The 62,739-nt window shown below is 34.5% G+C and overlaps 5 protein-coding genes, 1 long non-coding RNA gene and 1 other non-coding gene across 21 annotated transcripts; 3 read left to right on the top strand and 4 right to left on the bottom strand.

Annotated features, from left to right (window-relative positions):
• Positions 1-2,435: 2,435 nt before the first annotated feature.
• LOC113764209 lies at positions 2,436-2,542 on the bottom strand. The gene has a single exon (XR_003467496.1). It is a non-coding gene; the product is annotated as a small nucleolar RNA R71 (small nucleolar RNA).
• Positions 2,543-18,419: 15,877 nt separating this feature from the next.
• Positions 18,420-19,290, top strand: LOC113759389 (uncharacterized acetyltransferase At3g50280-like). The gene is made up of 2 exons (XM_027301961.1): positions 18,420-19,217; positions 19,264-19,290. The coding sequence occupies exons 1-2, from the start codon at positions 18,420-18,422 to the stop codon at positions 19,288-19,290; spliced, it is 825 nt and encodes a 274-aa protein (XP_027157762.1).
• A 36-nt stretch (positions 19,291-19,326) lies between these two features.
• LOC113759860 (protein ENHANCED PSEUDOMONAS SUSCEPTIBILTY 1-like) lies at positions 19,327-19,856 on the top strand. Its single transcript, XM_027302438.1, has one exon. It carries the CDS (start codon positions 19,335-19,337, stop codon positions 19,809-19,811), a length of 477 nt encoding a protein of 158 aa, XP_027158239.1. The 5' UTR covers positions 19,327-19,334; the 3' UTR covers positions 19,812-19,856.
• Positions 19,857-20,326: 470 nt separating this feature from the next.
• Positions 20,327-24,203, bottom strand: LOC113763560 (non-specific phospholipase C4-like). Its single transcript, XM_027307395.1, has 4 exons — positions 23,535-24,203; positions 21,366-21,775; positions 20,960-21,130; positions 20,327-20,809 (listed from the first exon to the last, which is right to left on the bottom strand). Exons 1-4 carry the CDS (start codon positions 24,158-24,160, stop codon positions 20,466-20,468), a joined length of 1,551 nt encoding a protein of 516 aa, XP_027163196.1. The 5' UTR covers positions 24,161-24,203; the 3' UTR covers positions 20,327-20,465.
• An 8,590-nt stretch (positions 24,204-32,793) lies between these two features.
• On the bottom strand, positions 32,794-40,453 carry LOC113762669. Of its 15 annotated transcripts, none has more exons than XR_003467234.1 (14): positions 40,326-40,453; positions 39,874-39,967; positions 39,696-39,794; positions 38,661-38,689; positions 38,444-38,576; positions 38,186-38,243; positions 37,964-38,064; positions 37,615-37,710; positions 37,120-37,526; positions 35,611-35,719; positions 34,426-34,556; positions 33,943-34,174; positions 33,592-33,760; positions 32,794-33,022 (listed from the first exon to the last, which is right to left on the bottom strand). It is a non-coding gene; the product is annotated as an uncharacterized LOC113762669 (long non-coding RNA). The 15 variants fall into 15 exon arrangements; XR_003467235.1 differs by having other exon boundaries at positions 38,444-38,571; XR_003467232.1 differs by having other exon boundaries at positions 37,120-37,340; positions 37,433-37,526; positions 38,444-38,679.
• Positions 40,454-42,732: 2,279 nt separating this feature from the next.
• LOC113763721 (uncharacterized acetyltransferase At3g50280-like) lies at positions 42,733-44,754 on the top strand. The gene is made up of 2 exons (XM_027307627.1): positions 42,733-44,142; positions 44,360-44,754. Exon 1 carries the CDS (start codon positions 42,814-42,816, stop codon positions 44,092-44,094), a length of 1,281 nt encoding a protein of 426 aa, XP_027163428.1. The 5' UTR covers positions 42,733-42,813; the 3' UTR covers positions 44,095-44,142; positions 44,360-44,754.
• A 1,461-nt stretch (positions 44,755-46,215) lies between these two features.
• On the bottom strand, positions 46,216-49,909 carry LOC113759388 (non-specific phospholipase C4-like). Its single transcript, XM_027301959.1, has 4 exons — positions 49,284-49,909; positions 47,115-47,524; positions 46,710-46,880; positions 46,216-46,559 (listed from the first exon to the last, which is right to left on the bottom strand). The coding sequence occupies exons 1-4, from the start codon at positions 49,907-49,909 to the stop codon at positions 46,216-46,218; spliced, it is 1,551 nt and encodes a 516-aa protein (XP_027157760.1).
• Positions 49,910-62,739: the final 12,830 nt, after the last annotated feature.

Below are 62,739 nucleotides of genomic sequence, written 5' to 3'. Positions count from 1 at the left end.
TATATATATATATAATTCTTGAGTTATAAACAAAAAAAAAAGATATTTTTAGAAAACAATAGACAACAAATATAAAGTTGATAGAAAGAGGATATACAAGCCACACAATTCATAGAGCGGTTATTTTACACATTTTGCACTATTATTTTGTCCTAATTATGGCTACTCATGGTGCTAAGAATTGGAATTCTGATCTTATTTCACATTTGTGTAAATTACAGGTGTTTGGCGTTAAAAGTAATCTCTTTGAGGCAAAATTCCAGAAGACCCTTTGTTTCAGGGCGTGTTCATGCCAGAAACTAAGGAGATTCACCTAAAAGTTGGACCCGCGGGCTTGGTAGCAGCAGGGCCAGTTAGGAGACTAGGTCTACGTGGACCAGGAGCATGGGATTAAAACCCTTAGGAAAAGAAGGGCTACGACAGACGTTTCTTTCTCTGTAGGCGGCGGCAACAAAGCAAAAAGGGGGGGCCAGATTCACGTGGGATCAATGAGAAGAGCTTTGGCTTTTGTTGAGTCAGACGTCTTTTGTCTTTTGGCCTTCAGCAGCAATTAACAAAGCCAGATTCACGTCTAATTGATAGCTTAGTTTTAGTTTCTTTTTCCCATAGCGGTCAAACGCCATAGAATTTTGCTTGCTTTTTGGCTTTGACGCTTTTGACTCTTCTGCTTTGCTTTGGCCTTGTACAACTTTCGTTGGCTTTTGCATTGTACTTTTCGACTTCAGTACGAACACCAAAGCAGAGAAAATGAAGACTTTTTCCTTTTTCTTTCTTCGGTACTTCACCGTTCCTAATTCTTTGATGTTTGTGCGAATGAAATCAACCAAATCACGCGAAATTGATACGATGAGGAGCGACTAGTTTTCTCCTCTACCCAAAGGTCGATGCAAAGGCGCGGTCTATAATATCTGTGATATCTAATCGAATCTTCATTATTTCTTCCAACTTGTTGCTATTCGTGCGTTTTCTGGATTAATTGTTCATGGGCATTTTATTAATTGAGTATCAACGGCCGGATATTTAATCTAATTCAATAGCCTACTGTCATGTTAACTAAATTGAATCCTTAATTATTCGTTTAGTTGACAACTAGTAATGATCACCATAATTGGTTTTATGTTGGAAAAATGCAAGATCTATTTTAAATAAACCCTCTTAGCGTGTTTATTGATTAGGATTGGATTTTTCTAGATTTAATGCGACTGGATAATTAAATTCCTACGGTCGTACTTAGGGTTGTTTTCTGGTTAGAGAAACAATCAATGGTCGTACCTTGACTGTCGAACAAGTAAGGAAGACCTGGTTGTCAGAGCTTGTTAATAGCTATAACCAACCTAGTGACGGATAAATGAAATGTCTCTGCATCGATGATCATTTTATTGGACCGTGCTTGAAAAGTTGACCCTTTGGATAGAATTTTATTAATTGCTATTTTTAGTAAATTGTACTTGTGGAGTTATCTTTTAAATTTTATTTATTTTATTTTCATTTCCATCCCATTAATCATCCCCTAATTTATTCTATTGACTTGAAAAAAAATAATTTCCTACCCGTTCCCTGTGGAATCGGTCCTACTTGCCATTGTACGCAAAATTAATATTTTTATAGACAAATCTGGTATATCGGATCAAGTAAACTCTTCGGAAACAGGGTGAATCAAGTAACCCACTGCACACTTAGGGTCCCTACTCCAGTACTTGGATTTGTTCTATAATTAATTGTGGTGGTAATTAAGATTTTTTAGTAATTATTATTACACAGGTTCGACACCTGTCAATTTTTGGCGCCGTTGCCAGGGCGCGGTATTTTAGTTAATTTTGTTTCTTTCTAAGTTGATCTCTTTGAATTTGTCTGGTATTTTTCTAGTTTATGTCTCGTTTTTCTCGTACAGGTGAATTAATTTTTGACCCAAAAGTAGAGAAGACTACACGCCAAACAAGGAAAAAGACCAAACAGCTCAGGGAGCAGTAATCCAGCACTGCATCTCAGAGACTGGATTTAGAGGTTGAGTTAACAAATTTGAGCTGCAAAAATTTAAGTGACTCAGGCCAAGAGAACATTCTATGGAGAATGCAAGAACACTAAGGAAGTTGGCTGCTCCAGAATTGCCCCAGCAGCCTTTGTGCATCACATTCCCAACTTTGGCTGAAAACACCTCATTCGAATTGAAGTCAGGATTAATTCATCTCCTACCCACGTTCCATGGCCTTTCAGGTGAGGAGCCCCATAAACACATCCGGGAGTTCGATGTGGTATGCTCCAGTATGAATTCTCCAGAAATTATTGAGGAGCAGATTAAACTCAAGGTCTTTCCTTTCTCTCTCAAAGATACAGCGAAAGATTGGTTATACTACCTACCTGCAGGTAATATCACAACGTGGGCCCAACTTAAGAAGAAATTTTTGAAAAAATTCTTCCCTGCATCCCGGGCTACAAGTCTAAGAAAAGAGATATGCAGCATTAAGCAGTATCCTGGGGAATCCTTATATGATTATTGGGAGAGATTCAATAAGTTATGCACTAGATGCCCACAGCATCAAATTAGTGAACAACTATTGGTCTAATATTTCTATGAGAGACTCTAGGCGTCCGATAGGAGTATCATTGATGCTGCGAGTGGGGGAGCGTTAGCGAACAAGACACCGAGGAAAGTATGGCTACTCATTGAATCGATGGCAGATAATTCTCAACAGTTTGGCTTCCGTGAGAGTAACCCTACCCGTAGGGTCAACGAAGTAGAGATGTCGTCCATTCAGCAGCAGTTATCGGAGATAACATCTTTTGTTCGATAATTAGCTGTGGGGAACGTGCACCAAGCAAAGGTCTATGAAATCTGAACAAACGTGCGCCACCCCACTGACTCATGCCCCATGTTGCAAGAAAATAGGACTGAACAAGTAAACATGGCCGGAGGCGTGCCCGCGTCTTGTAGGCAGTACGATCCATACTCCAACACGTACAATCCAGGTTGGAGGGATGACCCCAATTTTAACTATGGAAACAGGCCACAGAATTCATTTTTAAATCGTCCACCAGGGTTTCAACAACCATGGCAACAAAAGCCTCAACCTTCGTCCTCCAATTCAGGAGGCTCTTTGGAGGATATTGTCAAGATCCTGGCCACGAGCATTACTCAGCTCCAGCAGGAAATTTGGTCATTGGCCACGAACACTGCTCAGTTTCAGTAGGAAAGTAGATCGGGCATGAAAAATCTGGAGACTCAAATAAGTCACATGGCAACTGCAATTAATCGCTTAGAGTCCCAAATTTTTGAAAAATTACCACGCAACCCTAGGCAAACCCCAAGAATGTAAGTGCCATGACACTGAGGAGTGACAAAGAAGTGGAGGAGTCTAAGGCCATGAACCTAAAGAGTAAAAGTGAAGAAGAGATCGAAAAGGAGATTGAAGAAGAAGGGCGCATTCGTGACCTTAAGATAAAATTTACTCCTTCAACTCCTATTAAATCTAACTTACCTCCTTTTTCTTGCAGGTTGGAAAAGACAAAGAAGTAAAATAAGAAAAAGGAGATTCTAGAGGTGTTTCGAAAGGTGGCAATCAATATCTCTTTGTTGGACGCTATCAAGCAAGTGCCAAAATACGCTCAATTCTTGAAAAACTTGTGCGTCAACAAAAAGAAATTGAGGGGGTATAAACAAATTATAGTGGGTGAGAACGTTTCAGCGATTTTACAAAGGAAACCACCACCTAAATGCAGAGATAGAGGTATGTTTACTATCCCCTGTAAGATTGGACGTTCTAATAGTGAAAATGCCATGCTAGATTTAGGGGTTTCTATTAATGTGATGCCTAAATCATTTTATGATTCCCTAAATTTAGAACCTTTAAAAAAAAATAGGAATAATAATTCAATTGGCTGATCGTACATTTGCTTATGCAGATGGGATAATTAAGGATATTTTAGTGCAAGTAGATGGATTAATTTTTTCTGCTGATTTTTATGTGCTTTACATAGATGATAGAAGTGCCCCAAATCCATCACCCATTATATTAGGAAGGCCATTCTTGAGTATTGCCCAAACTAAGATTGATGTTAGTAAGGGTACTCTCACGATGGAATTTGATGGAGAAATAATCCACTTTAATAATTTTGATACAATTAAACATCCTGTTAACTCTCATTCTGTATTTGCTATTCATGTTACTAATCTCTCTATGCAAACTCAGAAAATAATTTACCACTACAAGCAAACTCAGAACTTTCCATGATACTTATCTTTCATTTAATTTTGACCTCTAAACTTTAAAAAATATAATTTTTGTCCCCAAAAGTTTTTCAATTTTTGCAATTCAGTCCCTAGTGAATTTTGACTCTCTTTATTATGATTGTTTCTTTTCTTTAATAGCTAATTATGTTACTTTTGAGTATGTTCAACTTGTAATTTTTACATATTCTTAAATTTATTTACGTTTGACATATTGAGGTGAATTTTCATTATTATTATTAGTTTTTTAAATTAAATTGGTGCCATGATTCTTTTGTTCATTTTGAGTATAAATAGAGCAATTTGACTCCGTTTAGTCACCACTTCAAAAGGGAGGTACCCCATTATTATTATGTCAATGTCAATTACGTGCTCTTATGTGCTCCTACGTGTTCCTAAATGTTTATATATTTTTATATGCTTTGTTTATTTGATTTGAATGTTCATTTAAATTTTCTTATGTTTGTTTAGTTAATTTTATAATTATTTGAAAGGCACTTAAATACCTCAAAAATGTAATAGATAGGATAATTAGATTTGTTTTATTTTATTTCCCCTTTTAGATTGTAGTTAGGCGCTCCCCGATGTAATAAATAGGTTGTGTGCTTATGTGGCTTATGTGTTACGTGCCTTACCCGCTTTCCTTAGGATTTTTGCATCTAAATATTATGCTTATGAGTTACGTGCTACGTGCTCTTATGTGTTTATTTATTTTAATTTATGTCTACTTGTCTTATTATGTATTAAAAATGCATGACGTCACCACACTAGTCCAACGCTAGTTGTGGCTTCTCCCTCCGTTTACTTGCTAGTCCAACGCTAGTAAGGACTTTTAGAAACGGACTAGTCCAATGCTAGACCCTTGGATCATTCTTGCGTTAGACTCATTTTTGTGTGATATTCATTACATTTTCACGCATATTTTCATTTTTAGGATCTTTTCCTATTTTCTTGATATTTCCTATTATATTATCCCCTATCCTCTATATGTGTTAATCATGTCATTTAGAATTGCATTTCATTTAGGACATTATATAATAAGTTAGCTCATTTGCTTGTGCATGTTAGGAGAATTATTTTTTTTCAAACACGGGAAATGAGAGATTATAACTTTTTAGTTTAAGTATTCCATTAATCCCTGTATAAGAAAATTATGTCACGAGTTTTTGCCTCCCGTACCCTTTATGTTGCATTCCCTTTTTCTTTGATCACTTATATCTATGTATATAATTTAATTTCTTTTCTTTTCTTTTCTTTTAATTTCATCATTTGCATATTCGTGACACTTTCAAGGAATTATTTTGACCTTCGCAATTAATGCGATTGGTTCAATTAAACCCTTGAATAAACATTTTGTTCCTTGCGATATTTTTATAAATTTAGATTTGCATCCATATAGGAAATACCCAAATGTGATAAATTAAGGGTTAGATTAGAAAAATTTTGACTAAACCTCGCAACTAACTTAGACTAGGTTGAAAGGGTGCCTTAGGTTTGATTTGATCGAACTTTTGCCTTCCCTTTCTTCAACCGTGACTCCCGAATCCATTTTCTCTTGTTTTTCAAAGACCTGAAGTTGTCGAAAAAGGTTTTATTTTATTTAAACACACTTTTTGGGTGACTTGGTACATCCAAACTCGATACCAAGTGGCGACTCCTAATTTTTCTTCAAAACCCTTTTAGACTAAATTCTGGATCCAAATTGTCGCATTTTTTTAAGTCCCATTCTAGGTTCTTTTTCATTTATTATTTATAAATCACATCTTTTTATAAACACCCTCCTATTTTTATTTTTTCATTGCGAAAAATGGGACGCGACAACTTGGCGACTCCACTGGGGACGTTAGAGAGTCCAAGCACTTGGTTTAGTTGTATTTTCTCTTTGTAGCCCTTTTATTTATTATATTTGGATGCTTTAGGTTGCATTTTTCTTTTTTAGGATGTTTTGCATTTCACACTCGTAATCGTTCCTCGTCTTACGTGTATGTGATGAATGGTTTATTTATTTACTTATTCGTATCGTGATTTGCATTTGGGCTAGGGAATTTTACTCTAGAGTCTCGCATTGGTTCTCGATCCCTCCCCTCCAAACCGAGCACTGGCATACGTGCATACATTTTATTTTTTATTCCTCATTTATTTTTCTTTTAGTGGCTTGTCACGCCACTCTTCCCTATTAGGATTAGCCGATCCACTTGGACGTGTGATCGCGACACGACGTGTGCGTAGTATGATCCGAGGGGTAACTCAATCTTTCATTTTAAGCTTTGGGTTGATAGCCTTCAGCTTTTAGTCGAAGATTGAGAATTTTTGATAGATTCATTCAGACATGTGGCCGTGACACGACGTGTGCGTAGCAGTGTTTGGGGAATCGCTCGAGCCACCGACAAAGAACCTTGGGATTGATGACCTTTCGTTTCCAAGTCTGAAGGATCGAGGACCTAAAACCTATCAAGTCTAGATGCATTAGTGAGCCAATACCTCATGCATCCATGATAGTTTACCTAGAGTAGAGTCTGTCTTACCATATTAGGGACACTATTCACGAGGGGATGGATCCAACATCTCTTTTCCTTTTATTGTTTTTATCTCTGTGTATTGCTTTGCTGCAATGTGTTATATGTATTTATCTGATTGAACTAATTTTTCTTGGTTTTTGTCTCCATTGCATTCATAAGCCCTAGAAAATAAGAGTCCTGACATGGTACTCTCTAGGAGCCTACCCTATTTGATGTGACACGTTTAAATTCAATGTTTCGCATTTGCAGCATGAATACATTTCATTTTAGGCTTACCCCGGTATTTAAATGGGGCACTTTTAGATCATATGTCAATTATTTCATTGCATATTTAACCGCTTTAATAAACTGGCATCATACATCAACTTTAAAGGGAATGCTGCATAGGGGATCCCGCGTTAGGAATAATCCGCCTTGTGTCTCAGATATGTAATCTAATGAGACTTGCACGTTTATATTTTTTGTACCATCCAAAGGGGTAGTGCACAAGGTAAGGTAGGATTCGATCATTTCCGTGTGACTATATTGAGAATGATGGAACAGTTTTTACACATTAGAATATGAGCCTTTAATAATCACTTTTTGGCCATTTTAATAGAATTGGTAAAAATCCCTTGCGTAAAGGACATTAAGTTGAAGAAATTCACAAATTCCTCATTGTTGAGATGATAAGTATGTTAAGACCAAATCTTAATTTTCGAAGGCTCATAGACTAATAAATCATAATGAATTTTTTGAAACTACTAATGGGCAGACAATTCCATCGATTTTGATAAATCATCAATTTCATTCATTCCATTTTTACATCTAAGATGATTGAATCGATTTTTTCATAGAACATTCGATCCTTACAATTTTGCTCATTTTTTAATTTCATTTTCATTCAATTTCATTTTGGATAAATCATCAATTTTATTCTGTTCATTTGGCTAGTGATCCAGTCGATTTTTGAATAAACTGTCAATTCTATTCAATCCATTTGACCAATTTATTCATTTTTAGGACAATACAATCAATTTTGAATAAATCATCAATTCCATCCAATTCATTATTCATTTAGTCAATTTTATTTTTTTTGAATAAATTTTCAATTTCATCCAATCCATTGGATCAGTTTTATTCACTTTCAGGATAATCCAGTCAATTTTTGAACTAACCATCAATTTCATTCGATTCATTTAACCTATTTATTCTCTTTTAGAGTTTCGATCTATGGTTCACCGAAGAAACTAGTCGAGACATTTCAATCCTTTCAAAAGTAAGTTTACACACTAAATTGATTTTGATATCATTTTATGTGTCAATCAAAGCAATCAATCCATTCGGACTTTGTCCTCATTTTATTAGGACAAATTGTCTCTTGTCACTTCAATTATCCAGTTTTTTCAAAATTGTCTTTTCATTGAATCTCAATAAGTCGATCGGATCCATCAGGTATTGTATGGTGCCTACCCCAGAGGATTGCATTTTTCATACTAGGCCAACCCTTGGCATAAAAGAGTTCCCCCATAGAACATGCATACCGATTTTGCAGTTTTGCTTACTAACTCTGGGTATTTTGCTTTTATTTTTTCCCCCTCCCCTGCATTTATAAAAGTTGTTTCAATAAGGTAAAAATATTTTTCCTATATCTGATAATATTTTTGATCTGATAAATTTTGAAAATTACAAGTGTTACTTGATTCTTGGGCAGATCCTACAATGTAAAAAAAAAAATGAATGATGATGAAAAAAATGAATGAAAAATCCATTTGAAAACGCTAGTGTAAAGTATTTCAAAAATCTTTTGATTCATTGTTTCTAATATATTTTGTCTCAAAAGATAGAAAGAGAAAGTGTGTATATATTTGAAAATGTATTCTTTAGAGATTTTTATTTACTCACATGTATTATATTTGACCCAAAAAAAAATTCAAACATTTGAATAATAAAGTTTTTATTTAGACAATTATTGTTTTGTATATATTCATTCTTTATTTGCTCATTGAGAGATTTCATGATAGATTTTAAGGAATAAGGCTAAATAGAAATTTTTCGACCTCTTGTTCGAAATTCATGAGTGCATGTCAAATTCCCAAAATTCTTTACATACACTAGATTTGTGGTCTAAACTATTCAATGAGGATAGTCGGAAATAAAAGGGGTCATTCAAATTTGATAGCTTGTCATAAAAGATCAACCCCAACACTTTTCATTTTCATTTTTTGTCCACTTTTATTGAACCTCCAAGATTAGTCGCATTGGCTGACTAGTTTCAAAGTGAGATAATTTTTTTCGTGAAAACGTCCGGTGTGTCTAACCAGATTCAATCCACATCTAAGTGAAAACAAAAATGCACATTACTTCTTATTTTGTTTTGAAAATTTGGAATGATACTTTAAGTTTTCGTCTCTCTATCTATACAGATTCTATCATTTATTTTCCCATTTGAGATTTCAAAAAATAGAGTTTCGTTTCAAATAAAAGGCTCAATGATCATGACCCTCCACGGAAAAATTTTCGAATGTCAAATGGAAATGGGTTTTTCCAACGGGTTATTCTTTACTTTGGTTGTCATGAGAAATAATAATGATGCTTTGGCCATCGTTTCTACCATCTAAACACTCTTATCCTTTGCATCCTCATTTGAGCCTAAATTGGTGGTTCGTTTCAAAAGCACTTATGATTGCACCCCCACACTGGGGAAGGAGATTTCAAAAAGAAAAAAAAGAAGAAGAAGGGAGAAAATATTACAAGTTGGGGGAATTTGACTCTAACATTGATATTTGGTTTTCAATATCAAAAAGAAAGAGGGGCCATCTACACTCCAAATTAGGGAGTTTTCAATTTTATCATTGTCATTGGGATATCAGTATTGGTAAAAAAAAAATAATTAAAAAAGAAAAGAAAAAGAGAGAAAAGAAAAATGTGAAAAAATGAAAAATGATGAAAGTGAAAAAAAAGAAAAATGCGAAGACATCCAATGTTGAATTCCCTCTAGTGATTGATAAAAAAAAAAAAAAAGAGTCAAAATGGGGTCCCGAATTTTAAATCCAAAACTGGGGCAAATTTTGGGAAGAAGTGCAATCTTAAGTGTATTGTCCTTGAAAATTTTATTTTTTTAGCTATCGTTGTCAAGCCACATTACAAGCTCATAAAGTCCATTGTTGACTTATTTTTCATGACAATTTGAAGTGAAAATATTGTCTCTAAGGAATCTACCAATCACTCATGATCATAAGGCCATAACCTGTTTTCATATGTTTAGCTATCGTTTCTACCCATATATTACAAGCCTATACAGCTTATATGTTGACTGAGTTTTCTCAAAAAATAAAAGTGATAAGCTATTTGCTTTTACCAAGATGTGATATTGAATGTGTTGGATACAATTTGGGAAAAAAAAAAAAAAAAAAGACAGATCCTGACATACCATTCCCCTGAGCCATCTCAAAATCCTGAATAATATCATTTGATTGGTCCTAAAAGATGAGCCAATAAGAAAAGTGACCCTTTTCCCTCAACACCAATCCCAAAACAAGGAAGAGATCTTTTTCAATTTGGTCTTATTTTGAGGGATTTATCATGGAATCTTCTACATGAATTTGGATATGATATTTAAATTCTTCATTTGAAAAATGTAGTTTCTATTCACATTGTATGTGATTATTTTGCAACTAAAATAAGCCCAAATTGGAGCAAATTTTTTTTGTAATATATTTGTGAGACTTCACCAAATAAGTTCAAATTGAGGCAAAAGTTTTATAATACATTTGTAGGGTATGTCCAAGATCAAGTATATATTTTTTAAAATCTTGATAAGTCAATACTTTGCATGAATCTTAATTGTTACATCATTGCTCAAAAAAAAAAAAAAAAAAAAATTGAAAAATTCAAGTGCTTTGAAAAATTTTCCTTATGCAGGTGTTTATGATTGAGATCGAGGAAAAAGTGCAATTCAAAACTTGCAAATTTGGAGATTAATCACGAATAAAAATGGAGCAATTATGCTACATTGCAAAGTGGAGGATCGGCTATTTGCTCAAAAGGAGTACATACTTCAATAGTCAACTTGAAAAAAAAAAGAGAAAAAAATAAAAAAAAAGAGAAAAGAAAAAGGGGGAATGAAAAAAGAAAAAATAATAATAATAATAAAAAAAGAGAAAACGAGGGGGAATAAAATAAAAGAGAAAAGAAAGAAAGGGAAAATGGAAAAAAAAGAGAGAAAAGAAAAAGGGGGGAATAAAGGAAAAAAAAAAGAAATGAGAAAAGAAATGAAAGGGGGAATGAAAGAAAAAAAGAAGAAGAGAATAATAAAAAAGGAGGAAAAAATGGAAAAACGAAAAAAAAGAGAGAATAATAAAAATTAAAAAAAAGGGGGATTGAAAAAAAAAAGAGTTTTTCCTTCAATTTTGCAAATTTTGCAATTGAACTCTGGGAGCATTTCATTAGAGATTACATTTCTAAGTTGGGGCAACACCTTGCCCTCTTATGCTGAAATGGAAGTGGTAATACATGCCAAAACCGAGATCCCGTCCTTGCACATTTTGACAAAGGCTCAGGCAGAAGAAATCAAATAGATTAAGGAGCACAATGAGTTGCTGTCTCTGATTGATGAAAAAGAGGTTGAATGTTTGTCATGGACAATGCAATCATCAAAGGATGGTTCGTTAGTTATGACAAGAAAGATAAATCTCGCTTATTTGAAGTGAGGGATAAGGTTTTGAAGTAAATTCTTCCGATTCAAAAGGAGGTTAAAGAAAAGTTTGCTCCAACTTGGCAAGGGCCATTTATTGTTCAAAGAGTGCTATCCGGAGGAACGTCCATTCTTACAGAACTGGATGGACAGGTCTTTCCTCTGCCAATCAATTCAGACATGTGTAATAAATTCTTTATCTGATTATGTGATTTTTTTTTTGGAAATACCATCTATGGCGGATCAAAGACGAGCCTTCTTTTTTTCTCTTTGAACATCTTATCCCTAGTTTTCCCCACTGAACCTCCAGAATAATTTAACCTTTCATTTGATAGCTCTCCTAAAGATTGCAAACCCCATATTGGGGTAAATTTTTATCTCCTATTTGTCATGAAAAAAAGAAATCAAAAGCCAAACTTGGACAATTTTTTCGGTTTTAATACCCTCATACTGGGGCAAATATTGATAGAATGCGGTCTTAGGATTTTTGAAACCTCTTTGAAGATTTTGCTTTGAAGCCTTAACACTTTTTCTACACCCCACATGACCCCATCATAAAAATCATAAAGTCTCGACCTCCACTTTAGTGGTATTTCTAATAAAAATTACTTAATCAAATGGCAATTGATGTCAATACACCTTCACCATTTTTACATGGGAAGGGTTGTCGCACTGATGCCATCCTTTCTTTAAATACATTTCTGAGTTGATAAAGGTCGTTAACAAGATTTGTTCATTAGGTAAAAACCTGAAAGGGTGTCTTCAAAAGAATGAAAAAAAAAGAAAAAAGGGATTGAAAAAAAAAAGAAGAAAAAAGAAAAGAAAAAAAAAAGAGAAGGATAAAAAAGAAAAAAGAGAAGAAAATGAAAACAAAATAAAATAAAAAGGTGTGACCTTTGTGAAAATCCAAAAGGTTAAGGTCATCAAGGTGAGATTTTGGAGCACAAGAGAATCATAAACGAAAAGCGGGTTGCTGACACTTGAGTTACTGGCCATTCATTCAGATCTAGTCATTAGAAAAGTTGATTTGTGGTACAAAGAAAGGTATGGCTGACTAATGCTGGAAAATTGAGAAGATTCAAAACAAGTTGCAGCACAACTCTTGAGGAGCAATTTTGACATCGAAAGATCATGCTTGCATGGTTCTCAGGGCCAAAAGGAGCACAAGGAATCACATGGTATTGGTATCATATGATCACTCTTTTTGCTTTTTCAAAAGCATGAAAAATGTGGCATTCGTTAAACATGATTTACACTGGGGCAAATATCAAAAGGAGTGAGCTCCAATTTTGGTAATACATTCTAAATCGGCTTTGTGAAAAAAAAAAGAGAGTTTTTTAAAGTCGAGAAGATAGTGACATATGTATGTACCTCTCAAATCTCTTGAAGGGAGAGTTGTTATTGGTATTCTTCAAGTTTTAAAATTCGTCACTTTTGATTATTTTCAAAAAAAAAAAAAAAAGTGTGTTTCTTTCATTCCTTCTAAAGTTTGAAAAAGAAAAAAAAAGATTGCAAATCCACCAACTTGAGCAACATGCATTTTAATCTTTCAGTTTGATAGTATTGGACTTGCGTTTTCATTTCTTTCAGTATTTCATTGGACCCGGGTCTATCCCACCAATCTGTTATTTAAAAAAAAAATCAAAAAAAAAATAAAAAATAAAAAAAAAATTCAATTAAAAAAAAATCAAAAAAGTCAGAAGATCAAATTTAATTTCTTGTTGGTGAGTCTCAGCGTCCACCGCGCACTCTTCTATCTCCCCTTCTTGACAAATTTAATTTTCTGTTGGAGCGTAATCGCGTCCCTCCGCGCATCAAATTTAATTTCCTGTTGGTGAGTCTCAGCGTCCACCGCGCACCCTTCTACCTCCAATTCTTGACAAATTTAATTTTCTATTGGGAGCGTAATCGCGTCCCTCCGCGCATCAATTTAATTTTCTGTTGGTGAGTCTCAACGTCCACCGCGCACCCTTCTACCCCCATTCTTGACAAATTTCTGTTGGAGCGTAATCGAGTCCCTCCGCGCATCAAATTTAATTTCCTGTTGGTGAGTCTCCGCGTACCCTTCTACCTCCCATTCTTGACAAATTTAATTTTCTGGTGGAGCGTAATCGCGTCCCTCCGCGCATCAATTTAATTTCCTGTTGGTGAGTCTCACCGTCCACCGTGCACCCTTCTATCCCCCTTCTTGACAAATTTAATTTTCTGTTGGAGCGTAATCGCGTCCCTCCGTGCATCAATTTAATTTTCTATTGGTGAGTCTCAGCGTCCACCGCGCACCCTTCTACCTCCCATTCTTGACAAATTTAATTTTCTGTTGGAGCGTAATCGCGTCCCTCCGCGCATCAATTTAATTTCCTGTTGGTGAGTCTCAGCGTCCACCGCGCACTCTTCTATCCTCCTTTTTGACAAATTTAAATTCCTGTTGGTGAGTCTCAGCGTCCACCGCGCACCCTTCTATCCCCCTTCTTGACAAATTTAATTTCCTGTTGGTGAGTTTCAGCGTCCACCGCGCACCCTTCTATCTCCCCTTCTTGACAATTTAATTTTCTGTTGGAGCGTAATCGCGCACCCTTATATTTTTGTCTCATTTTTATAGATTTATCTAAAAAGAAAAAGAGAGAGAGAAGCCATGATTTGAAAAAGAAAAAAAAAACCAAAAAAACCCATTTGACAAAAATCTCTTGATTCCCTCCTTATTCTCGGGGACTGACAAAAAGGAACGGCACTTTTGGGGGCTCAAAAAAAAAAAACTCTCAATTCACTCTTCACTCGGCTCTCCCTCACACAAAAGACAAGATCCAAAAAGAAACAAAAAAAAAAAGACTCCCTCTCTCGGCTCTCTCCCACAGGACAGAAGACAAGATCCAAAAAGAAACAAAAAAAAAAAGACTCCCTCTCTCGGCTCTCTCCCACTGGACACAGAAGAGAAGCCACAAAAGAAAAAAAGAAAATCTCCATCCCTCTCGGCTCTCTCCCTCAGAAGACCAAAAAAAAAAAGAAACAAGAAGCACTCTCCACTCCCTCACTTTGCTCACGGCTCCCTCCACCCCTTTTTCTTCCACAAACTCAAACACAAAAAGAAAGGCAGTGATGGGTTAAGCTATTGGGGTTTGCCGATTTCATCAAATTCTTAGGCAAAGGACTGCAATTTTTAATCGAGGTACATTTTGTTTTCTTTTTTCCAGTTTTTCTTTTCCTTAATTAATTAGATTAAAAGATGTTTAGGTGCTGCTTTGTTCCTTTCTCTTGTTGGTTTTGTTGTTGTGATGTTTTTGGGCATGTCCAAGATTAGACTGAGGAGAAGAAAGATTATTTTTGTATATGCAAGTTAACCGATTGAAAAAATGTCAAAATAAGAAAAAAGAAATTTAGGGGGCTGTTTTGCTTTATTTTAGCCTTTTTATGTTGTCTTCTTGTCAAATTAAAATCATAGTTGTATTGTAGAGGTTGTAAGGAGTGTTGTAGTATAAATTTTGTGATTTTTAGTGGTGATTATGGTGTTTTGAAAAAATAAAAACTGGGCTGTTTTTTAGCATTTTTGGCCACTTTCGAGTCTTTTTTTGTTAAAACTAAGCCCAAAAATGGAATCTACGCGAAAAATCGAGTGAGAGAGAGTATTTTGAGAAATTTTGGCGACCGGAGAGGTCGCCGGTGACCGGCAGTGGCGCCGCCGGTGGCCGCCATAGCCGCCAGCCGAAGGGAGCTTCAGCTCCTCGGTGGAGAAGAAGGAGAAAGCAGAAGCATAAAGAAGGAAACGGCGGGAAGAAAGAAGAAGAAAGAAGAAAGGAAGGAAAAAGAAAAGAAGAATTGGGCTAATGTTTATTCCTTTAATGGGTCGAGAGTTATTTGTCGATTGGGTTTTGGGAATGGATCTGTGTTTATTTCTTTTGGGTTTCGGTTGGGCTTGAGGGATAGAAAGACAGGCTGGCCTGCTGGTTTCTTTTGGGCTTAGTCTGGGCTTAGGTAGCATCCGGCCCAAATAAATAAAAATGATGGTCCGATGGCCTTTTTCTCCCATATCAGAAATCAAAATTTTCACTTTAGTCCCTGATCTTTGGAGTAATTTCACTTCGGCCCATAATATTTTAAATTTTTTTCACTTAGGTCTTTAAATTAATTGCACTTTGGTTCTTGAATTTTATCTTTTATTTAATTTTGACCTCTAAACTTTGAAAAATATAATTTTTGTCCCCAAAAGTTTTTCAATTTTTACAATTCAGTCCCTAGTGAATTTTGACTCTCTTTATTATGATTGTTTCTTTTTTTTAATAGCTAATTATGTTACTTTTGAGTATGTTCAACTTGTAATTTTTAGATATTTTTAAATTTATTTACGTTTGACATATTGAGGTGAATTTTCATTATTATTATTAGTTTTTTCAATTAAATTGGTGCCATGATTCTTTTGTTCATTTTGAGTATAAATAGGGCAATTTGACTCCGTTTAGTCACCACTTCAAAAGGGAGGTACCCCATTATTATTATGTCAATGTCAATTACGTGCTCTTATGTGCTCCTACGTGTTCCTATATGTTTATATATTTTTATATGCTTTGTTTATTTGATTTGAATGTTCATTTAAATTTTCTTATGTTTGTTTAGTTAATTTTATAATTATTTGAAAGGCACTTAAATACCTCAAAAATGTAATAGATAGGATAATTAGATTTGTTTTATTTTATTTCCCCTTTTAGATTGTAGTTAGGCGCTCCCCGATGTAATAAATAGGTTGTGTGCTTATGTGGCTTATGTGTTACGTGCCTTACCCGCTTTCCTTAGGATTTTTGCATCTAAATATTATGCTTATGAGTTACGTGCTACGTGCTCTTATGTGTTTATTTATTTTAATTTATGTCTACTTGTCTTATTATGTATTAAAAATGCATGACGTCACCACACTAGTCCAACGCTAGTTGTGGCTTCTCCCTCCGTTTACTTGCTAGTCCAACGCTAGTAAGGACTTTTAGAAACGGACTAGTCCAATGCTAGACCCTTGGATCATTCTTGCGTTAGACTCATTTTTGTGTGATATTCATTACATTTTCACGCATATTTTCATTTTTAGGATCTTTTCCTATTTTCTTGATATTTCCTATTATATTATCCCCTATCCTCTATATGTGTTAATCATGTCATTTAGAATTGCATTTCATTTAGGACATTATATAATAAGTTAGCTCATTTGCTTGTGCATGTTAGGAGAATTATTTTTTTTCAAACACGGGAAATGAGAGATTATAACTTTTTAGTTTAAGTATTCCATTAATCCCTGTATAAGAAAATTATGTCACGAGTTTTTGCCTCCCGTACCCTTTATGTTGCATTCCCTTTTTCTTTGATCACTTATATCTATGTATATAATTTAATTTAATTTCTTTTCTTTTCTTTTAATTTCATCATTTGCATATTCGTGACACTTTCAAGGAATTATTTTGACCTTCGCAATTAATGCGATTGGTTCAATTAAACCCTTGAATAAACATTTTGTTCCTTGCGATATTTTTAAAAATTTAGATTTGCATCCATATAGGAAATATCCAAATGTGATAAATTAAGGGTTAGATTAGGAAAATTTTGACTAAACCTTGCAACTAGCTTAGACTAGGTTGAAAGGGTGCCTTAGGTTTGAGTTGATCGAACTTTTGCCTTTCCTTTCTTCAACCGTGACTCCCGAATCCATTTTATCTTGTTTTTCAAAGACCTGGAGTTGTCGAAAAGGGTTTTATTTTATTTAAACACACTTTTTGGATGACTTGGTACACCCAAACTCGATACCAAGTGGCGACTCCTAATTTTTCTTCAAAACCCTTTTAAACTAAATTCTGGACCCAAATTGTCGCATTTTTTTTAAGTCCCATTCTAGGTCCTTTTTCATTTATTATTAATAAATCACATCTTTTTATAAACACCCTCCTATTTTTATTTTTCCATCGCGAAAAATGGGGCGCGACAACTTTCAATTGGCCATCTAAATCGAATTTTAACAAATTTAGACCCGACTCACTTAATCATAAAGACATTTGGGATTAGGGTCATGAATTTCAAACTAAAATATGTGAAGTTCATATTTGCATCACAAAACATTCAAACATTGAACCTAAGTTAGATTTAGTCCAAACTCACTTATTACTCTTTAATTTTTTGAATATAATTACTATAACCATTAAATAGTAAAGTTAATTTATAATCTACAATATTAAAACTATACATAAAATGGTAAAAACTTCATTACAAGTACATCAACCAAAAGTTTTTCAACAATAATCATGTCTAATGCTTTTAAAATACATGAAAAATAATAATAAAATATGATCAACAATTAATGCATCATCAAAGGTTGAAACTTCTCCATAACCTTCTCAATTTGCTCCTGGTAGGATTTGAAAATACCAAATCTTCATTAGTCAATAGACTCTTAATAGGTTTTTTTCTTTAAATATATTTATTTAATGAATCTAAGTTTCTTCAAAATCAACACTAATTACTAATAATCTAATTATACATCACATATTAAAAAAATAACGCATCTATGTTTATATACATTAGGGAGTGTATATATATATACACACAATTACATATCAAAATATAAATAAAATATATATAATTATGGGTTGGACTTTAATCAGCCTGAGCCTATAGAGGCCCAATCTCGGCTAACAACATTTTAATTGGACGTTAAATCAAGATTTAAATTTTGCCCGCTACATAATTATACTAGGCTCGGCGCCTTTTCTTTCAGGTCACGCTACATAATTATACTAGGCTCGGCGCCTTTTCTTTCGGGTCAAATAGGCTGAGGCTGGACCCGTTCAATCCTATTGACAGCTCTACCCACATGTACGGATTGAAAAAGTATCCACGTGACTCAAAATCAAATATAAATGACACTGCCCCACACGTAATACAAAAAATTTGCTAGAACCTTAAATACGAGGAAGTGCGAAGTAGAAATTGTGGCAACTCCTCCGGAACAAAGAGTGATACAGGCTTAAGAGGTATGGAGTCTCCGACAGTCCAATATGTGTCTCAATGTTTTATCAAACCAAAACATACTCCGGAAGAGTCAAAACAACCATTTTACTTGTCACCATGGGACGTAATGTTGGTCATTGAACACTATATGCAGAGGGGCTTCGTTTTTGCAAAGCCTCCAGGATTTGACACCGATGATGAGAACCAACTTCAAGAACTTGTGCAGAAACTCAAGGAATCACTTTCTCTCACCCTTGTTCATTTCTATCCATTAGCAGGTCGTCTGGTAACGCAGAAAAAAGCTGAGAATCCTTCTGAATTGGCAATTTATGTCGATTGCAATAAAAGTCCTGGGGCTCGATTTATTCTCGCATCATTGGACTTGACCATGGATGATATACTTTCAACGACGTACGTTCCCCCAATTTTGAGATCATTGTTTGATCATGAGAGGTCAATCAACTATGATGGTCACACCGAGTCTTTGCTGACCATTCAAGTCACTGAGTTGATAGATGGAATCTTCATTGGATGCTCCATGAACCATATGGTAGCGGATGGGATTTCTCTCTGGCATTTCTTGACCTCATGGTCAGAGATATTCAAAGCGGAGGGAAAAACTAGTGTAATCTCAAGGCTCCCAGTACATGATCGACTGTTTCCCCGGGGACGACATAATCCGTTTCTCAGACTTCCATTGATTTATGACCATGATGATCAAGTCATCATCAATAGAGATGAAGCAGATATATTGCCAGCTGATATGATTAGGGGAAAAATTTTTCATTTCTCATCTGAGACAGTGAGAAAGCTGAAAGCAAAAGTAAATGCTGAGCGGAATGCTACTGAGATTTCTTCCTTGCAGGCAGTGTCCGCTCATCTTTGGAGATGCATAACAAGGGCTCGGAACTTCCCATCAGATCGAAAAACAAGCTTCCTTATGGTTGCAAATGCAAGATCAAAGTCACTTCCACCAGTTCCACCAGTGCCTGAGGACTACTTCGGTAACTATCTGCTAGCAGCGATAGCAACAGCTGGCTGTGGTGAATTACTGGAACACGGCCTAGGATGGGCAGCATGGCTATTGCACCAGGAAGTGATCAATCAGATAGGTTACATGGTGTCACAAGAGCAGATGGAATCATGGCTGCAATCGGCAATCCTATCTGGTAGTGATGCTCCCGATCCCAGTAGATTATTCTTGGGAGGCTCTCCACGATTTAACGTGTACGGAATTGATTTTGGACTTGGGATTCCAGTAGCAGTTCGAACCGGTAGTGCAGACAAATACGATGGGAAAATGGTTGTGAGTCCAGGAGTTGAAGGAGGTGGAAGCATGGACTTTGAGATTTGCCTTCTACCACATATAATGACTTCTCTTGAATCAGACAAGGAGTTCATGGAGACAGTCTCTTAGCTTGTGAAGGCCAAGTTCGGAGTTACAGCTCCATATAACAGGATCAAGGTGGCTGCTTTAGCCTCTAGTGCCCATGAAATTGATTCCCCATGGCTTTTATGATATTTGTTCTTCTTTTTTTCTTTCGGTTAGCCTTGATTGCTTTTACTTTGGTTGATTGAATAAATCACATGCTTTTTATGACAATCCATAGCAGCTGGTTTGATGATACTCTAAATCACTTGTCATAGGCCAATTTCCCCCCACCGGGTGGAAATCCTAATGCTGATTTGCAGAGGGATTAAGTACTGTCCCTGCCCCCTTTTTGTCATTTTACCTGGTATTTCACTTCTCCCTTTGGACAAGATATATACAAGCATGATTTTACAAAGAGCTATCCCTCCAGGGAATAAGGTAATTATAGTGCGAATTCATGTGAACAAGAACAATGTTAAGATTCAATTTGAAGACTTCCAACCAAATCAATTTTCTTTATACATAAAAGTTGAATAGATCATAAAAGTTAAGCAGCGCATAACAACTTCAGGAGTGCGTTATCCCTTTACACTTAAAAACAAAGACCAAATACAACAAACTAGTGAGTTTTTCATGTGTAACGAAGATTGAGAAACATTCATCATATGACTGCAGATCGAATGCTAGCAGCTTCAGGGTTTAAGAGTTATTGCAAGCTATACAAGAAAAGAATTTGGAAACAAAAGAAGGAGATTTTGCTTGTTTCTCTGGTAGATCTGCTGGTAAAGAACAAATAGTAGATTCATCTGCTCCATTTTGCCTCAATCTCTCACATTCATCTAAGAATCTCTTGAAGGAATTATGAACATAATCCGCGGCTGTAGCGACAGTCATGTCTTCCACTAGTTTGTGCGGATAAGTGTCCTTTATGTGGTCTCCCCCTAAAACTGCTGACATCTGAACCAATTCTTTCTGGAAGTCCGTTAATTTAGCATCTTCTTTTGCTTCAGTCTCCCTTAATCTGACTGGTTCCGGCAAAGTTACTGCAGTATGCCATACGTATAACAACCGAAACTGAATCAGAACAAAGCTATATCTGGTTGACGCATGGTGCATGAGGAAAGAGTAGAACATGTAATCTTGTAAAATTAACTAGTTTACATGCAATGCAAAGGAATAGAAAGAACTGATACCTGGACAATCAGTTCTTGGAGTCTCTCTGCTGATCACAGACTCAAAAGTACCAGCCCATGCGTCGCGCTTGGTAAGAAACTCTTTCAAGTTGAAGATTTTCTTAACAGTTGCAGGTATTGAGGAATGTTCGAACTCGGATGTAGGATATGGTCCTGAAGGCCCATGTAACACTGCAAAATTGAAATCAATCAACAGATGGGTGAGTTCAAGTACTCATGAACAAGAAATAGGTACTATCATTAGTCCCTCATTATTTTGCCTGGTTGACTGATCATATCTCTGTTTACTACTACTACTCGAGATCAAGATTCAAACTCTTTAACTTTCTTTCCTCCCCTAAGGTACCAAAAACGCATAGTTATAATCTTAAGGTACATTCAAGAACAGTCAATCCAGGTGTATTACCAGTTCCTTTCTCAATCCAAGGGGATACCATAATGGAAGGAACCCGAACACCTAAGCGATCAAACTGAAATTTGTAAGGCTCAGGACCAACGATGTCATCTGGGCTTGGAACACCAGTGACCGGTGTTGGCACATGATCAAAGAAACCACCATGCTCATCATATATGATTATGAACAACATTTCATTCCACTGGGGACTTGATCTCAATGCCTCATAGACTTCTTTGACAAAATTTTGGCCCTCAAAGACATCATGAGAAGGGTGATCATCATTCCCTGGCAATATCTTCAAGTCAAAATACCTTTGTTCAACTACTACATAGTTTGGCAGCTTTCCCTCTTTGCAATGCCTTTTAAAAGTGAGATCAAAGGGATGAAAGTTCTTTATGTACTTCAATTTTCGAAGATTCCTGCATTCAATAACACTGCTCTTTCAAGGCACATTGCAATGAAATAAACATTATCTTGCACGTATGAACCCAAAGCTACCTAGTCTTACATAGTCAACAGTCAAGAAAATTCAATATATCGGAGATCTAAACATAGGATGACGAAAAAGCGAACAATAAAACAGCATTAGCAGTGCCAGCAGCTGAAATCATAAGAAGAGTAACTTGTTTAAGGAGATAAATCCAGAAAAATTAACTTATCAAAACTCGAAAAGGGCGAAGACCATTTTTATCTCAAACCTTGTTTCTTTTTCTAATTTTACAACATCCAGATTGTCCTGATAATTGCAACTGATGTATTTGGCTAGCATTAATTGGCAATCTCACAACAAAATTATCGCTCCAGTCAACTTGTCATCTCCAGAGTTGATCTAGGGCCGCTTTTAGATCAATTTTAAAAACGAATGAATTACCTCCTTCTTCTTCTTCTTTTTTTTTTTTTTTGAGGAAAATGATTAATATACTTAGATTAAGAATGTCCCAGATGAAGATGGGTTCTTGCAAGAAACTGTTTCATATTTAATTTTGTCTAATTATTGATTAAGAAAAACACAATCATACTGTACCATAGATGGTACTTAATGTTGGTTATTACGAAAGAAAAAGACTGGTGGATTGATGTCATTGAACCAACAATTACTATACTCTGCACTCCTTGCCTTGTAATGCAACTTCTCAAACGAAATGTCTTATTTAACCTATTGAATGTATAATAGGTGGTATAGTTCTGACTATTGGCCATTGACTTGCTTGTTAAACAAGATCTCATGACAACTTCACTCTATCACGAGAAAAGATCACAAATTGGGTTCATTTTTCATACTAAGCAGGATGGATAGTGAATTCACATGTCAAAATTGAGAAGAAAAAAATTAGTTTACATGAAAATGGCACAGTGAACCGTTAGTAAGAGAAGACCTGAGGAAATCATTTGACTTCTAATTCTTTTCCTTAAATTACATTCCAATGGATGACTTTGGACAACAATCACTACTAGAACCTCATTAGTGTATTCCTTGACGCTATGAAATGCAATTTCACGATTTGTATAATCAGCAAAACGTAGAACCGAGACCTTTGTGACCAAAAAAAGAGGATGATGAAGTCATTGTAATTGCCAATTCAGTCGTAAACTAAAAATATACTGTAACACTTGAAGTAATCGACTGTACAAAACAAAAGAACAGAAAGTGAGGGCATAAAAGTTCTCACTCGTCCTTCGTAACTATTTAATCCAAATAGAAGCTGTCTTTGTACCGTTAAATTAAAGATCATGCATTTTTAAATTCGTGTAATTAATAGGAGGACAGTGTATCCATCAAGAACAAAGAATCATTATAGTAATCAACCATGTGGTACTCAATTTTAAGTAGCTGGGCATCCAGCTGTAATTTGTACCTTACATAGTAATTACCACCTCTATTTCTTTAATTAAGAGATTTTTTCGAGGATGATTATTTGATTCCAAAACTAATTGAGAATCTCCAAAGTGGAGATCTCACACGTAAAAATTCGTGCATTTTGAAAATTAGCAATTGTAATGTTTACTCTAAAATTACATGAGTATTCTCCACACCCTTAGTTGTAGAACTACTATCCTCGCCAACCATTCAAACAAATTTCCAAAAATATATATTTTCATACAGAAATCAGACTTGCTATGTCAATAACATGGTAGAAGGACATAGGGAAAAAAAGGAAAAAAGAAGAAAAAGAACACCTGTAGAAGAGTGTTGATGGAGGGTACTGATAGTATATTCCAAAGCTATGTCCGGCCTCATCCAATGATTCAAATATGGTTTTCTGAGGAAGCCCTTCAACCAATATCTTTGTATCATTACTGGTAAGACCATGAGACGTGGCTGAGTGCACAAACAACCGATTAGGCTGCGTGGAAGCCGGAACAGCTGCAAACCACCGATCACAAACAGCAAACTCCGACACCAACTCTTTATAAACCGGAACAGCTTCCGGTCTGAATCCATTCATCACTGTTTCAGACATGCCTTTTTTATTTCTCTCTGCATTTTGAGCAAATCCTTGCATGCTTGGCTCTAGTTTCTTGGACGCAACGTCTTGGCTCCATGGCACCCCAAAAATTTGCTCAAAAATGTCTTGGATTGAATGGCCGGGGTCTGGATCAACATATACTGATTTGTCACCGAAGAGAAGGAGGTTATTGGATGTTTGCGCGGTGGAGAGAGGGTTGGACTCAGTTCCGGTGGCACCATTGATTTCTGGATTAAGGGTTCTCATCCAACCTAGCATGTGATCAAATGATCGATTTTCTTGGACTAGTACTACAACTGTTTTGATGGGGTATGGATTTGGAGGTTCTGAACCCATTCTTGATGGTGTTCTTTCTCTGTTCCTATATTATGCTTTGATATTAGTTTTGGAAAGGGAGGGTAGGAAGGGAGTTCGAGTGTACAAGAAAGGAGGGATTCTTTGAAGTTCCAAAATGAAACTACCGAGTACCAACTAGCTAGTTCTTAGGCCAATTGGTTTTAAGTTGAATTTTAAATCTTTATACAGCTGTTTCTCAGGATTTTGTTGGAGACTGAGTTTGTTTGGATAGAGAGAATTTGGTTTGCTTAATTTATTCTCACAAATCCCAATCACCTTTTTATTTTCCCAATCACCTTTTTATCTCACATACATCACATCACAAAAAGTGCTACAGTAAATATCTCAAATAAATCATCCAAATAAACTCTTATCCAAACAAACTCAGTGAGGCGTATCGAAACTTAAAGGATAAGCAAACCAGGAGCTGAAGATATGAACTAGATTTTAAACTTTAAAAAATCTTTCTTACCTTGTGTGCTTTGGTTTTTTGTTTTTTTCCCTACTATAAAAGCAGATGGAAAAATCAAATCATGAGGCAGGAATAGATCAATTCATGTATTATTTGTTTTGTAGGGTAACTTGTATAGATCGTCATAGCGTAAAAAAAGTCCCCATACCAGAAATTCTCAGTTCATTTACCTGCATTTCCTTTTAATAAAAAAGGAATTTGTAACATATATGTAGCATAAAATTAGAGAATATTTTTTGTGTAGAAGAAAGTACTTAAGTAAACATAATCATGTATACTAGTTTCTTCAAGTAATTGTGTAGCATTTGCATAATTATTTGTACCTTCTAAAACGTATAAACATATTATATATAAAGGATGTTAGTCAACACAGATATATACTAGGTTGGATTCAAATCCTTTGCATATTATATCATGATTCAAAATTGAATGGTTAGAATTGAATTTGTCGGTGCAAATTTCAATGAGTGACAAAAATTTAGAAGTGGATAAATGAGCTAAAACCAGTACACGTAGCACTTGGATGGTTTCTTGCAAGCTTGATCATACTACGGCATCCTGATGTCAAAAGGAAATGAAGAGAAACGATGACTTTCAAAGTTGTCCAATTTGCATTTTTTGCTTTTGGTACTTGAGTGAAATAGGGCTATGGTTCATTCATCGTCATCTATCGTTTCAGACGTCAATCTCATCCCGATAGTAGTAAAAGCGTAAGCCATAAAAGCAATGCTCAAGAATAAAAGCTTATGCAAGCATATGCAATACGTGTGAATATCCTCGCCCCTCAAGTTGCCCAATTATATTTCAACAACCACAAAAAAAAAAAAATTTAATGTAATCAATGTCCAAGTCAATTCAAGTTTTTAGAAAACAAAAATAGGGATAATATCATAACCTCCCTTAAGGTTTCTCTTAATATCACCTAGTATTTCTAAGATTTTAAAAATATCACTTACTTTCCTTACTTTTGTTATTTGTGTTTAAAAAAGAATCATAAACTACAACTTTACTCATTTTACTAAATAAAAAATACTCATAAGCTACCTTGTTTACTCTAAGAAAAATCACCACCTAAAAACCAATCTTCACTAGTACCACCACATCACAAAACTATAATATCTAAAAATATAAATTGGGAAAATAAAAAAATATTTTTAAAGAAATAAATTAGCACCAATTTCACTCTATATGCTCAAAATCGATTTTTTTATGAATCTTATATTTTTTCTTCAACTCCTTCTCAACCAGTGACCCAAATATTTTAGTTGTACTAATCATTATAAAAATCAATTCAAAATAAACAAAGAAATCATATCCTACTTTATCACAATCATAAAAAGTAAAAGATAAACAAAATTTAATTTACTATAATATACAAATACAAAATCACATAGTAATCCAAAAAAATGAGTAAGAGAGAATGTTGGAGAAAAGGGATAGCGAAGAAAGTGACTTTTGTTTCTTTTTTTATTTTTATTTTATGTGCTTCATTTATTTGATATATGAGTTATGTATCAAGTGAAGGTTAATATAGTCTTTTTGCAATTACTAGGGGAGGTAAGTGATATTTTAGAAACTTCAGAGATGTTAAGTAATATTAGGAGAAATTTCAAGGGAGATTTCTGATATTATCCCAAAATAATATCCAAACGAACAATTACCAATAGTGTTAACATCATGAATGCTTAATTTTTTTGGCAAAAGGACATATGTAGACATCAACATATGTTGTCATAAGCCATGAAATATGATAGGCCAGGCCATCCTTTTACTCGTGGAAAAGTTCTTAACCAGTAAATACTAATTGGAGTACTCAAAGACCAAAAATCTCATGCAAAAGCCTAGATTACGTTTAGTCTCGTATTAAGTGGGGGAAAAATGTCCATTGATGGTAAATTGGAAAAATTCATGAGTCAACAATGCCATTTATATATTGTAGAAATTACAGGAATGATGTAAATTGACAGCATTTTAGTTTCCTGCTGTAATGCAGTTTAGGAAAAAAATACGTTGATATTCATTAAATATATATATATATATATATATCTATACTCTTGATTTATCTAAATTTGTCATATGCTTGAAAAATTCTAATATGACAAATATTTCACTAACCTAACAATTTAGGATCCATTATGTATTGTCAGAGCAATTATCCTTGTGTCAGAACGCATTTTACTTAAATGCTAAGATTGCTTTCAATCAATCAACTTTATATATGTTTATTGATTTTCTTATTTTTCTCTTTCTCACTTACACACTATAGATCTATTATTTTATAATTAAATAACGCAATTTTTACTTTAATCTTTTTTGTATCTTTTTGGTTCTATGCACTCTTGCTTTATTATTCAATTCTAAAACTTTTATTTATTCATTTATTTATTTTTTCAAATAGAACTTCATTTAATTCCAACAAATTTCAATTTAAAATTATTATTATTATGATATCATTGTAACTCAATGCTTTAGCATAAAATTTTTTGACATGCTACATGCATTTTTTTTCTTTAAATTCTGCTTGTTATCATGCCTTTTGAGCAACTAATACTGCTAAAACTTTACCATCATTTCCTCAATTATACTTGTCATGTAAGTCTTGACTTTTATCTTTTATCAATTATTCATATTTATCATGTATGACTTGATTTCTATCAAATATTCATATTCTCTAATAATTAGATGAAAATAAGTTTAAATTGCATTATGTAGTTTGTCCCATAAATATTGAAGGGAAAGTAAGGCTATTTTTTGGGATTATTCTCATTTTAAACTATTATTTATTTTGACTTAAATTATGTTATGTTTGAAAAAAGAACCTTTTGAGTAAAATTATAAGAATAAAAAATATAAGAGCATGTAGAATTAGTATACAAGAAATTATTGAAGCCAAGATCAATTTAGCAAATCATGAAAATAATTGATGAATTTATGAGAGAGAGAGAGAGAGAGAAGAATGTGAGTGAGTAGGAAAAACTTTAATCGGAGAGAAAAGAAGAGGAGTAATTAGTGCTTAGTGGATCTAAAAAAATCAAGAGAAATATATGAAATTGATTGATTGAAAATAATATTCACATTTGAGGAAAGGAACATTATTGTACTAGGAATATTGCCTTCCAACAATTTAATGGGATAAAATATTTCTTTCTGAAGTATCTATTTATACTTAGAACTCAAGATTTACCATTTTGGTTTCATGCCTCGTATAGATTGAGATGCTTAGTATATTTATCATGATTATATAGTTACAATCCTCTAATTTTGGTTAGATTAGATCCGAACTTGCTGCAATCACAGGATCACTCCTGTGATTGCATATAATGAACTATTCATGGTCACAAGATGGAAATTTAGAAGTGGATAAATGAGGTAAACCAGTATTGAATTTTAAGCGTACCGTTATGCATTGTGCACATTAATGAATGGTTTCTTGATCATACTATGGTTTACTAAATTGCTGATTTTATTTAAAAGGAAAAAAGAGTTAATAGAATTGCATCTTTCTGCTTTTGGTACTTGGACTGAGTGCAACATGATTATGGTCCCACGTCGTCCTTTCAGACATTGACTATGATTTTTTTTTTTTTTGGTTATTATTATTGTAGTTTACTTGAAGCCAATGACAACTAAATATTCTGTTTGGTTACGTGCTTGATTTTTTATATCCAGTCTGACACGTTTATTGCGCATAAATATATTGGACACGTTCTAGGGCTATTCTTGTGTTTATCCATTTTTATCTTTGAACCCCAACACAATTTTTTTTGCTTTGTTTTGGGGAGGGGTGGACCACGGCTTCAATCAATCTGATAGTAAAAGCATATATATGCTGTGATGTTGGCGCAAAAAAAAAAAATGCACGGCGGCAGAAACAATTTTAACACGTATAAAAATATGTAGGAAGAGGAAGAGAATAAACACACAAATAAATACTCAACTGTTCATTAACTCAAAACTTAACAATAACAATATCAAGTCATAACCATTCACTGACGGCAACTGCAAATCTTAAATATGAGGTTATCCCTCAAACCCATTCTAAAGACTCAACTTAACTCTTTAAAACTATCGTTTCTTAATACTCTCTTCAAGAAGAGTATAATGATACATGCTTTGCAATTTATAGAGGCATCCTACCGACTCAAAATTATAAAGAAAAAGGAAACTTGCTACACCAATTATTATCGGAACTAGTCTTAATAAGCTCCAACCAAGATATTCAGTTTGCTAACACCAACCAAGATTGGAACTTGCGTGATGGCTCGCATAAAGCAATCCTATACGGCTTCAACTTCGAAGTAATTTGATGGTATAACTAAGCTTTGTTTAATTTCTTTCGTATGCAGCTATACTTAAGAATAAAAGCACACGCGATGCGTGTGATACACAGAAGATGGAAGAATAGCCCTTAAAAGTGAAAGAATCCGTACAATATTTTATCGATCTTATTTAGTTGTGTCGGTGTTAGCAAAATAATCCAAATTTAGAAATTTTTATTTATTTATTTATTGGAGTCAGGTTTTTAATAGTTGTGTGATTTAGAAGTTTGCGTTTTATTTGATAATTTCTTATTTTACAAGTTTTAATAAGTTATAAACAGCGCATTAGTCAGAGTACTTTCTTAAAAAAGTCTAAAAGTGTTTATAATGTTTTATTGTAGTGCGACTTTCTTTCATTATTTGAGATTTCACTAATAGTACAGTGTGAATTATCCTTATTTTCTTCTCTCCCATATAAATATTTTGAGTAATCCATTCAATTCTGTAACCTTGCCGGATAATTATTATTAGAACCCTAAACTTGGGTTATATAGTTAGTAAGTTCTATTTGGAAAGGTCCAAAATAATGAGAAGCTAGCTTCTGACAGTGATGAGCTCATAAGGAGTGCTGCCTGTACGGTTGCAATTTAATATAAACCCAATCACCAATGTTAACTGCTTATCAGTCCTGTGCTTATCTACCAGTTGCTTCATCCTATGTTGGGCTTTGGCCAAATTATGCTTCAACTGATGTATCAACATCTCTCTAGCCTTAAGACTTCTGTCTACTGATTCAACTGTAGCTGCTTCAGGTAGGTATGGTACATGAATCGGTGGTGCCTGACCATAGGCCACTTCATAGGGGGTGAATTTGGTAGAAGTGTGAAAGTTGGTGTTGTACCAATATTCTGCTAAAGATAACCACAGGCTCCACTGCTTAGGTTAATCACTGGTCATACATCTTAGGTATTGCTCGAGACATCTGTTGACCACCTCAATTTGTCCATCACTTTGAGGATGATATGAACTAGACATGTGTAGCTACACCTGCTGAAGCTTGAAAAGCTCCTGCCAAAAATTACTAAGGAATGTGGTATCCCTGTCACTCACAATGGATTGGGGCATACCATGCAAATGATAAATTTAATCCAAGAATAGCTGAGCCACAGTAATAGCTGAATATGGATGGGCTAAAGCCGAGAAATGTGCATATTTGCTAAGCCTGTCCACTGCCACTAAAATGATATTTTTTCCCTTGGATAAGGGCAAACCTTCAATGAAATCCATGAAAATATCTGTCCAAACCCTGTGTGGAATGGGGAGTGGTTGCAAAAGACCAAATAAGAGGAATTCTCTGGTTTGGACCTCTGACAGATATCACAAGCTGCAACAAAGTTGGCAACATCCTTGAAAAAATGTTTCCAATAGACCACGCTTTTCAACTTTTTATAAGTCACTTCCATTCCTGAATGACCACCTTGTGCACTAGAACGCCATAATTCCATCAGTTTATGTTTCAAAATTGGATCGTCTCCAATTACCAACTTGCCCTTCCTCTTAAGAAGCTCCTGACTCCATGTATAATGTTAATGGCACTGGTGCCCTACAGACAAGTTCTGAATAATATCCTGCAACTGCTTATCATTCTGCTAGCTGTTCTGGATGTCAACAATCAAAGAGGAAGTAAATGTGACTAAGGAATGCAATTGCCCTTCAACATGAGGTCTCCTGGATAAGGCATCAGCAACAATGTTGTCATTGCCCCTTTTATACTGCACTATATAATCATATTCCATCAGTTTAGCTATCCATTTCTTTTGTAAAGGAGTGTGAATCCTCTGTTACAGAATGTACTTGAGGCTCTGATAATCTGTTCTGACTGTAAAATGTCTGCTAATCAAATAAGCCCTCCATTTCTCTATAGCAGTCACCACTGCTAGCATTTCATTTTCATACACAGATAAGGCCTGATGAGTTGGAGACAATGCCTTGCTGAAGAAAGCAATAGGCCTCTTCCCTCGCACTAAGACTGCCCCTATCCCAGTTCTTGATGCATCAATCTCAACTGAGCTCGAGCTCGAGCTCGAGTAGTACAAATTTTGATCGAGTTCGAGTTCGATTATGGTGCTACTCGAGCTCGACTCGGCTCGATAGCACCTCTAATTACTTGTTGGCCAAATGTCTCCTTAAAAATTTTTGTTTACTTTCTCATTGTAAGTTAATCACTTCAACTTTCAAATTAATAGTGTAACCATGACGTGACAATAATTGAGTACTTAAACAACTATTTTATTTTTAGGCAAAAATAGGATAATAAAAAGAATTAATAATATTAAAATAAGATAATAAAAAGAATTGAAAAAATTTTCTCAAAATCTTGTTGTATTAATGAATAAAATAATTATATTTTATCTTTAAATACATTATTTATATATGTAAAAGTATGATAAAATAAAATTGAGCCTTTTATTAATATTTATATATTTCCTTTTATAAGTTCTAAATTAGACATGGTTTTATAAATATTATTTTAGTGATTCATTGGTTCAATCATCACTCCGTCAGTCTAACCAATAAACCATCCGTGTGACCCCTTTTCTGACATACGACTAGCTACATTTGCTAACGCACTACTCAAAATCAACTTTAATAACATTGCCCCATATGTACGAATTTAGAAAATATCCATGTGACTCAAAATCAACATTAATAACATTACCCAACATTTCTGCCAAAAAAAAAAAAATTACCCCACATGTATTAATTTAGAAAATATCTACATGACTCAAAATCGACAACTCAAAATCAACATTAATAACATTGCCCCACATTGCCACTGCCAATTGGCCATCTAAGCCGAATTTTAATAAATTCAGACTCGACTCACTGAATTATAAAGACATTTGGGATTTGGGTCATGAATTTCAAACTAATATATGTGAAGTTCATATTTGCATCACGAAACATTCAAATGTTGAACCTAAGTCAGATTTAGTCCAAACTCACTTATTACTCTTTCATTTTCTGAATATAATTACTATAACCATTAAATAGTAAAGTTAATTTATAATCTACAATATTAAAACTATACATAAAATGGTAAAAACTTCATTAAAAGTAAATAAACCAAAAGTTTTTCAACAATAATCATGTCTAATGCTTTTAAAATACATGATAAATAATAATAATATATGATCAACAATTAATACACCATCAAAGGTTGAAACTTCTCCATAACCTTCTCAATTTGCTCCTGGTAGGATTTGACCATACCAAATCTTCATTAGTCAATAGAATGTTAATAGGTTTTTTTTCTTTAAATATATTTATTTAATGAATCTAAGTTTCCTCAAATATCAATACTAATTACTAATACTCTAATTATACATCACATTTTAAAAAACAATGCATTTATATTTATATACATTAAGGAGTGTGTATATATATATATATATATTTTTTTGTCAAACTTCAACTGCATTATATAAGAGTGTGTATATATATATATACTAGGGGTCGCTTCCCACGCAAGGCGTGGGAACTTTAGACCTGTTAGCAAGGTTCCTTACCATGGAAAAGTAGTATATATTAGTAAGGTGTCACTGAGTTTATGCAATTCCTGATTTTCACTTTTCTGTTTGATGAGCAGAGGAGAACTGGTCTGAGTTTTTTATATAATTGATTACTGCTTGAAATTGTCATTGTACTGAGAAGTAATGAAGACAAAACAAACTTGATTAAATATATAGAGAATTATGCACGGGTGAGGGAAGGGAAAATGTTGAAAGAGAAAAAGAAGCGAAAATAAGAAACAGATAATAATAGCAATGCGGAAGTTGTATACACAATCTATAAGCGCAATAAGTGTCTTACAATGAATGAGCATGAGCAATTACTTTCACTGCATGATGTTTTAGGCTCTGATATTAAGTGTGAGCAGAAATCAATAGAATGAGTTTCCTGTTAGAAAAGTTAAAGAACAATGTCCATGCTGCTATAAAAAAAAAAAAAGGCAATAACTGACACGCTAGTTCAGGCTTGTGTCGTGAACTATGTGTTACACATGAGCTCAAAATGCTTAGTCCATTCAAAGAGCTCCAGTTCTGATTTCCTTTCTGCAGCACCATGAATCTAGCAATTACAAAATTGTCCGTGAGCAAAGCTTGTAACAACTGAAAAAAATCCAACATAAAGCATTGTCAACGAAAACATTTTTTTTATTATATAATAAAAAGATCATGCATCTATTGTGACTAAATGTGAAATGAAAATGCTGCGTTTCTCAATCTTCATTACACAAGGAGGAAAGTTTTAGTCAAAGTAACAGCAGGGGAGTTGGTATGTGGAGAAGGTGCGAGTATAATAGCATAGAGGTAGTAATAGATGGGAAAACACTGAATATCCATTATGTTGATGTAATCTAAAATGGATGCAGCAGAAGAAATAAGAGTCTGTATACTTCTGATGTAGAGAAGAAAATGAAACAAGAAGATTAATACTTGAGTTATTGTACAGCATTAATGAGATTTTATGCTCACGATAAATCAGTGAATAGTGGCATCCAACATTCCTAATGCTCAAATTGCAAGCATCTTGCTCATAGTGTCCTGATGCTTATCCAGAATAAATTTTTCCAATTGCTGTCTGTTAAATAAGGTAAAAAAATCAGGGAATCACTGTTAAATGAGGCAAAAAACTACCTGAATGCATCAACAGGGGAATCGCTGGCACATCTGATGTCAAAGGCTCCAGCAATGATATGGCCTCGCTCAGACCAGTACCAGCACATGATATGCCAAACATAAGAACTGGACTATGATGAACATGTGGATTATATGATTCAGAGAGCAGGGAGACGATTTGAGGAGTCTACATTTTAAGATTAGCAACTCAATTAGATGGATTGTTCAATATGTGCATTTTCATCGATCCTTGTAGAAGGTTAGAAAAAATTAAGAGCGAATACATCATATGAAAAGTTGTTTGGAGAAGTAAAGCCTTGTTGTCAAATTCTTATAGCCTAGAACATAAACCATATGCAAGTGCCAAACCTGAACGTAAGAGAAACTAACCCAGTGCCAAAACTGCAGTGTGCCTAACATTGTCACTCAATTCTGATGCAGCAAAATGCAGCAGCTGTCGAATGGCCTTGTTGTTTGCATTTCTACTGTAAGCCAATGCAAATGCATACATTTATCCATAACGTAGTATGGGGTCTTGATCCCAAGTTATCTGCTCAATCAGTGTATCAGTTGCTTCTTCTGTTCCATAAACTGTCAAGAGCTATCCCCAATGCCAAATCGTTAGAAATGTCCAAGTGACTTTTGATTTCTCTTTTTCACAAAAAGAGAGAATTCATTTAGCTTTTAATTTTAGAAATAGATTATAGACATTAAGCAGAGATGTCCGAGTAAAGGACATTCTTTAAGGTAGGTACTATGTTGAATAACTTGTAGGAGACAATTTTTAAAAAAGGAGGAAAAGTGCAAAGATAAAAATAGGTACTTTTTTACTTAACACAACAAGGCAAATACCTCAGCATTAGCGCTTGTTAGACTATCACACAGGAACTGATTTATGCCTTCCCTATAGTAGACACTGCTTGTGTTTCTCGTAGTGCTGTTGCGCTAAACTTAACCTAATTTGTAGCCCGGGTGAGCCAGTTCTGAGAGTTTAAACAAATACAAAATGTTAGATAGAAATGACTACGTTTATCATTATGCAACATATAAAATGATGAGCAAAGCAGGTGCACAGTAAGGTGCTGACGGTTCTGACAGCATGCATAATGCTATTAGCGTATATAGTTGCATTATGACAAATATTATTTCTCATCTCAACAGATTGCTTTATTGTGTTGAGAATTAGGACATGCAATGTAATATGCAAAAAACCAACAATTAGTCAAATACTTCAAAGAAATCTAGTAAACTGAGAAACTATCTTGGGAAGAGAAGAAAAGAAAATAGGGAAAATGCCTTAGTTATAATAATTATATAAGAATTGCAATGTCAACTGTATGGAAGTCTCTCCAGACAGTATTCCTTTTATTTTTCATAACCTCTCAGCATAAACATCTTCCTTGAGACTGGAAAGTTGGTCCTTCATTTTCAAAAGAAAAGCTTGGTGTTCATTCTCTACAAGGTTAAATGCTATTTGAAATCCCAATAAAGCATCATTATTGCTTTCTGTTCTTAAGAGTTTCTCAAATACAGCTGCAATGTCCTCTGGTCTATCCAAAAAACATGAGAAGCTGACATATGCTTAAATAATGGGGTGATGGCAGTTTTTGGAATACTCTAACAAGAAGACGTTGTATCTGCATTAAAGTAGTTGAGGGTCAGAATTTCTCAAATTTTGACATCTAATATATTTGGACTAATGTTCTCTAGAATTAGTAATAAGGTTAACAAGAATGAATTAGAATTATGAACAAGGTTAACAAGAATGAATTAGATAGATATAACCACGTCACACTAATATTTTCTAGAGCTGACAAAACTGTGAGAGACCTGATTACAATAGTATAGGGTTACTTAAATGTTGTCACTTCTTATAACTGCTTCCTCAATCTTATCCAATCTTTGGTATTTTATGGCTATTCTCACAGCTTATTGATGTTTTCTGTTAGTTATAAACCTACAGGGAGGTCCAAAAATGAGATAATGAGAAAAAGTTTAAATCTATAGTGTAATCTAGCATTTCAGAAGTTTACATACTTATCAAGCATCCTTTCAACAATGGATTTTGATCTTGAATCTATCTTTGCTGCTTTATTTGACTCAGCAGCCTTGGTCTTGAGGTCAGGACATTCGTCTATAGCTTTAGCTGAGACACAAAAGCATATAATAGAAAAATAAGTAAGACGTGCATGCCATGGTTAAAAAGAAATGCATAGTTAAGTTATGTAGTACCAATGCCACTTTATAGTCAAAATTTAGTATTTATCTAACCATGATTTATTTGAAGGCAGAATTCAAGAATAACATCCTACCTAGAATACTTCGGACATAATATGAATCTTCTGATGACAAATTTACACAAATGATAGCTCTTAGAAATTAAGATTGAGAGCCTTAGTTATGAGTTGGTTTTCCTTTAGATCCTTGAAACTTTCAATTTTCTACCAGTCTGCCATGCTGGATCTATTTCTTTCTGATAAGGAGGTTAAAGAATGGAAATGAAACATTGGTTTCCATATTTTGTATGATACCAGTCTCTCATGAGGGACTTGTTACGTTTACCAAAAGTCATTCTCAAGGTTACCTAGATTCTGAGCAGTTCCAGAACGAGGAACAATTGGGGATCATAGAATTCTACGCAATCTAAATGCAGAAGGCTGGGCATAAGGTTCTTTGGGGTACTTAGAAGGGACAAAGTTCAATACTCATGAAATGGTTCTCTAGATCATATCAGAAAAATCGCTTTTTATGCAATTTTCTAGATAAACTATTCAAACATCAACATTTAGATAAATAATTATGTGAAATTGTCTGATAAGACACTAAAAAAAAAGAGCATGTATTCTAGGAGCATAACTTGACTCCAACTTTCGAACTCCAAAAGTGGAATTCCAAATCGTCAATAATACTTATTAGAATTGCACTTATCGAATTCAAAGTTCATCAAGACTCGAGCAATTAATGGTAACACAGTAGTAAAACCTAGATGTGATTCCTACATTTCTTTTATTCCATTCCTATTTATTTTTAAGTCAGATTTGGTCTTCAAACTCATTAAGAAACACTGCATCATTTTTTATATCATGGCTATCATAAAAGAAGGTAAAACAAAACTTAAACAAATAGATTTGGACTTGTCTCAACTTTTGAGACAACATAATGATTTGGAGCAAGGAAACATATTAGTTATTGATTATGTGCTTAAGTTTCTTGAGCTGTTTGTTCAAGATTCAGTTGTTCCAAGTCCTCGAAAAATAATTAATACATAAAAGCTGGTCTGTAGTATGAAATTATGAAGCAGTTGCAGGAAAAGAAGTTTTTATCAACTAAAGGATGCTTTTTGAGCAAAGATGTCAAGGTAAATCAGTACTTGAGTTATGGGAGGTTGGAAATGAAGAAATTCAAGTGATAAAAAGAGCACTTAATGGACTCAGCTGTAGCTTTCCTATATTCTGAACTTGCAGAGACATAAAACATGAAACTTTCCCATGAGAGAAATTATACAAGTGCAAAAGACCATATAAAATGAAAGCTATATCCTCTCACCTCCTTCATTGGTCCAGAAAGGAGAGCTAAAGTTTCGGAATCTTCCTTGGTCTCCATCAATAGAGCTGCAAGCTTTGCCTCAGTGCGCTAACGAAGGAAAGTTCACTTCTCATCACGTGTCTATTGCACAATTTCCTTGCATAGGGCAATCTGAACATCAGATGCGGCAGCTATTTTGGCCACCGTATCAAGAATTCCACAGATAATTTTTGCAGCTTTTGCTTTGGGGATCAAGGAAAAGAAGGGCCGAAGTTGGATCAAAAGGTTCTTAAGTTCCTTTGTCTTATTTTGTAGAGAAGGATGTCCAACTTACCAGACAAAAGATGTATGAAGACGCTTACAATTTTGTCGAAAGAATTAAAGGCTAAGCTGCATCTCCACACAATCAGTGCCCAAGCCAGTGGACCCTGCAGTTATGTGAGGAGTCAAGACATAAAGAAGCAAATCTTAATGCCATTTAGATGAAAACAAGGCATCTCCAGATTGATTGCTTACCTCTGCAAAAGAGAAGCAAATCATGAAAAACTTCTCATTTCTAGGAAAACAAAGAAGCATGACCAAGAATAGTGTGTTGGCGTAGTAGCAGAAGTCCTGAATGGCAAAAGAAGTACATAGTGACACAAGAGAAAGTACATTTTGTAGGAGATGAAGTCTACACTGAAACAGAAAAATTCACAGATAACATGTACCATCAGAATTCCAACTAAACATAGAGTGATTTTGTCTAATTAAGACTCTAGAACCTCTTCGACAAAACATCTAAATAACCGAGATACGCAAAACAAAAAATATTCGTATAGTTAAATGGGCCAAAACAAGAAGTTGCAAAACAGGAAGAGCTTACCAAGAGATAATAATGCCATTTCTTGTATCGATAATAAATCCACCGTAGAGGAACAAATATGATAGAGAGCAAACAATATGCATAAGGGACATCTTGAGGCCCTGCGCCACAATAGAAAAGAACCACAAAAACAAATTAGCAAATGACAATCCACAAGGCCTAACTAATTATTCGAGGGATAAAGATAACTGAATTATCAAATCTCAAGAATGTAATACTCACTGGCACCCAACAGAAAGCAGAATGTTCCAAACCCAAGAACACTCAACAAATAAGTTACCTATCAACCCAAAAAGCTCCCAATCAGTGCAACCTAAAATCGACATCCCAGGTTACCAAACCATAAGCAAAGATGCTAGTAAAAGTAAATAAACAATGAATCCCGGAAACAAATATGAGCTACAAAGTTGTTCTTTTAATAGCTACTGAGACCATCTGACAAACATATGGTGGGTTTTGGTCGGTCAGTTACTTGATTACCTTGTTGATGAATCTTTCGTGCTCTTCAGCCCGTTTGGCAAAGATCTGTTTATTATGCATCATATGGTGGGTTTGTTGCTCACATGTCAGTCATTGCCCTGTATTCTCCAGATGAGGCAAATGTTTGTCTGTTCTGTATACACTTTTAGTTCATCAAACCCGCATGTGGGCATTTGCATCAAGAATTCAAAGAAAACAGCTATGAACATTCATGTACCAATGTGGACCATCTAAACCTGCAACAAACTGATGATGAACATTAAAAATTCGAACTGGTAGCAGGACCAGTTTTCTTGACTTGCTAGAAAGCCTCAGAAATTTACTCACTCATTGACTAACTTGCTGTAGGATTATTCCAAGTTTATGCAAGAAAGGAAGTTATTATTCAAATTCCTGTCAAGTCATTTTCAGCAATTGTTTCCATATCTGCATGCTTTTGTCTCGTGGTCTTTCATTTTCGTCCAGATAATTGATGCTCACAGGTTTGTTTGCAATGCGTGTTTGATTGCTTCGCACAGGTTTGTTTTCGTTTTTTGAAATAAAATTTATTCTATCTTTTAGTGAGAGATATTGAAGCTATCGTCTGGTGCTTTCTTTTCTTGATCTTATTCTTTAAGTTGCAACTCTAATCTTCATATTAATGGGACAGAACTACTGAGGAAAATTTTTTGGCTCATTTGGGGATCCGGACTGCAGATCTTCCAAAATCTTTTTGACTTTCTAGGGGTTCTATTATTAGTATTTCCTTCTGAAACATAATGCAGTTTTATCCAATTGAGGCTATAAGGTGTGAAACAAAGAAAAATTACTCTTAAGTCTCCTCTGACATAATAATATCCCAAAATTTATCGTTCAAGCCACTTTTCAGGACTTGCAAGTTGTAGATATTAATAGGCATCATAGATTTTTTTTTTCTTATTTTCGTGGTGGATAGATATTATTGATCCTTGTTTCTTGGACTGTACAGTCTTTATGTGATTGTGCAAAGTTGTGAAACACAAGGCATTGGTGAAGTTTGAGATATTGGGTCTCACTCCAAGTCAAAAATATGTCTTTTGAAATAACTTTTCTGAAATAACACGTTTGGCAAAGTCATTTACAAAGATCTGTTTGGTTTGACCTGCTTGCTTCGACAACATCTCTTTCGTTTTAGCCACTTTCTGCGCAACAAACAATTTCTAGATGACATGGAACTACCCAAATCGCATCACAAACTGCAAAACTAAATCAGATACGTGGGAAAAATTAATACCTCTGATCGATCTCTGAGCCTTTTCATTTGATTCGCCATTGGAGTCCTCCGGAGAAGAAGAGTCTCCGTTGCTATACATTTTCTTGCTCAAAGACTCTCCTGTGTTAACGGAAAAGTAAATAGCCAAATTTGATTCGAAAAGCTAAAAATTAACATCAACATCGGAAATGATACTTACAAAAAAAAGTCACCACTGGAGCGCACAGCAATCTTCCAGCATAATTGAAGTTTTCACAATCTTAAATAGTGCTTATGTTAAACAAGACAAAAACCTGTGCTAAAACAAATACTAATAAATTTTGACAAAAGTAAATAAAAAAGAAGGAGAAAAAAAAAATCAACGGTAGCCAAAAATAACGTGAACAAATTAGAGCAAAATTCAAAATTTTATCTGTTCCTTTGCATTTCATATCAAGTTTATCAACTCAACATACAATAATTATCTCATCCATTTCAAATTCTAAAGAGAACTGTTACCATTTTTACTTGCTGCTTTCTCACTAAATACCATTGAAGTACAAAAACCCCTAACGCCCATTAACGCTTCGATAAAAAAGTGTGCAAAACAAATAAGATACTCAAAAGGGAAGAAATAAAAGAAGGATGGAGAGAGGAAAAAGGAAAGCTAACCAGCTTGAGCTGGGGGGAGCGGCTTCGAAGGAAGCTTAGCCGTCAGCTTGGATTGCTGCTGCTGAGCAGCTGCAGGAGCTGGGGTTTTCTTAGCTGCGGCCGCAGGAACCTTCTGAGCAGCAATCAGCTGTGATGGGTCTTCAGTGTATTGCTCACAACAAAGCGATATTTCGGAGTATTGTACTTGTTCTTGTCTTGATTGATAAGACGCACCCTAGCTCGGTAGTCCGTCTTTCCCTCTCTCCTTCTCTTAAACGAGACTTGGTAGTGCTTGAAGTAAGCTTTTGTTTTCTGGGCTTTAACAAAAGCCATTGCTACGGCAGTCGGAGCTGTTAGCCACGGGGTGAGGGGGGTGTTGAGGGTGGGGAGTGGACGGGGGCATCGGGTGAGAGAGGGATTTGGGTTTGGTAGGTATTGGTTTGATAATGCGTAGTATATCGTCTGATAAGTGATAAGGTCGACAGAATAAAGGCATAATTGGCTTGAATTAGTAATGGCCGACAGAATTCAGAGGGAAAACGTAAAAAGCTATTGTAAAATGACACTATTAGACATGAGTTGAAAATATATAGTCCATTCAATGAATATTTTGAGGGACGAAAATGTAATTAAACAAGAGAAAATTAGCTGGCTGATAGAAATCAACATCACATCTCATTAATGCTTCTTGTAATAAATGCTGCAAAACAGCCAATGTTCCACTGACATTCGGCTAAGCCTTGCAAGAAGCAACAAGCAGTTCCAATAGCTCTTGAACAGAACAAACGAATTGCAATGAACACTAACCAAAAGAACAACCACAACCAAAAGACTTTAAGGACAAAAATGGGCCTGAAGTGAGCAGATGAAATTTTAAGGACAAAAATGCCCAATGAACAGGAACCCAAAACCCAATGAACAAAGTGCTTCTTATGTATATGTAAGGACATTTCTAATGACTTCCAAATTATTATGTTTACCATAATTCTTCATTTTTTTTCATGATTGTTTGGTCTATGACCTTAAATGATGAAAACATCATTTAATTCAATAATTTAGTTGAATTTATTTTTTATCTTTCTCAAAAGTGTAATTTTAATTTTAATTCAGATTCAGAAGTTTAATTGGAGTTTAATTCTCAATCTTTTAATTCAAAATTGGAGTTTAATTGGAGTTTTAATTCTCCATTCTTGATTTAACTCCATTTTTTATTCGAGTTGAATTTTAATTTTAATTCAGAAATCTAATATTTCTAAATCTATGAGTTGCGATTATTATGTCTACAATAATTCTTCATTTTTTTTTATGATTGTTAGGTCTATCATCATATAATTCAATAATTTAATTGAAGTTTATTTTTAATTTTTTCCAAAATTTTAATTTAATTTTCATTCAACAGTTTAATTGGAGTTTAATTCTTTAAAAAAGTTAATATTTTTAATTGAATAATTTGGGAACATCCATTATCATTTAATTTAACTCAAGTTAATTTCAAGAGGAGATATATTTTTTTCTTCCCACTCCACACAACTATGCATACAATCAATGTGGGGTCCACGGCCCACAAGCAAGAAAGCAGAAATCTCCAACGTATATAATATGTGAAGGAGCCTAAACCACAATGAGAAGCAGAACGTTGCAGTGGAATGTTATCGTGGGCTCCACAGTCCAAAAGCAATAAACCAAGAGTGCAACGTACAAAGCACAAGCATCACAAAGTGTAGGCCCGGATACCCCAGTGATGACAAAAAAAAAAAAAAAAAGCATCACAAAGTGCACTCGAACGTACAACATCCTCAAGCATGGAGATGCACACGAAATCCCAGCAATAGTATGCAATGAACAGTATCCCTCCAAATGTCTTCTTCTATATTTAGCTCCACGAAAAAGAACAGCCAAAAGGCTAGAAGAACAAAAAGCTAGAAGGACAAAAAAATGAACAGGACCCAAAACGTCTTCTTATAAGATATAAAGATATATATATATATATATATGCAATTAGTAATTATGTGTTGGACTTTAATCAGGCTGAGCCCATAGAGGCCCAATCTCGGCTAACAACATTTTAATTGGACGTTAAATCAAGATTTAAATTTTGCCCGCTACATAATTACACTAGGCTCGCCCCTTTTCTTTCGAGTCAAATAGGCTGAGGTCGGACCAATTCAACCCTATTGACAGCCCTATTCACATGTACGGATTGAAAAAGTATCCACGTGATTCAAAATCAAATATAAATGACACTGCCCCACACGTGGAAATTTAGAAAATAACCACAAAACAAAACCAAATAAAATAAAGCCAACTCACCATACAAAAAATTTGCTAGAACCTTAAATACGAGGAAGTGCAAAGTAGAAATTGTGGCAACTCCTCCGGAACAAAGAGTGATACAGGTTTAAGAGGTATGGAGTCTCCGACAGTCCAATATGTGTCTCAATGTTTTATCAAACCAAAATACACTCCGGAAGAGTCAAAACAACCACTTTACTTGTCACTATGGGACGTAATGTTGGTCATTGCACACTATATGCAGAGGGGCTTCGTTTTTGCAAAGCCTCCAGGATTTGACACCGATGGTGAGAACCAACTTCAAGAACTTGTGCAGAAACTCAAGGAATCACTTTCTCTCACCCTTGTTCATTTCTATCCATTAGCAGGTCGTCTGGTAACGCAGAAAAAAGCTGAGAATCCTTCTGAATTGGCAATTTATATCGATTGCAATAAAAGTCCTGGGGCTCGATTTATTCTCGCATCATTGGACTTGACCATGGATGATATACTTTCAACGACGTACGTTCCCCCAATTTTGAGATCATTGTTTGATCATGAGAGGTCAATCAACTATGATGGTCACACCGAGTCTTTGCTGACCATTCAAGTCACTGAGTTGATAGATGGAATCTTCATTGGATGCTCCATGAACCATATGGTAGGGGATGGGATATCTCTCTGGCATTTCTTGACCTCATGGTCAGAGATATTCAAAGCGGAGGAAAAAACTAGTGTAATCTCAAGGCCCCCAGCACATGATCGACTGTTTCCACGGGGACGACATAATCCGTTTCTCAGACTTCCATTGATTTATGACCATGATGATCAGGTCATCATCAATAGAGATGAAGCAGATATATTGCCAGCTGATATGATTAGGGAAAAAATATTTCATTTCTCATCTGAGACAGTGAGAAAGCTGAAAGCAAAAGTAAATGCTGAGCGGAATGCTACTGAGATTTCTTCCTTGCAGGCAGTGTCAGCTCATCTTTGGAGATGCATAACAAGGGCTCGGAACTTCCCATCAGATCGAAAAACAAGCTTTGTTATGGTTGCAAATGCAAGATCAAAGTCAGTTCCACCAGTGCCTGAGGACTACTTCGGTAACTATCTGCGAGCAGCGATAGCAACAGCTGGCTGTGGTGAATTACTGGAACACGGCCTAGGATGGGCAGCATGGCTATTGCACCAGGAAGTGATCAATCAGACAGGCTACGGAATATCACATGAGCAGATGGAATCATGGCTGCAATCGGCAATCCTATCTGGTAGTGATGCTCCCGATCCCAGTAGATTACTCTTGGCAGGCTCTCCACGATTTAACGTGTACGGAATTGATTTTGGACTTGGGATTCCAGTAGCAGTTCGAACCGGTAGTGCAGACAAATTCGATGGGAAAATGGTTGTGAGTCCAGGAGTTGAAGGAGGTGGAAGCATGGACTTTGAGATTTGCCTTCTACCACATATAATGACTTCTCTTGAATCAGACAAGGAGTTCATGGAGACAGTCTCTTAGCTTATGAAGGCCAAGTTCGGAGTTACAGCTCCATATAACAGGATCAAGGTGGCTGCTTTAGCCTCTAGTGCCCATGAAATTGATTCCCTGTGGCTTTTATGATATTTGTTCTTCTTCTTTTTTTTTCTTTCGGTTAATCTTGATTGCTTTTACTGATAGAGCAATTATTGAGCATATTTTGCGCTATTATTCCGTTCTAATTTTAGCTACTTATGGTGCTAAGAATTGAGATTTTGCTCATATTTGATATTTATGTGACTCGTAGGGGTTTGGTGTAAAAAAGTAATCTTTTGGAGCAACTTTTGGGAGACCCTTTATCTCAGGGCATGACCACGCCAGAAATTGAAGAAGGTACCTCAAGCCGGAGCCGCGGGATTAATTGCAGCAAAGCCAACTAAGGATCCCGGTCCACGTGAACCCGAAACACTGGATCAGAACCTTTAAACAAAAGCTTTGTTCCTGACCCTTTGTGGATTTCTCCTGGCGGCGCTAATTAGAAGCTATAAATAGGAAAAGGCCAGATTCATAAGAGGGCAATTTTTTTAGCTTTAGTTTTCTTTTCACGCAGCAGTCAGACGTTGAAGACTTTTCCTTGCTTTTTGGCTTTTACGCTTTAGACTCTTTTGCTCTTGCTTCGGCTCTGTACAAATTCTCGTGGGTGTTGTGTTGAACTTTGGGTTTCAGTACGAACATCAACGCAGAGACAAGGAAGACTTTTTCCTTTTTCTTTCTTCGGTATTTCATCGTTCCAAATTCTGTGATGTTTGTGCGGATGGAATCAATTAACCCACGTGTGATTGACACGATGAGGAGCGGCTAGTTTTTTCTTCTATCCAAAAGTCGACGTAAAGGCGCGATCCATAATATCTGTGAGATCTAATCGAATTTTCATTATTTCTTCCAATCTATTGCTATTCGTGCGTTTTCTGAATTAATTGTTCATGGATATTTTATTAATTAAATATCAATGGCCGGGTATTTGATTTAATTCAATAGCCTACTGTCACATTAACTGAATTGAATCCGTAATTATTCGTTTAGTTGATAACTAGTGACAACCACCATAATTGGCTTTATGTTGGGGAAACGCGAGATCTAATTGAAATAAATTCTCTTAGCGTGTTTATTGATTAGGGTTGGATTTTTCTAGCTTTAATGCAACTGGATAATTAAATTCCTACGGTCGTACCTAGGGTTGTTTTCTGGTTATAGAAGCAGTCAACGGTCGTACCTTGGCTGTCGAAAAGGTAAGGAAAAACTGGCTGTCAGGGCTTGTTGATAGCCATAACCAACCTAGTGATAAATGGATGAAATATCTTTGCATCGATGAGCATTTAATTGGACCGTGCCTGAGCAGTTGATCTTTTGGGTAGAACTTTTATTAATTGCTATTTTTAGTAAATTGTGCTTTGTGAGTTAGTTTTGAACTTTGTTTGTTTTATTTCATTTTTATTTGTCTCCCATTGAAAACCCCCCACTTGTCTTGACTCGAAAGGAAACGAATTATCCCCAATCCCTGTGGATTCGACACTGCTTACCACTATTTATAAAAATTAATTTTAGTTTAGCAGATTTTAATTATTGCACATGTTCGATGCCTGTCATTTACTTTGGTTGATTGAATAAATCACATGCTTTTTATGACAATCCATAGCAGCTGGTTTGATGATACTCTAAATCACTTGTCATAGGCCAATTTTCCCCCACCGGGTGGAAATCCTAATGCGGATTTGCAGAGGGATTAAGTACTGTCCCTGCCCCCTTTTTGTCATTTTACTTGGTATTTCACTTCTCCCTTTGGACAAGATATATACAAGCATGATTTTACAAAGAAAGCTATCCCTCCAGGGAATAAGGTAATTATAGTGCGAATTCATGTGAGCAAGAACAATGTTAAGATTCAATTTGAAGACTTCCAACCAAATCAATTTTCTTTATACATAAAAGTTGAATAGATCATAAAAGTTTAGCAGCGCATAAGTTAACAACTTCAGGAGTGCGTTGTCCCTTTACACTTAAAATAAAGACCAAATACAATAAACTAGTGAGTTTTTCATGTGTAACGAAGACTGAGAAACATTCATCATATGACTGCAGATCGAATGCTAGCAGCTTTAGGGTTTAAGAGTTATTGCAAGCTATACAAGAAAAGAATTTGGAAACAAAAGAAGGAGATTTTGCTTGTTTCTCTGGTGGATCTGCTGGTAAAGAACAAATAGTAGACTCATCTGCTTCATTTTGCCTCAATCTCTCACATTCATCTAAGAATCTCTTGAAGGAATTATGAACATAATCCGCGGCTGTAGCGACAGTCATGTCTTCCACTAGTTTGTTCGGATAAGTGTCCTTTATGTGGTCTCCCCCTAAAACTGCTGACATCTGAACCAATTCTTTCTGGAAGTCCGTTAATTTAGCATCTTCTTTTGCTTCAGTCTCCCTTAATCTGACTGGTTCCGGCAAAGTTACTGCAGTACGTCAGACGTATAACAACCGAAACTGAATCAGAACAAAGCTATATCTGGTTGACGCATGGTGCATGAGAAAAGAGTAGAACGTGTAATCTTGTAAAATTAACTAGTTTACATGCAATGCAAAGGAATAGAAAGAACTGATACCAGGACAATCAGTTCTTGGAGTCTCTCTGCTGATCACAGACTCAAAAGTGCCAGCCCATGCATCGCGCTTGGTAAGAAACTCTTTCAAGTTGAAGATTTTCTTAACAGTTGCAGGTATTGAGGAATGTTCGAACTCAGATGTAGGATGTGGTCCTGAAGGCCCATGTAACACTGCAAAATGAAATCAATCAACAGATGGGTGAGTTCAAGTAATCATGAACAAGAAATAGCTACTATCATTAGTCCCTCATTATTTTGCCTGGTTGAGTGATCATATCTCTGTTTACTACTACTACTCGAGATCAAGATTCAAACTCTTTAACTTTCTTTCCTCCCCTAAGGTACCAAAAACGCATAGTTATAGTCTTGAGGTTCATTCAAGAACAATCAATCCAGGTGTATTACCTGTTCCTTTCTCAATCCAAGGGGATACCATAATGGAAGGAACCCGAACACCTAAGCGATCAAACTGAAATTTGTAAGGCTCAGGACCAACGATGTCATCTGGGCTTGGAACACCAGTGACCGGTGTTGGCACATGATCAAAGAAACCACCATGCTCATCATATATGATTATGAACAACATTTCATTCCACTGGGGACTTGATCTCAATGCTTCATAGACTTCTTTGACAAATTTTTGGCCCTCAAAGACATCATGAGAAGGGTGATCATCATTCCCTGGCAATATCTTCAAGTCAAAATACCTTTGTTCAACTACTACATAGTTTGGCAGCTTTCCCTCTTTGCAATGCCTTTTAAACGTGAGATCAAAGGGATGAAAGTTCTTTATGTACTTCAATTTTCGAAGATTCCTGCATTCAATAACACTGCTCTTTCAAGGCACATTGCAATGAAATAAACATTATCTTGCACGTATGAACCCAAAGCTACCTAGTCTTACATAGTCAACAGTCAAGAAAATTCAATATATCGGAGATCTAAACATAGGATGACGAAAAAGCGAACAATAAAACAGCATTAGCAGTGCCAGCAGCTGAAATCATAAGAAGAGTAACTTGTTTAAGGAGATAAATCCAGAAAAATTAACTTATCAAAACTCGAAAAGGGCGAAGACCATTTTTATCTCAAACCTTGTTTCTTTTTCTAATTTTACAACATCCAGATTGTCCTGATAATTGCAACTGATGTATTTGGCTAGCATTAATTGGCAATCTCACAACAAAATTATCGCTCCAGTCAACTTGTCATCTCCAGAGTTGATCTAGGGCCGCTTTTAGATCAATTTTAAAAACGAATGAATTACCTCCTTCTTCTTCTTCTTTTTTTTTTTTTTTGAGGAAAATGATTAATATACTTAGATTAAGAATGTCCCAGATGAAGATGGGTTCTTGCAAGAAACTGTTTCATATTTAATTTTGTCTAATTATTGATTAAGAAAAACACAATCATACTGTACCATAGATGGTACTTAATGTTGGTTATTACGAAAGAAAAAGACTGGTGGATTGATGTCATTGAACCAACAATTACTATACTCTGCACTCCTTGCCTTGTAATGCAACTTCTCAAACGAAATGTCTTATTTAACCTATTGAATGTATAATAGGTGGTATAGTTCTGACTATTGGCCATTGACTTGCTTGTTAAACAAGATCTCATGACAACTTCACTCTATCACGAGAAAAGATCACAAATTGGGTTCATTTTTCATACTAAGCAGGATGGATAGTGAATTCACATGTCAAAATTGAGAAGAAAAAAATTAGTTTACATGAAAATGGCACAGTGAACCGTTAGTAAGAGAAGACCTGAGGAAATCATTTGACTTCTAATTCTTTTCCTTAAATTACATTCCAATGGATGACTTTGGACAACAATCACTACTAGAACCTCATTAGTGTATTCCTTGACGCTATGAAATGCAATTTCACGATTTGTATAATCAGCAAAACGTAGAACCGAGACCTTTGTGACCAAAAAAAGAGGATGATGAAGTCATTGTAATTGCCAATTCAGTCGTAAACTAAAAATATACTGTAACACTTGAAGTAATCGACTGTACAAAACAAAAGAACAGAAAGTGAGGGCATAAAAGTTCTCACTCGTCCTTCGTAACTATTTAATCCAAATAGAAGCTGTCTTTGTACCGTTAAATTAAAGATCATGCATTTTTAAATTCGTGTAATTAATAGGAGGACAGTGTATCCATCAAGAACAAAGAATCATTATAGTAATCAACCATGTGGTACTCAATTTTAAGTAGCTGGGCATCCAGCTGTAATTTGTACCTTACATAGTAATTACCACCTCTATTTCTTTAATTAAGAGATTTTTTCGAGGATGATTATTTGATTCCAAAACTAATTGAGAATCTCCAAAGTGGAGATCTCACACGTAAAAATTCGTGCATTTTGAAAATTAGCAATTGTAATGTTTACTCTAAAATTACATGAGTATTCTCCACACCCTTAGTTGTAGAACTACTATCCTCGCCAACCATTCAAACAAATTTCCAAAAATATATATTTTCATACAGAAATCAGACTTGCTATGTCAATAACATGGTAGAAGGACATAGGGAAAAAAAGGAAAAAAGAAGAAAAAGAACACCTGTAGAAGAGTGTTGATGGAGGGTACTGATAGTATATTCCAAAGCTATGTCCGGCCTCATCCAATGATTCAAATATGGTTTTCTGAGGAAGCCCTTCAACCAATATCTTTGTATCATTACTGGTAAGACCATGAGACGTGGCTGAGTGCACAAACAACCGATTAGGCTGCGTGGAAGCCGGAACAGCTGCAAACCACCGATCACAAACAGCAAACTCCGACACCAACTCTTTATAAACCGGAACAGCTTCCGGTCTGAATCCATTCATCACTGTTTCAGACATGCCTTTTTTATTTCTCTCTGCATTTTGAGCAAATCCTTGCATGCTTGGCTCTAGTTTCTTGGACGCAACGTCTTGGCTCCATGGCACCCCAAAAATTTGCTCAAAAATGTCTTGGATTGAATGGCCGGGGTCTGGATCAACATATACTGATTTGTCACCGAAGAGAAGGAGGTTATTGGATGTTTGCGCGGTGGAGAGAGGGTTGGACTCAGTTCCGGTGGCACCATTGATTTCTGGATTAAGGGTTCTCATCCAACCCAGCATGTGATCAAATGATCGATTTTCTTGGACTAGTACTACAACTGTTTTGATGGGGTATGGATTTGGAGGTTCTGAACCCATTCTTGATAGCGTTCTTTCTCTGTTCCTATATTATGCTTTGATATTAGTTTTGGAAAGGGGGGGTAGGAAGGGTGTTCGAGTGTACAAGAAAGGAGGGATTCTTTGAAGTTCCAAAATGAAACTACCGAGTACCAACTAGCTAGTTCTTAGGCCAATTGGTTTTAAGTTGAATTTTAAATCTTTATACAGCTGTTTCTCAGGATTTTGTTGGAGATAGTGAGGCGTATCGAAACTTAAAGGATAAGCAAACCAGGAGCTGAAGATATGAACTAGATTTTAAACTTTAAAAAATCTTTCTTACCTTGTGTGCTTTGGTTTTTTGTTTTTTTCCCTACTATAAAAGCAGATGGAAAAATCAAATCATGAGGCAGGAATAGATCAATTCATGTATTATTTGTTTTGTAGGGTAACTTGTATAGATCGTCATAGCGTAAAAAAAGTCCCCATACCAGAAATTCTCAGTTCATTTACCTGCATTTCCTTTTAATAAAAAAGGAATTTGTAACATATATGTAGCATAAAATTAGAGAATATTTTTTGTGTAGAAGAAAGTACTTAAGTAAACATAATCATGTATACTAGTTTCTTCAAGTAATTGTGTAGCATTTGCATAATTATTTGTACCTTCTAAAACGTATAAACATATTATATATAAAGGATGTTAGTCAACACAGATATATACTAGGTTGGATTCAAATCCTTTGCATATTATATCATGATTCAAAATTGAATGGTTAGAATTGAATTTGTCGGTGCAAATTTCAATGAGTGACAAAAATTTAGAAGTGGATAAATGAGCTAAAACCAGTACACGTAGCACTTGGATGGTTTCTTGCAAGCTTGATCATACTACGGCATCCTGATGTCAAAAGGAAATGAAGAGAAACGATGACTTTCAAAGTTGTCCAATTTGCATTTTTTGCTTTTGGTACTTGAGTGAAATAGGGCTATGGTTCATTCATCGTCATCTATCGTTTCAGACGTCAATCTCATCCCGATAGTAGTAAAAGCGTAAGCCATAAAAGCAATGCTCAAGAATAAAAGCTTATGCAAGCATATGCAATACGTGTGAATATCCTCGCCCCTCAAGTTGCCCAATTATATTTCAACAACCACAAAAAAAAAAAAATTTAATGTAATCAATGTCCAAGTCAATTCAAGTTTTTAGAAAACAAAAATAGGGATAATATCATAACCTCCCTTAAGGTTTCTCTTAATATCACCTAGTATTTCTAAGATTTTAAAAATATCACTTACTTTCCTTACTTTTGTTATTTGTGTTTAAAAAAGAATCATAAACTACAACTTTACTCATTTTACTAAATAAAAAATACTCATAAGCTACCTTGTTTACTCTAAGAAAAATCACCACCTAAAAACCAATCTTCACTAGTACCACCACATCACAAAACTATAATATCTAAAAATATAAATTGGGAAAATAAAAAAATATTTTTAAAGAAATAAATTAGCACCAATTTCACTCTATATGCTCAAAATCGATTTTTTTATGAATCTTATATTTTTTCTTCAACTCCTTCTCAACCAGTGACCCAAATATTTTAGTTGTACTAATCATTATAAAAATCAATTCAAAATAAACAAAGAAATCATATCCTACTTTATCACAATCATAAAAAGTAAAAGATAAACAAAATTTAATTTACTATAATATACAAATACAAAATCACATAGTAATCCAAAAAAATGAGTAAGAGAGAATGTTGGAGAAAAGGGATAGCGAAGAAAGTGACTTTTGTTTCTTTTTTTATTTTTATTTTATGTGCTTCATTTATTTGATATATGAGTTATGTATCAAGTGAAGGTTAATATAGTCTTTTTGCAATTACTAGGGGAGGTAAGTGATATTTTAGAAACTTCAGAGATGTTAAGTAATATTAGGAGAAATTTCAAGGGAGATTTCTGATATTATCCCAAAATAATATCCAAACGAACAATTACCAATAGTGTTAACATCATGAATGCTTAATTTTTTTGGCAAAAGGACATATGTAGACATCAACATATGTTGTCATAAGCCATGAAATATGATAGGCCAGGCCATCCTTTTACTCGTGGAAAACTTCTTAACCAGTAAATACTAATTGGAGTACTCAAAGACCAAAAATCTCATGCAAAAACCTAGATTACGTTTAGTCTCGTATTAAGTGGGGGAAAAATGTCCATTGATGGTAAATTGGAAAAATTCATGAGTCAACAATGCCATTTATATATTGTAGAAATTACAGGAATGATGTAAATTGACAGCATTTTAGTTTCCTGCTGTAATGCAGTTTAGGAAAAAAAATACGTTGATATTCATTAAATATATATATATCTATATTCTTGATTTATCTAAATTTGTCATATGTTTGAAAAATTCCAATATGACAAATATTTCACTAACCTAACGATTTAGGATCCATTATGTATTGTCAGAGCAATTATCCTTGTGTCAGAACGCCTTTATGGGATACCTTTATGGTGGGAACCTGCCCATGGTAGGAAGACGGAACCGTTAAATTGTTGTACAGCGCGTGGAGAGGAAATATACGAGAACCGTCTGCGGATGCAACCAAAAAGTACATTGACTTCCGTACGAGTTGGGGTAGGAAGTGTTTTTGCATGTTAAAACCAGAGGAATTTATGTATTTGTAAATGTACCCATTACGACTGGAAAAATGTTGCAAATGCCTTGGACAAAAAATGTGCATAAAGAAGGTACCGAAATTTTAAGAAATAATAAATGATTATCGCACACGCGTGGGGGATAATAATTTGAAAGAAGGAAAAGTGGAGGTAAATGAAAGGATTCAAGCCTTCATTATATTTATATACATATATAAATTTAGTGACCAAGTGTTCAGCTTAAGCATCCGGGAAAATGGTCCCATGACTATCGTTATGGTAAAAAAACTTATTATAATAGGTTATAATAAATTGAGCAACCATTTGATTACCTGTTGGACTTATCCACTTGAATAGGATTATGCGTAAAAATTAGGAAGTAAGTTTGTCATCTAAAATAGTAAGTTAACGTAATAAACTAGTAATTTTTGCGGCCCAAAACGTGAATTGAAAGTATTACGAAACATACTTTTTAAAGAGATAAATTACAATTTTTATCCTCAATATACTTTTGAGGGAGTAAGTTTATTCGAAATAATAGTATGTTTTTATACATAAATAATCATTTTTACTTATAACATAGTAAATTTCATTAATGACAAAAACATGCTAATTTATGGAAAAAATTCTCTATTATGCTTAAAAAACTTATGCCAAGCCCATATTTTATTGTTATTTAAAATAACACTAAAATGTTTTATTAATGATTAAAACTGAGTACCTTACTTAGTAAGTAATGTTAATATATCTGTATAAATACTTGATCGTATGTGAAAAAATTAGTATTTTTGAAATTTATACATAATTAAATTTTTTCTGTTGTAGTTTAAAAAAAATGTAAGCGAAATTTTTTTTGCGCAGAGTGACGGGTATTTTACATACGTGCAAGCTAAAAAATACCGAATTACACCCGTTCACTGCAAGTATACAGATCAACTAGTAGTTTAGGGTATATATCGGGTCGATCCCACAGGGAAGAGTGAACAATTACCGGTATTACTAAAGCTTCTCTATTATTTAGACTATCAATGAATTATAACAAATTTAACCTACTGAAATTATGCAAAATGACAAATGAAAGCTCCTTAGGTTGTGGTATCCCTAACTACTCATGCAAGTTCTATATTTGGATCATTAATTACTACATCTAGGCTAGTTATGGTGTAATTTCCTTATGCATTTGAATCCTACTTTCGTAGTGAATCAATTATACTTATAACTAATCCATACCTATTCTCATGGTTATGAAATTAGCTACAAGTTCATTCTTCATTGAAATTACATGAAATAAATCACTAAAAACCACATAGGTGCACCTCTACTTTCGTGAGTGTACTCCCTATGTTTAGCACTTCTTGAACTAATGTTAAATCTCAATTTTCATTGCAGAAATAACACCTTAGATAATCAGAATTAATGATACCAGATTAATCATGATTTAAAGAGCCAAAGTGCTAAATAACTTGCTCAAATCATAGCAGTTAAATAGCCAAATGATAAACACTAACAATCATAGAAAGTTCAACCAAACCCAAGGCATAAACTTTAGAAACACATAATAGACATAAATTCCAGAACTTGCATATTAACTATATTTAAGAATCCAATACAAAAGATAAAGAGTTCGAGAAGAGATAACCCATGTCACTTGAGCTTCAACTTCTCTTTCTTCATCTCCATTTTCATCCTAATCTAGCCATTATACAAGAATGGATGAACTACACTTACTACACTATCCTACACTAAGGAAATGGAAGAACTACATTTCTGCACTCTTCAAGCTTCTCCCGTATGATAATGAATGTTCTCAGATCTCCCAAATGTCTCTGCATATAAGCTGCTCAAGAGCTCCATTTTTCCAAGTCAAATTCCACCTTTTGATTCCCAAATCTCAACTTTGTTAGGATAGTCAATAACAAATGTTTTTGACTTGAAAATAAGCCACCTTGTCTACCCTTTTGTCTTCTGAAGCATGTGCACCGAATTCTCTTGCAGATTGTAGCTGGAAAGTAGTTTGAACATAAGAGAATTGACTGAGCAAATTGCAGAATTGCGGCCAGAAAACGCGCCTACACAAAACGCGGTTACAAGTCACGTTTTGTGTACTCGCGTATTCACTTTGTTCTTACTTCAACTGCGATTTTCTCTATCATAAAGGCTGAACTGGCTTTTGTGGAAAACACAAAAGTTGTAGCCCTTTGAATTAGCGTTCCAATGCTTCAAGAATCATCTAATTTGGAGATTGGTGGACGGAGATATGGTCAAAATACCATAGACTGGTCAATTCTGGGCTTCAGCTTTCGACCATCCAGATAAGTTTCTGTGTTTCGACCTTTTGACCAAGAAAACGGCTGAATTGGACTTTGATGTCTTCATACCAAATGTAGATATATCTCTTAGCTTCAAAATGGTACCAAGATCACCTTGATCCGATCATTGTACCTCCTGATATAGTCAAAATACGAAAATGTGTCTGAATTGTCAAAGCTGACTTTTCTTGATTTTTGTCCTCAAATTGCATTTCTTCCTTTTACACTTCATATTTATTTTTCACCACTTTAATCCATCATCAATCATCCAAATATCTTCTCAATGCACTTCATTTGATGATTGAATCATTAAACCTACAAAATATGAAGTTTTTCCCATAAAAATCAATAGAAATGCAATGTTAGCCACTTTAACATAAAATGTAGATTTTTACCAAAACCTTAGTTATTTTAGTTATTAAACTAAATAATCAAACCAAAATTAACTAATAAAACACACTAAAAAATACGTAAAATATATTCTTGTCAAATACCCCCACACTTGAACCATTGCTTGTCCTCAAGCAATAAGAAATACAAACCAACAATGATCCAAAATTTGAAAATAAATATATGTAGCATTTCAACTTCATTTCCTCAAAACAAAGTAAATAACTATTATGCAATCATTCAATAACCTCAAGTACTCATAATATCAAGTAAAGGAGATCCAATTATGCCATAATTATAACAAGTTTAATTCAATTTCTCATCCTTTCCCAATTTCACAAGCAAGTAATTCATATGGTCAATAATAATGCTTCCTAAACTCATGATCATCTTTTAATTCTGTTTAAAAAGATATTTATTAATATTACATATCTAAATATTACTTAAGACGTGAGAATGCCTTTTGACGCGAGGATCGACATTTTTAGATGAAGATCACCGGTTACTCAACACTTCACATACTCAAGTTGCTTTGCATACTCTTAATTCAAGTACCGTTTTACGCGAAAGTCGACATTTGTAGATGAAGACTCCCGGTTACTAAGTACAAGAATCATTGGAGTAGAACAAATCTTATTCTATTTTTGTCTTTTTCTTTTGTTTCTTCATTTTTTTTTCATTTTTTTTAAAGTAAAGATAATAACATTCCCTCGAAAGCATAATCATGAGAAGAGTATTGCAATTATTGACCATATTTATCACTTAACTTATAAAATCCAATAAAGAGAAGAAATTTCATCAAATATGCAAAAAAATATAGGCATAATTTTCTCCACTTTAAAAGATATACTTTCCTACAAATGCAAAAATTATAATCACATAATAGTCATTTCCAAGTTAAATGAGAAAAGAAGTTTCCAAATCATATATATTTATCTCAAATGTAGAAGGAATTTGAACTACTAATGGTATGGAACTTGTTACCCCTTGGATAAAATCGAAAAAATATGAAACTTTTTGGGGCAAGTTTGCAATTTTGGACAAGATTTTAGAAAAATTTTGAATTTTAACACAAGTCCAATATTTGCAACTAATAATTTAATCACATACAATATATATAATCTCAATTCTCCCCCCACACTTAACATACACATTGTGCTCAATGTGTAAAAAGGAAAATCAAGATAAAGAAAGTAATACTCCCCTATGATGTGATTGAATATGAAGCTTCAAAATCCATTGTCCGTTTATCTCCAACGCTTCATGAGTTCCATTGGATAACCATTAGTGATGTAAACCTAAAAATGGAAAATGAGAAACAAAAGTGAAAACAAAGGTTTAATAAACAAAATGATGATCCGTAACTTCAATCCTTTGTTTTCGTGATGTACCTAAAAAAAATACACAATAAGCAACTCAAGGTACAAGAAAATATATATGAGGAAAAGAAGAAAAAAGAGAATCAAGGAATCTGCATTTTTTTTTCCAAAAACGCGACTCATCAAAACGCGCCACCAAGCCGCGTTTTTGGTGGCGCGTTTTGTGAAGTCGCGTTTCTTCACATATCTTGCAGGATCGAAAACGCGACTATGCTTAAAAACGCGACTTGGAGTCGCGTATTTGAAGGCGCGTTTTCAATTTTTGATCAGGCTGGAAAACGCGAGTATTCTTAAAAACGCGCCTTATAGTCGCGTTTTTAAGGCGCGTTTTCTTTTCTGCAGGCGCAGAATTGAAAACGCGATTAGCTGAATACGCGACTTTGTGGTGCGTTTTCTTTGAAAAACACGTTTTCTGCTGCAAATTTTAGCAGAAATTCAACTTTTGCAAAATTACAAAAGGTACCCTAATTACTCAAAATGCATCATAGATCATTCCTTTGCTAAAATACTCAATACATGCACATGTAAAATGATCAAAATATGCATTTTAACCCCTTGTAACGAATCAAAAACAACAATTACTCAAATCGAGGGGTTGAGTTCCTTGATCAAACTTCGCCTTTTTCACCTCATTTGGTCACTTTTGCTTTCATTTCCAAAACCTACAAATGAAAAATAACAAAATAACTCAAACTCATACTTTAAACATAAAATCACTCCAAAGTAACATGAACTTAAACAAACATTGGGTTGCCTCCCAATAAGCGCTTCTTTAAAGTCAATAGCTTGACTATTTCACCTTATTTTTCAAGGAGGCTTAGTTAACGAATAATCCACCATTTTAGGCCGTGGTGGATCATTAAAAGGTGGCTTTATCGCGAAAGCCACATGTTCTAATGATGTGAGAAATGGAAGTGGCTTACCTATTCCAAGTGTTTCATGAATATTACCTTGAAAATACACCACTTGAGAACTTACCAAAGAAAATGTCATGAGAGTATCTTGGACAGCAATACCTTTAAAACATATACTTTCACTGCACTCCTCAAGAGGGGTGAAAAATGAGTCATTAAAACTCACCTCTTGAGGCTCAAAGTTAGTTCCAAAGATATTATCTTGTGAAATGGACATTTGCTCATTGAAACACAATTGAGATTCATCATTTTCATCAACATGCAATCCATTTTCACATACAACATTCCTACCATTCATGCTAGGATCATTTTGCAATTTATTAGAAGAAATAACCTCACACAATGCATTCAATTGCTCATTTATTCTGCCAAAGTGAGAAGTTAATTCATCTATTCTTTTCTCAATCCTATCAAAACGGTCAGAAGTCACATTAGCTAATTTTTCTAAAGCTAACTCCCAAGATGGCTTAAAATCATTAGTTGCTCTTTCTATTGCTAACTCCCAAGATGGTTTTGATTCATATTGGACACATTCAGATTGGTAATCATAAAAATATGAAGAATTACTATAAGTAAATTGATTATCCCAACCATAAGCAAGAGAATTGCTCCAATTAGCACTGTATTGATCAAAATAAGGATTGTAATGCTCTAATTCATCATAGTAATCCACATTTTGTGCTTGCATACATGTATTAGTTGCATGATAACCTCCACACAAGTCACAAATCACATGATAAGAATTAAAAGCATTAAAATTCCTCCCTTGTTTAATTTCATGCATAATTGTGTCCATTTGAACTTGTAACATCATAACATCAAATTTAGCCTTTAAGCACCTTATACCATCTTCAAAAGACATACCTTCAGTAATTTCTTGGTTACCTCTGTTGAAGGAGCTTTGCACTAGGTAACCATCCATTGCCAATCTTTCATTTCTCAAGCTTTGTCCTCCAAATTGACCTATCCCTCCTCATTATCTAAAATTACTTTTAAACAATCTCAAAAGTAAGATTAGTTAAGAAGGATAGATTCCAAGACACAAATTAAAACAAAAAAAAAATAAAAGTTGACTAAAAAAAAAATGACATAAAACACATAAGATACAACAAAAACAACAAAAATAAGAAAAATTGTCTAAATTAATAAAGTTGCTCTTCACACCGATATTGCCAAATCTTCCCCGGCAACGGCGCCAAAAATTGACGGGTATTTTACATACGTGCAAGCTAAAAAATACCGAATTACACCCGTTCACTGCAAGTATACAGATCAACTAGTAGTTTAGGGTATATATCGGGTCGATCCCACAGGGAAGAGTGAACAATTACCGGTATTACTAAACCTTCTCTATTATTTAGACTATCAATGAATTATAACAAATTTAACCTACTGAAATTATATAAAATAACAAATGAAAGCTCCTTAGGTTGTGGTATCCCTAACTACTCATGCAAGTGCTATATTTGGATCATTAATTACTACATCTAGGCTAGTTATGGTGTAATTTCCTTATGCATTTGAATCCTACTTTCGTAGTGAATCAATTATACTTATAACTAATCCATACCTATTCTCATGGTTATGAAATTAGCTACAAGTTCATTCTTCATTGAAATTACATGAAATAAATCACTAAAAATCACATAGGTGCACCTCTACTTTCGTGAGTGTACTCCCTATGTTTAGCACTTCTTGAACTAATGTTAAATCTCAATTTTCATTGCAGAAATAACACCTTAGATAATCACAATTAATGGTACCAGATTAATCATGGTTTAAAGAGCTAAAGTGCTAAATAACTTGCTCAAATCATAGCAGTTAAATAGCCAAATGATAAACACTAACAATCATAGAAAGTTCAACCAAACCCAAGGCATAAACTTTAGAAACACATAATAGACATAAATTCCAGAACTTGCATATTAACTATATTTAAGAATCCAATACAAAAGATAAAGAGTTGGAGAAGAGATAACCCATGTCACTTGAGCTTCAACTTCTCTTTCTTCATCTCCATTTTCATCCTAATCTAGTCATTATACAAGAATGGATGAACTACACTTACTACACTATCCTACACTAAGGAAATGGAAGAACTACATTTCTGCACTCTTCAAGCTTCTCCCGTATCTTTCCCCCTTCTCAGACCACCCAAAATGTCTCTGCATATAAACTGCTTAAGAGCTCCATTTTTCCAAGTCAAATTCCACATTTTGATTCCCAAATCTCAACTTTGTTAGGATAGTCAATAACAAATATTTTTGACTTGAAAATAAGCCACCTTGTCTGCCCTTTTGTCTTCTGAAGCATGTGCACCGAATTCTCTTGCAACTTATAGCTGGAAAGTGGTATGAACACAAGAGAATTGACTGAGCAAATTGCAGAATTTCGGCCAGAAAACGCGCCTACACAAAACGCGGTTACAAGTCACGTTTTGTGTACTCGCGTATTCACTTTGTTCTTACTTCAACTGCGATTTTCTCTATCATAAAGGCTGAACTGGCTTTTGTGGAAAACACAAAAGTTGTAGCCCTTTGAATTAGCGTTCCAATGCTTCAAGAATCATCTAATTTGGAGATCGGTGGACGGAGATATGGTCAAAATACCATAGACTGGTCAATTCTGGGCTTCAGCTTTCGACCATCCAGATAAGTTTCTGTGTTTCGACCTTTTGACCAAGAAAACGGCTGAATTGGACTTTGATGTCTTCATACCAAATGTAGATATATCTCTTAGCTTCAAAATGGTACCAAGATCACCTTGATCCGATCATTGTACCTCCTGATATAGTCAAAATACGAAAATGTGTCTGAATTGTCAAAGCTGACTTTTCTTGATTTTTGTCCTCAAATTGCATTTCTTCCTTTTACACTTCATATTTATTTTTCACCACTTTAATCCATCATCAATCATCCAAATATCTTCTCAATGTACTTCATTTGATGATTGAATCATTAAACCTACAAAATATGAAGTTTTTCCCATAAAAATCAATAGAAATGCAATGTTAGCCACTTTAACATAAAATGTAGATTTTTACCAAAACCTTAGTTATTTTAGTTATTAAACTAAATAATCAAACCAAAATTAACTAATAAAACACACTAAAAAATACGTAAAATATATTCTTGTCACAGAGCACCAAAATCCACAAGTCAAAATAGTTGGTCTGAAAGGGAAAGATACAGCTGAATAGCATTGTTTAAAGCACCAAATAAATAGATGTAAAATGCTGGTTAAAAACTGGTACTTTGACATATAATAAAGGAAAGTCATAAAAATCAGGCCATTTATGGAAAAAGTTTTCATTAATAAAAATTCCAGCTCTTCACGGCTTTCTTACCAGTCCTCCAAAGCATGAGCAAAGTGCCAATAATTGAAATAGTAATTTTTTCGATTTATACAGAATTAATTTATTTTTTGCAAATAAAAAAAATAATTGAAATTTTTTATCAAAAAGCACATAAGTCAAAAGGATTGGTCTAAAAGGGAAAGGAATAGCAGATATGTACAGTACTTGTATTTCACGTTCGAAGGACTACAGTGCTGTTTTTGACAATACCCCGAAAAATATGTAATGCAAACGGAACCGATTCTTCATTATTTAAAATACCAAATCTGTGATTGTATTTTAACTGTTATCCATTGGTATTCTAAAGTATCATTTTTTCATCCAATACCACCTTTTAACACCCATTTTCCCTTAAAAATTTTATTTATTGGATGAAAAAAAATAAACCTTTTATGCAATAAAACACTAGCTCTTTGTAACTTTCCTCCATTATAAGAACAGAGTACCCATTTTTTCATAAAAAAATTTATTTATCAGATAAGATAAAAATTAACCCGTTTTTCAATAAAACACTAGTTATTTATGGTTTTCATCTATTATAATAACAGAGTACCCATTTATAAACAAAAAATTTATTTATCGAATAAAATAAAAATAAACCCATTTTCCAATAAAACACTAACTCTTTATGACTTTCCTCCATTATAAGAACAGAATACCCATTTTTGCATAAACAAAATTTATTTATCGGCTAAACTAAAATTAAATCCATTTTTCAATAAAATACTAGCTCTTTATGACTTTTCTCCATTATAAGAACAAAGTACCATAACAAAATTTGTGGATAAAATAAAATAAAAATAAATCTATTTTTCAATAAAACACTAGTTCTTTGTGACTTTCCTCCATTATAAGAACACAGTACCTACCTTCCATTAAAAAGTGTATTTATCGAATAAAATAAAAATAAACCTGTTTTCTAATAAAACACTAGCTTTTTATGACTTTTCTCCATTATAAGAACAAATAGCCCATTTTCGCATAAAAGAATTTATTGGATAAAATAAAAATAAATCCATTTTTCAATAAAGCACCAGCTACTTATGGCTTTCCTCCATAAATTATCTATTTTCATACGTTAATTTATTAGTTAGATAAAATTAGAATGAAATTAGGTTGAACAACAAATTACCCTTTACGATGAAATTGAAATACAGAAAAGTAACCCATAGCAAGTTTTAACTTCATTTCCAATACAAAAATATGCTACAAATTCTTTTGGCAAACGCAAGACACCTCATTCATAAAGTCTCAAGAAACCTTTCCAACCATTATGCAAAAGCAACTTATTCATTCTAAATTTTTAGCATCAATTTGATTATCAGTTGGACGTATCCACCTGAATAGGATAATATGTATTTTCTGGGACACGAGACATAATAGGAATTAAACTTGTATTAATGTAGACCTAACAAAATGAGAAAAATAGCATAACAATTAATAAGAATAACAGAGTTGGTATAACAAAATTAGTTTAGTCTACAAATTTATTTTTTTCTGCAGATAGTTCGCGAATATGACATTCAACCACTAAACAAAAGACATCTATATCTGTCTATATGTATTGCAGAGAGAATTTTAGATAAGGAGCTTTTCAAATTGTCAAAAGTTCGAATACTATTTTATTACAATTTTGCATTTCTAAAATTAAGAAATGTTTATCTCACAACTAATCCTTTAACTGCTCGTACAAATCCTATAATCGTGCTCATGTTTTTCCCACATTTCCCTCACATTTTCCCCACTAACCAATAAAATTAAAACTCCCAAATTTTAACTAACAGATAATAACCAACCATGTCAAATTAATATCTTTAAATTCCAATTAACATCTCACATTTACTGCTGACTTTAC

The sequence above is a fragment of the Coffea eugenioides genome, chromosome 2 (genome assembly GCF_003713205.1).
Source record: "Coffea eugenioides isolate CCC68of chromosome 2, Ceug_1.0, whole genome shotgun sequence".
In the NCBI taxonomy this organism is placed as follows: domain Eukaryota; kingdom Viridiplantae; phylum Streptophyta; class Magnoliopsida; order Gentianales; family Rubiaceae; genus Coffea; species Coffea eugenioides.
Note: the sequence above shows the minus strand (reverse complement) of the source record. Positions and strands in the feature narration are given on the sequence as shown.

Coding starts and splice junctions, on each gene's coding strand:
- LOC113763560 (XM_027307395.1), bottom strand. CDS start 24,160: ATGGGTTCAGAACCTCCAAATCCATACCCCATCAAAACAGTTGTAGTA. Junction 21,776..23,534: donor CCATCAACACTCTTCTACAG/GTGTTCTTTTTC, acceptor TATTGAATGCAG/GAATCTTCGAAAATTGAAGT. Junction 21,131..21,365: donor TTGGATTGAGAAAGGAACTG/GTAATACACCTG, acceptor TCAATTTTGCAG/TGTTACATGGGCCTTCAGGA.
- LOC113759388 (XM_027301959.1), bottom strand. CDS start 49,909: ATGGGTTCAGAACCTCCAAATCCATACCCCATCAAAACAGTTGTAGTA. Junction 47,525..49,283: donor CCATCAACACTCTTCTACAG/GTGTTCTTTTTC, acceptor TATTGAATGCAG/GAATCTTCGAAAATTGAAGT. Junction 46,881..47,114: donor TTGGATTGAGAAAGGAACAG/GTAATACACCTG, acceptor TTCATTTTGCAG/TGTTACATGGGCCTTCAGGA.
- LOC113759860 (XM_027302438.1), top strand. CDS start 19,335: ATGGTTGCAAATGCAAGATCAAAGTCACTTCCACCAGTTCCACCAGTG.
- LOC113759389 (XM_027301961.1), top strand. CDS start 18,420: ATGGAGTCTCCGACAGTCCAATATGTGTCTCAATGTTTTATCAAACCA. Junction 19,218..19,263: donor TGAGAAAGCTGAAAGCAAAA/GTAAATGCTGAG, acceptor CCTTGCAGGCAG/TGTCCGCTCATCTTTGGAGA.
- LOC113763721 (XM_027307627.1), top strand. CDS start 42,814: ATGTTGGTCATTGCACACTATATGCAGAGGGGCTTCGTTTTTGCAAAG.